Source organism: Coenobita brevimanus, chromosome 11 (assembly GCF_032717465.1).
Source record: "Coenobita brevimanus isolate Jiangsu-jjx chromosome 11, ASM3271746v2, whole genome shotgun sequence".
Taxonomy (NCBI): domain Eukaryota; kingdom Metazoa; phylum Arthropoda; class Malacostraca; order Decapoda; family Coenobitidae; genus Coenobita; species Coenobita brevimanus.
The window spans coordinates 10906329-10959449 of NC_136964.1; the positions used below are offsets into that span (position 1 = coordinate 10906329).

The 53121-nt window shown below is 41.2% G+C and overlaps 4 protein-coding genes and 1 non-coding gene across 5 annotated transcripts; 1 reads left to right on the forward strand and 4 right to left on the reverse strand.

Moving 5' to 3' along the window:
* Positions 1 to 5075: 5075 nt before the first annotated feature.
* Rab8 (RAS oncogene family member Rab8) lies at positions 5076 to 15618 on the reverse strand. Its single transcript, XM_080281964.1, has 5 exons — positions 15492 to 15618; positions 13694 to 13874; positions 12615 to 12699; positions 11347 to 11487; positions 5076 to 5217 (listed from the first exon to the last, which is right to left on the reverse strand). The coding sequence occupies exons 1-5, from the start codon at positions 15616 to 15618 to the stop codon at positions 5119 to 5121; spliced, it is 633 nt and encodes a 210-aa protein (XP_080138090.1). The 3' UTR covers positions 5076 to 5118.
* A 1713-nt stretch (positions 15619 to 17331) lies between these two features.
* Positions 17332 to 27540, reverse strand: LOC145412054 (putative ATP-dependent RNA helicase DDX27). The gene is made up of 11 exons (XM_080281975.1): positions 27454 to 27540; positions 26997 to 27184; positions 26322 to 26540; positions 25478 to 25663; positions 22720 to 22887; positions 22153 to 22305; positions 21278 to 21460; positions 20895 to 21072; positions 20241 to 20468; positions 19411 to 19617; positions 17332 to 18649 (listed from the first exon to the last, which is right to left on the reverse strand). The coding sequence occupies exons 2-11, from the start codon at positions 27114 to 27116 to the stop codon at positions 18459 to 18461; spliced, it is 1833 nt and encodes a 610-aa protein (XP_080138101.1). The 5' UTR covers positions 27117 to 27184; positions 27454 to 27540; the 3' UTR covers positions 17332 to 18458.
* LOC145411038 (uncharacterized) lies at positions 27440 to 30480 on the reverse strand. The gene is made up of 4 exons (XM_080281103.1): positions 30437 to 30480; positions 29043 to 29222; positions 27937 to 28125; positions 27440 to 27544 (listed from the first exon to the last, which is right to left on the reverse strand). Exons 1-4 carry the CDS (start codon positions 30440 to 30442, stop codon positions 27440 to 27442), a joined length of 480 nt encoding a protein of 159 aa, XP_080137229.1. The 5' UTR covers positions 30443 to 30480.
* Positions 29613 to 29731, reverse strand: LOC145412197 (5S ribosomal RNA). Its single transcript, XR_013899540.1, has one exon. It is a non-coding gene; the product is annotated as a 5S ribosomal RNA (ribosomal RNA).
* Positions 30481 to 39895: 9415 nt separating the features above from the next.
* On the forward strand, positions 39896 to 42724 carry LOC145412064 (fatty acid-binding protein, liver-like). Its single transcript, XM_080281985.1, has 4 exons — positions 39896 to 39971; positions 41365 to 41537; positions 42268 to 42369; positions 42674 to 42724. The coding sequence occupies exons 1-4, from the start codon at positions 39905 to 39907 to the stop codon at positions 42722 to 42724; spliced, it is 393 nt and encodes a 130-aa protein (XP_080138111.1). The 5' UTR covers positions 39896 to 39904.
* The last annotated feature ends 10397 nt before the right edge of the window (positions 42725 to 53121 follow it).

A 53121-nucleotide genomic window follows, 5' to 3' on the forward strand; every position in this document is an offset into this window, starting at 1 on the left:
AGACAAAGGTGTAACAAATTTAGGCCAAGTTGGTGTAAAAAGGGTACTGTTGTCATCCCAGGGTCATGTGCAATGTGTGAACCCATTGAACTGCAGGCTTAATCTGATCTGCGGTCTACCATCCTTCCTTCAGGGGATCGGGAAGAAGTTGAGGGATATTTGTATAATCAGGCAGTTCAGGAACCTGGTTATATCAAAGCCACCACATGAAGGCAACCCTCTCCAGCTTATAAGTCAGGGATACATTCCAAAATATACATAACCACTTTGTAAATTATTGGTAGTGAGTGCTGAGGGATGTAACGTATTTATTTATTTATTCATTTATTTACTCAGCGCTGATGTATGTAAGTAATTTTATTTATTTATTTATTTATTTATTATCCAAGTTTTTTCTGCCATCAGGAGTGTAAGGATGTGCAGCTGGGCAATTCAGTCCTGACATTTACAGTGAGGATAACCAGTCTCATTATCCCCCCGAGTGGCATTATGTGGGCAACCTATTTCAACCAGTCCCTTATATAAACCCTTCCTGGCCCCATCCAGTCACAGCACCTTAACCCACTAAACCACCAGGCATCAAGGGAAATAACAGTAGAGTTTTAACCACATGACTATGCGAACATTTTTGTATTTCATTCACAGTATCTCTAAACAACTGTATTCAGCTTATAGGAGACAGCAGCGTGGAGGCGTTAGATACCAGATACGGTCTTCAATAACCCCTTGTAACATGAAAACCAATATAAGCAGGATATAATTATCTAGAGATTATATAAAGAAACTCCAAAATTACATCAATGGCCTGAAGAAGTTACCATAACCCCGTAAATCCAATGAGGTCTAGGAAAGTCCCGTTTTACAAGTGGGACATGTTAATGCAGGACTGCTTAGATGGCGGGAACTCATATAACGGAGAGAAAAATAGATCGCAAACCTCATATAACGGAGTGGGGGGGGAGATAGCAAAACAAATATGGAGTGGAGGGAAATGAAGACTGCAAAACACATATAATGGAGTGGGAGGAGATAGCGAAACTCATATAACAGAGAACTTAACTTATGGGGAAAATAAGGTTAGGTTGACTCTGTTCACATCACTGAATTTGGGTTTTAACTGCCCATTCTCGGATCACTGGTTTCTGGAACAGCAGAAGCTCGTATATCAGGACCCACCTGAACTGTACCTTAGATTCTGTTCTTGCTATCTCCAATATTTTTTTCTAACTTAGGAAGGCTGTATCTAACCTCTACAGCTTGAAAAGTCTCTCTTAAGCTGAATCAAGTGAAGGAAGCAAGAAAAAAATAGAAAAGGGTCATGGGGCAAATATTCTATGATCCAAAATAGACTAAACACCAAAAATAAACATTAAAAAGGGTAACAATGAAAATTTAATATACTGTACTGTACTCTGAAATAAAGTCCTGACTTATAATGACTACCTCTGCTATAAATGATGTGGATTTAACTGCAAAAATTGGCATAAAAATAAAAAAGTGACACAACTATAACTTACTGTACTTTGAAATCTCCTCCTTACTTATTACAATCACTGCCTGTGCTGTTTGTTATCTGCCTGACTGCACCCTGTATTATGAATGTCAACGGCAAATATAACAACTAAAGGTTGCTTTCATGAGCACTGTTGTACAAACCTACCATTTGATATATATAAATTACTACACAAGGATCACTTTCATTAGTACGAGTCGCATTTCTTGTGGGGTTAAGGACACTCCCAAAGCACCTCTTCCTTACCAGACAAGTTACACATACGACACCAAAATATCTCTTCTCCGATGTCCAGCACAAAAGTGTTGGTGTAAATTTGATGCAAAAGAATCTGTCACTGATTATGGCTTTTTTTTTTTTTTCTTTTTAATAATGGAAGGAAGAAGGAACTGAAGGCTAGAAGCATGCAATGTTCCCAAATAATATAACACAGCCAAATTCAAAACTCATTCATTTCAAGATGTCAGGGCACACTGCACTTAAAAGACTGAAGGTCATAGGCAGCAGAAAATACAAAGGAAGACAGTTCCAGAGCTGACTTACTGGGAAATGTCTGATGATAACGATATTTCCTTTAACAGGCATGCTTTCTTAACCACGCTGTATACTGCTTGCCTGTAACATTTTGCAGTCTGAAACGTTACTATATCCATACTGAGATGATCACGTTCTTAAGATTTCACCAGCTATATTGATTTAATTCACTGCCAGACATACTGGGGTTCCTCTACTACTACTACTACGATACCAATCAATTTGGATGCTATCATACTACCCCGGTGCCACAGACATTTTGGAATGGCCAGATATTCATTCAATCAACCCCAGTTTACTGCCTTTGAGGCTGGTGAGGTATTAACGTCTACCACAAGGGGGCATCAGATCCCTATTCAGTGTATGTACTGCACTCGTAGGATGATCCCATACAGGCAGTTGCTTACCTGTAGTTGATGGGTCTGCTCAGCCACACAGACCTGGGTTAACCAACAACAACAACTGCTGTACCAGACTTTTTTATTTAGCGCAGGGTAGAGTCACTGAACTAGAGGGATTAGATATAGCCATGATAAATCCATTCAGTGTGAGAAGCTATTTCCTAAAGCAAATCACGCCGACAGTAACAAAAATATACTAAAACAGACATGATGCAAACTGAAGAGTTGACTGACAAAAATAATCATTAGTGTGGTGGAAAAGAAGCTCATAAACAGAGTATTGAAAAACAGTGAGTGAGATTGCAGAACAGAGAACATTTATGGCTCCTGCTGACTAGACCTATCACCCCAAATTCAAAAAAGTCCCCTGAGCTGAATACAAACACCTGGAAGCAGCAAGAACAAATTATAAAAAATAAATTATTAAACTGTAGCACTTAAGGTTACTGAAGGCTCTACCTAACACTCCCAGTCTGAAGCCTCCCCTAAGCTGAATACAAATGCCTGGCGACAGAAACAAAAAATGAGCCCATCAGATTGCAAAACAGAGCACTCAGGATTACAGATTACAGAAGAGCATTTGGAGACATCAATGGCTCTATCTAGCACCCTAGTCTGAAGTCTCTCCTTGAATATAAATGCCTGGTGACAGCAAGGAGAAATTATATAAAACGTAAATACCTTAGACTCCAAAATATATCAGTTGGAAAAGTCCCTCCCATGCTGAAAACACATACATGAGACAGTGAGACTAAATATGGAGAGATGTCAATATACTGCACGAATTAATTTACCATATACACCTACTACTATATGCTGGTAAGGGAGAAGTGTAGAGGAGTTTCCTTATTGCATGGAAAATAGGTAATACCTTTTTTTATATTCTTTTTTGCCATCTGATGCTTCTACTTAGCTTAGGAGAGGTACTTCCTAAGTTTTAAAAAACTGGTTGGCTGTGGATGGAATATATATTTGAAAAAGGAGAGGGGAGAAGTAGAGAGAGGAGAGGAGAGGAGAGGAGAGGAAAGGAGGGAAGAAGGGAGGAAAGGAGGGGAGGGGAGGGGGGAGAAAAATCACATCCAAAGATGTAGGCGATACAGTGCACGTCAGGTTGAGTAAAAATGATGTCACCCATGTCCAAAGAGTCAACCCACAAAAATGCCGACCCTAAACCAGTCCAACACGTGGACTGTCAATCGGACCTAGCGATAGAGAAGCCTTAACACACACAGGACCGTACTCTATGGGGTCGTATCCTTGTCGATTAAGGAGGCCGTCGAGCACTTCTTCCTTACTGTCGTCTTTTAACCTTAACTTGGCCTACATTTCTGTCCTTTTGCAGCCTATTTCACATTGCTCTGTGGCTGAAAAAAGACAATGCTAAAGCTTGCCATCATTTCTACAGCACTTCTTCGTGATTAGCGCTACCTGAGTTGTCATCTTTTGCTACAACTCAGCATTCGACATGGAGAGTCGGCAATTTTAGGCCAAGTTAGAGTAAAAAAGAGTACAGTTATTTTGGCTTATGTCTTGTTAATATTATCTTGTATGTTATTGATGCATGTCTGCCAATATTTAAATGATATATAGGTACTGTACTTCCTATTCTATGTATATTTTATCTTTGACTTTCATTCTTGCTGTATGGTGGCAATGACCTCTGCTGCTGCCATGATCATTTTTGTGTAATCAATCATTATCCTCTTTTAGTGCTATCTATCTATCTAAGGCATCTGGTTGTATACTGATAGATGGATAGATAGATATAAATAAAATACAGGAGAACAGTATGGTGTGATAAGCAAAATACAACACTAAGGAAGAAGTGTAAGGAAGTTTCCAAACCCACTGAAAATAAATGTCTTTGTAGCACCTCTTCCTTGGCTATTTACTCTGCTTATCACACTTCACATTCCCTCGTGTTTATATCATTCTAATATTGACACGGTTTGGATACATGACCTACAAGAGGATGTTAAGGTGCAAGAGGCAAAATATATCACCGAGGAGAAGGTGAAATCTGAGTGTCACACCTCTTCCTTAGCTAATTACTTTGTGCATTGTACCTTAACATTCTCTTATATGTTATTTACAGTACAGCTGTTCTTGCTGCTTCTTGCTTGTATTTTTAGCTAGTTAGGGGACAGGGCGACATGGAGGTGATTTGTTTGTGGCCCCCCCTTACAGGATTAAGGCATCTGGCAATAGATAGATAGATGTTCTTGCTGCTTAACCCTGGTCTGTTTAGCCATACATATCTGTCAGCCATAGATAGCAACTGGTTCTGTGAGGCCGTCCTACATGTACAGTACAATACATACACAGTGTACGGACCCAGCACCCTCTTGTGGCAGGCAGCACCTCACAGGCCCAGACCAGGGTTCCTTCCACAGTGAGGTGCAGGGAAATATGAAGAGGGCTGGCTCCTGGGTGGACACCACAGCTGGTTCACCCTAGCCAGGTACACAGCACCACTAAATGTATGCTACTCACCATCACCTTCCAGGCCAGTATTTCCATATAATATCAGCAAAGCTTGTATCAATAACACAACAAGATATTATGGTACAAGAGGCAAAAATATATGACTAAGGAAGAGGTGCGATCTCTCCACTTAGAATACAACACACACTATTGACAAAGAGGGAGTATAAAACAGCACTGGTGAGATCATAGAATAGAACACTTAGCTAGCCAACTGCTAATGGACTTGCGGGGCGGTTCGTTGGGCTTCAGAGAGTGGCCGCCTTTAGGTGGATTACTGGCCTCCTGTGGGGGCAGAAAAAATTGTTAGCTCTCGTGTTACTACGCTTTCCCTTTATTTCTTGATCCTACCTCACCTCATATTCCTCTGACCCAAAACTTTACTGTCACAACACCAAGAAAAGATTTAATCCCATCAATAGCATCATAACCTTATTACCACCTAATGAGGTGGGTAGGATCCAAAAACACTAATACAATGGCAATACAATGCTCGTGTATAAGGTGATTGTGGAAAATACAGACACACTACAAATGTACTCAGCATCATACATGTTTAAAAGATGAGAAAGCTAGAGAAGAAGTTACAGGAGACTTGATACAGTATTGGATATGGCAGATGTTTAATATCTATCCAGGCAACCATTTGAAGTGTAACGTGTACAGTCAACCAGAAGGTATTATTACCCAACAATTTCATGTCACCGAACCCAAGCAATATTCACGTTTCTTTAGGTATGTCTGGTGGATGCAATCTGTCTCGTCTGAAGTGTAAACACAGTGGATGCAGGCTGAAGTTACTCTCCTCCTGCAATCCACCATCCTCCTTTAGAGGGTTAGGGAGGGAGGTGAGGGATGTGTGTATAACTGGGCACTGGAGCTGAATGGTTATACTGGTGCCACCACATGCACGTGTCCCTCTCTGGCACCAGTTAAGTTTGGGAATTCTGATTTAAACTCTACTGTACTTCTCTGGCTGCTCCGACCAGTTCTTGGAAAGCACCAGTTGTTTAAATGGTCATCCCCTTCTGCCAGAGGATGTCCTTTACACATTTAACAAAACAATTCTGCATTAGCCAGAATTCAACATAAGACTCTCTTAGGGTCAATGAGGCTCATGTATATTACAAAATACTAAATCACCATCATCATCATCATGAAAAAGCACTTTCCAATGCTTTGCCTTCTCTTCCAAATAAACACAATGAAAAGCCATGATACGTCTTGTTGAATAATGACACATTTCTTGTTGAATGTTCCTTCATCGGCACCGTGTGAAGCAGAATTCATATCCAGAAAGAAAACAAACATAAGTAAGGCTAAAACCAAACTAAAAACCATACAAGGATGAGAAGGGCACATAAGCATAAAATCATACGTCAAATCAAAGGCTATCATGCTGAAAATCAAGAGAGAGAAAAAAGCTGGCTCAAAAGGTATGCAAGGAAACTCAAAATGTGTCAAACTGAAAAATTTAAGATTTCTCCCCAAACCAAGAAAAATGGCAAAGACAAGTCAGCAAATATTTTGAAATAATAATAATAATAATAATAATCATCATCATCATTCTTATCACCCTGCTTCCCACAAAATTCAGGGTGCGCAGAATCCAATAACAGGAAGAGGAAAATATAAATGTAAATCAGAATGCCTATAAAAACTGGCCACACAATTATATTCATCACCAAAGCCTTCTGAAATCACGTGGCTAAAACGTCACTTGGTTAATCCACAAAACACAAAACTCTCAAAAGAATTAATACAAGCAGTTGCACGAGGAGAGTGTATGTGAGTGAGGTGGAGGAGGGGAGAGGAAGGAGGAGGCCGAGGATGAGATGGAGGGATGGAGTGGAGAGGTATTTGAGAGAGGGGTGTGTGAGCTGGGAGCAGGGCAGTGAAATGGCAGGGGACAGGGAGCATGGAGGGGATTTGTTTGTGGCCACCTCTTATGGGATTAAGGCGTCTGGCAACAGACAGATAGAGACAGATAGCTGCACAAAACTGACCAAACTCAAGCACTGTAGAAAGCCACACCTCATTAACACATTTACAGTGAATTATTATTATTATTATTTTATTTACTCTTATATTTAACTGTAATCTTTCTTTATTAGCTAATCTTTATTTTACGGGGGGGGGGGAATTTAATGGCACACACACGTTCCTTATATAAACTTATCATCATACCCATTTCTCCTTAAATACAAGATCGATGAATGTATTAACCAGTAAAATCTTGGTACCTCTATGGTTTGGGATTTAATCACAGTAGGGTACAGCTTTCACTACCTTAATACTGCTATGAGATTACAATGAAATGTAAACAAGTACTGTACTATATATAAATAATTCAACTACACACACACACGCACAAAAGAGAGAGAATATACAGCAAGTTGAGGGTTCTGGTACGAAAACTGAATGCCAACTGATAACACCTGAACTTTATCCTTTTTCAGTATACTGAGACAACATCATGGGTTTATTCTGGGTAATGGCAAACAATTATACTAAGCTGAGTCATCTAATCCAGTACTGCCCCATGAGAAGTGCAGGAGTGAATGAATGAATGAATAAAAGCCCAACAAGAGGGTCAATACTTAACCCTCTGACAGCCAGGTTCTCTCATCGAAACAAAAAATCATGGAGTTCATCAGAATGAAATATGAGGAGCTCTGTGAAGCAGGCCTAACTCTGAACAGGACATACTTGATAAGCCAAGAAAATGGAGGTTTGATATTTTTTTATTAACCCAGGAAGCCATCAGTGTTCCTCCACAGAGCAACGTCAAATAAATATAAGGGGCTCTGTGCGGGGAATCCAAAGGCATCACGTGTCCAAAATTCTGTATTCTATTCTTTGTTTTTTTGAATTTTGATTTTGGTGCATTTGCAGTTTCTCTATGCCACTCTTCATGTGTGAGTCCTTACCAGCACAAGGGTCTCCAGATATACCAGTACAATTTTTTACTTCTCTGATAGACAGGCTTTCTCCCAGCTCGATAGGATCATTTAATGTTCGACAAAAGAAAGAGAATCAACACTATAAGCCTCCACGTCACTCTGTCCAACACCATTTCACTGCCTTGACGGGGATGTGAACTTGGAGCAAGACAGTGAAATGGCGCTGGGCAGGGGGACATGGAGCCAATTTCTTTGTGGCCACCCCTTACAGGAATGAGGCATCTGGCGATAGACAGACTACAGGCTTTTAACACTTTCTATAGCAGTGAGGTGTGACTTTCTACCAGCAGGTTGTCATGCTCAACACAAAAATAACTATTACCTTCTAGACACCCAGTGAAACAACATAGCAGACAGGAAGACAAAGAAAGAGGAGAGTCAGAGTTAGCACACTTAAAATTACCACTACCATCAAACAAATGAATTGACACTAAGATAAATACAGTATATAGACATAAAGTGGGGCATGTCATCAGGGCTATACTAGGCTTCCCAGCTACTCTTCCTTGGTGATTTCTTATGTATGGTATGTTACAACTTAATATTCTCCTACAATAATAATAATAATAATAATGATATATTAAGGGATTATGGCATCTGGCAATAGATAGATAGATAATAATCATCATCATCATCATCATCATCATCTGGACCCCCTTTCCCACCCTTGGACAGGGTGAGGAATAGCAGTGTCCAGACAGCCCAATGTTGCCCAATCCAATAGGCCATGCTTCCATTCACTCATCATTCAAGACCCCAGAATCCTGGCTCTATCTGATATGCCAAAACTTTCACCACACTCTGCAACTTCACATAAACTTATTCAATAGTAATTTGGTCTTTTGTTTCTCACGAGCGTCAGTCTTCCTAAAGAGTTCACTAAAACTAGACACACCTTTACCCTTTTACATTCCAAGAGCTGTAACATCGCTCATATACACTATAAGCATCATCAATGGTAGTGGCAGCAATGAAACCCTATATTAATCATCCATCACAACACCTCTCCCCAGATCATAACTTTTCAAGTGAAGATTCTGAGTTGCCCCTTAAGAGATTCATCAGAAGCCACCTGCCTTGTGGATAATAGCAATCTACTGTATAACCCTTTTTTTTTTTTCCTATTCTTATAATCTCATCATTTTAAGAATGGAATGCATCTTTGAAAACCAATTATTTAATGAATTTAGCAATTTAGCAATTGCAGAGTGAGAAAAATGATCACATAATGAGAAATCAGGCATCACAGCAATTGGGTAACAGAATAACAATAATAAAACAAAATAGGGATCCTAAATTCTTACTGGTTGCACAGTATAAGTGGATAATCGTATACCACGTGACTTTACAATGAAGGCGTACTGTACATTTGCTTACTGTAACACCAACAGTAACATGTACAAGTATTACAGCATTCCACTTGTTTAAATAAACTGTTAAGGAAGAGAAGCTAGGCAGCCTCCAATGCCCACAGTGTTCTTGTGTGTGACTGTAGTCATGAACTTTATAAATCACCAATTATTAAACCTCTCTACGCCACTATATGCCCACTATTTTAAGCAGAAAACTGTTCACAAAACTCTAATGATTCACTAAAATTAATAGTCTATCAAGGTCTGACAACCTGAACTGGATTAAATTAAATTTATTCATTATATATGGGTCACTTTTTATGCTTAAAAAAAAAAAAAAATCTAGCTGTCAGCTCTTGATGTATGTACAACAAAAGGCATCCTCAAATCAGAATAATGACTATCAAATAACTTTATTCAGTATTATGTTTAGAGACCACAGACTAATTTAGCATGTGTAGATCTTTTAGCGGCAAAAACACCTACAGATGCTACGTTCTTTTTACTCTAACTTGGTCTAAAACTGCTCTCTCTCCATCTTGAATGCCAAGTTGTAACAACAGATTAACACCAGAATATGATGCTAGACACAAAAAAAAAGTGTTATGGCAGGGATGTACAGCCACACAACTGTCTTTTTCTCTCAGTGAACTCAGTGACATGTCACAAAACAACACAAATTTGAGCCAAGTTAAAGTGAAAAGAGTATAATATGGTCCATGGTTTTATCATCAAATGCCACATTAAATTTAAAGTTTGTAAATTATGCTGCTACAGCTAATAAAGAGTATAGTACGTCATGTATCACATTTAATCATAAACATTAATCTACATCTAACCATCCAGATACTAAATTTTAGCACAAATAAACAAAGAATTTACTGAATTTCCTGGATTTTAAATAATGCTGAGACTTGCTTCAACTGAAAAACTTATATGTACACTACTGGCATCTTCACTACAATCTAAATCTCTCCAGTTTTGTTTGAAAAATAAAATATATACAAAAGACAAATCATACTAGGTGCCATCATCATCAAAATTCTGTATCCTATCTACTATTTTTCGAATATTTATTTTGTTGCACAACGAGTTCCTTGTACAGTAAAAGTCCAATTCTTCGGCATCCAATTCCCCGGCAAATCTGACATTTCGGCAGTTTTGAGAAATAGTCCCATTTACGAAAATCTCTGATCGTTTGGCAGATTTTCCGATTTTTTTCATCAGTCTTGAAATTCTCCATGAGGACCCTCTACTGCTGGGGACTTCTTCCAGCAGTAGCAGAGTCCAATCAACCCCTTCTATTGTACATATGTAATTAAGGAACCTACTATAAGTTTAGGTAAGCGCATGTGAACTTGTAGGCCTACTGTACCATTACATTTATATACAGTATGTTCACTAATTTCTTTATCTTTCATATTCATGTATAGTACTGTATTCATTACAGTAATGTACAGTATCAAACAGTATACAGTACTCTCTCCAAGCACATTTGTAATGATATGAGTAGTGATGATAGTGTTCACCGAAACATATAAGGTATTGAGTGGGTAGGGGTTTTGATAATTCGGCAATTTTGATTTTTCGGCACTTGCCTGGTCCCATAGATGCCGAAAAATAGGACTTCTACTGTACTAAGTGAGTTGCATCTGAAAATTATTATTAAATCAGTTGAAGTACGTTCTAAGGACCCTATTAAAACTCCCATGGTTGCAGTGATTTCATTTCTAACAATAAAGTTTAGGATCTGGGTGTAATTCTATGGATGCATGACACGGCAAACCATGGCTAGAACAGTAAATGTATTTATATTTAACCCCTTGACTGTTGGACCCTTGATTTTAAATAACTCTGGTGCTGAGATTATTGGGGGGGGGAGGGGGAAGTAGCAAGAACCTATCCTAAAAAAAATTAAAAAGTGTGTATCAGTAAAGTCATTTCAGAGAGTATGTCCGAGCCAACGGGTTAAAATTCTGGCACACAGAAAAACAAATACCGGTACATAAAAATATTTAATAACAGATTCTTAGCTTTGTTTATGAAATCTAGCTTAATGTGAAATACAAAGAAAAGGATGAAAAAAGAAGGGAGCTTACCAGTTTCTTCTCCATCTTTGCTTTGATGTCTCTGGCAAGTGTAAAGAAAGCTTCTTCAACATTGATGGAAGCTTTTGCTGATGTCTCCATAAACTTGATGGCGTACTCTATGGCCAACTGCTCTCCTCTTTCCCTCGACACCTGGAAGTGAAATAAATGCACATAAACCAATCATTCAAACAAAATATCAACATCACCATCATCCGGACCTCCTTTCCCACCTTAGGGCTGGGTGAAGAGTAGCAGCATCCAGATAATAAACACATACATCAATTAGAGGGTAAAATACTTATACATTCCCATACAAAAGCTGCCCTACTATTTGCACTGTGGCTGCTTCACATTTAGAGTATGGATGTCACTCTCTTCCCTGATACAACTTAAAAAGAACCACACAACATCGAGCCTCTCTCAGCCTAGGAATATTTGCTCTCAACTGTCTATCTATCTATTGCCAGACGCCTCAATCCCGTTTGGGGTGGCCACAAACAAATCACCTCCAAGTCGCCCTGTCCCCCGCCATTTCACTCCCCTGCTCCCAACTCACACCCCCCTCTCTCATATACCTCTCCACCTCATCCTCGGCCTCCCCCTCCCTCTTTCCCCCTCCACCTCACTCACATACACTCTCTTCGTCAGTCTTTGACCCTCCATCCTCTCCACATGGCCAAACCACCTCAGTGTGTTCCTCGTAACGCTTCCTATCACATCCACATCAACACCACAACGCTCCTTTCTATCTTCATTCGTCAGCCTGTCTCTCCATGTGACTCCACAGGCTCCTCTTAAATAACTCATTTCCACTGCTCTCACTCTTGACTTGTGTCCTTCCAACAACGTCCAAGCTTCACTTCCGTACGTTAGAGTTGGTATCACAATACTGTCATGTAGTAACTTTTTCACTTCCATGCTCACTTCCCTGTTTCTTATCACTGCTCTCAATTGATCTACAGCTAAATGCCTTAATCCCAGTAAGGGTGGCCACAAACGTATCACCTCCACGTCACCCTGTCCTCTGCCATAAGAATGCCCTCTCTCATTATACCTCCCACCCCCTCCCTTCACCACATCCTCTACCTCCCTCTCCCCTCCACATCACTTGCACACTCTCCTAGTCAGTCTCTTATTTTCCATTCTCTCCACATGTATTATGAATGCTACACACACAAAATGTACAAGTTATTAAAGTACATTTCTTAACAAAACTCCCTTCATTGGATATTTCATGGCCGTGAGAACAGCATATATCATATAGAAGACATACTTACCTGTCTTTTTTCATTAACATCACATTTGTTTCCTAGGATCATCTTCTCTACATCAGCCGAGGCGTGTTCTTCAATGTTGCGAATCCTGGAATGAAAATTGTAAGAATGAGAACTGATATTACTTACTCATCTTCCTTCTCCTCCTCCTCCTCATCACCATCATCATCATCATCATCTTCATCCTGACTTCTTCCCACCTAGGAATGGGGCACTGTATGGTTTAGAAAGCAACGAGATAGGAAATGCCTGGTGAAATGGGCCAAACACTCATTCACCCACCATTTAAGCCCCTGGAATCTTATCTTCACTTCATAAGGCTAATAATTCTAACATGTAAAGTCTAGGAGGCACAGGAGGCTTTGTATCACCTCTTTGCAATTTATCGTATCACACTTTATCTCTTATTTAAATTAGTTTTAATACCGACAACAGTATCGATTAATAACATATACAAGAGGTGAAATATACACCTTAACAGCTACTATCCTAAGTCATGACCCTACTTCCCAACGGCAAATGGGGTAATATAACAACAGAACAACAACTATAACAATAATAATAATAAGAGTAATAATAATACAGTAATAATAATAATATAGGTATGGGAGAATTATCAAGTACGGTACCCTAATAGGCAACAAATATTTTCACTATTTAAGTCAACAGGACCCGTGTCTTCTAATACACAGCTGTTTTTCATTCAAATGCCCTGTAATATGGAATACTAATTTATATTGCCCATTTAAACTGCTGGCCTAAAACTGCCACCTCTTTTAACTTGAATTCTGAGCTGTGACAAGAGATTAACATTAGAATACAGTGCCAGTCATGAGGAAGTGTTAAAGAAGGGATGCACAGGTATAGGACAGGTATTGGCTTACTCTACTAATGAGCTGTGACAATATTAACAGAAGATTAAGGTGCTAGTCACAAAGAAGTGCTATGGACAAGATGTAAAACCAAAGTACAGTACTGCCCTATTTTGTCACTGAGGGACAGAAAGTAAGCTGCATATGGATAAAAATCACTACCAAGTTAAAGTGAACAAAGAACAATAACATCAAATCACAAAATCTCACCAGTTCTTAATGTTGTCGAAGCTTTTTTCATTCGTGATGTCATATACCAGCATAATGCCCATGGCGCCGCGGTAGTACGCTGTTGTGATGGTTCGGAAGCGCTCCTGTCCCGCTGTGTCCCATATCTGAAGCTTAATCTTCTTCCCGTCCAACTCAATGGTACGGATCTTGAAATCAATACCTGTAGAGGAGAATATGGGGTGATTAGGACCATTTTCTATACCCCAGGGGAGAATATGGGATGATTAGGACCATTTTCTATACTCTAAATTTAACTTTGTGGTATACTATGATTCTGAAGGGCTCCTGTCCTGCTATGTCATATATCTGAAGCTTTATCTTCTTCCCGTCCAACTCAATTGTATGGATCTTGAAATCAATGCCTAACTGGGAGAAAAAGGAGGATTACAGCCATGGTGGTAGTCACTAAGATGTGCTAGAGACAATGTGTAGAGCTATAGTGCTATCTTATCCTGTCACTAAACTATGGGAAATGAGCTGAAAAATGACTAAAATCTCCACCAAACTAAAATGTATGAACTACAGGTGGAGTGGGAAGTTTTCAAGCACCTACCAGTACTTAGGGGCTTGCCCTTCTCCTTGGCAATTTATATTTAAACACTACCATATCTATCTATCTATTGCCAGACGCCATAATCCCGTAAGGGGTGGCCATTTGACTTTTGAGTTATTTGTTTTATGGGAAGGGGCACTAACCCTCCACCAACCCACTTGCTGACACGCAGTGACGACGTATGGTTTGGTTATATGGTTACCACCCAGCGCTGTAAATGGTTTCTTGGCTAGTAAAAAGAATGCTTAAGTTTTGTTAAGGTCACATAATTATTTAAACAGACTGAAAATTCTATTAGTGTAAGTTTAGGCAATGATTCCTGCTGTAAACAATGTAGATATGAAACGCACAACATACTGGTGCGAAGACTTTGCTTTTCATAACATCCCACTGGTGAGGGAATTATACAAATGGAATTCAGGTATTTTGAAGTGTTTTCTATTTATGTTTCATCAATTGCTAACACTTTTTTTCTATGACACTTGTATTGCCAATGGCCCCTGGGGTAATTAACGACCCCCAGAGAGAATGACCTCAAAGTGGGGAAGAAGTTAATCTGTGACCGAACTGTCACAGAAACGTCAGCAATGTTGACATATAAACAGGAAACACCTCAAACCACCTGAACCACTGGTGGCTTCTACTCAATATTTACCAAACTCCAACCAATAATGTGATTTACTTATTTCCATTTTATTCAACAATTGTTAAAACTGATGACGTCTTCCTGGGAAAATCCTGGCAATTTCACTGCTCTACAGGGGATTTGTTTCTGTTTACTATCTTGTATCTTTATTAATCTAAAAAATATTATGATACTGCACAAAGTTTGTCAGTGATATACATACCTGCAATGTAAATAATTTCTCTTTGCAATATGTGTGATGCCTGGTGGTGGTTAGCAGCAGTGTTGTTCTAAATAAATACCCTTCCTTGCTTTACTGAATGTATTATAATAAGTTACAAATCAGTCAAATCACAGCTATCCACTTCATGATGTTTTTGTCATAACTTCTGAGAAATTACTTTTATCTCTTCTCGCAGTTTCCACCAATAAGACCCAACCTTCCCTCTTCAACCGCTCTTTCAGTGCCACCCACTGGGCCTCTATACTTATTTATTAATTTACTTTGGTATAAATTTATTTTTGACTGCCTCTCCCACCTTCCTGCCTAAAAAACAGTGCCTCCCTCTTCCCCTGCACATTTTAACCCTTTATCTTACCTATGGTGGATATGAAGGTGGAATTAAATGCATCCTCGGAGAATCTGAAGAGGACGCACGTTTTTCCCACCCCGGAGTCCCCGATTAATAGTAATTTGAAGAGGTAATCGTAAGTTTTCGCCATCATCGGCTATTTTGTTGATATGATGACTATAGCCGCAGAAACCCCTGGCCAAAACATTCAAAATACTCCTCGATTCTCTTTAGTAACCACAATTCATAGACGAAAGAGACTCAAAGGCCCCGGCTGTCAGAATGCTACTTGATACCTTTCAACTCGCGTGATTCAGGCTTGTCCGGCCGGTAATGCATTGGTTTGCTCTTCCAGCTCGCAACTGGAAGAACCCGAGTTCGATTCTTAGGCCTGTCAGAATGTTAGGCGTGGCTCAGGCATAAACCTAAGCATTATGCTTATGCTTGCAAAATTTCTTGAAAGTAACTGTATCATCCAATCTTTCTCGCCCCATTAGAAGCACGTGGAGACCCTATCAGGGATCCTAGGCTAAGCTTCTTAGTCCAGCCATTTTAGGTATGGCTGACCAGTCACTCATCCCTGGGTGGCATTATGAGCAATAAACTTCAGCCACCCCTAAGATGTCTGGATGCATCAATGCCACTGCAGGATGGTGTCCTAAGGCAGCACAGACTACTGTAGCCTACTCAGGACTGAGCATGCAGGGGAAAAAATGGGAGAAATGGAGTTCCCCCGAGCTAAGCCCTGTATTGGACTATATAGCCCCGCTAGGGTTACAGGAGCGAGCTACCACTCCCGGCACGGCAGCCCGGGCGAGGCTCGAACTCGCAATCCCCCGATTACGAGTCCGGCGCGTTACCACTGTGCTACCGTGCCACCCACAGGCATGCAGGGAATATGGGACAATATTCTTTATCCTCTACCGGGCTTCAGGGACTGGTTGTGAAGTTCCCAGCCAAGCACAGTAATAATCCCTCATCATACACAAGACCATCTGGCTCACTCACCCAGCACAGCACCACCTGTGACTGGATTGCACTCATCCCAGTGGTTAGGCAGTAAGGTGAAGCCAGGACTCTAAGGGCCTGAGTGTTTGTAAGAGGCATTTTACTTGACAAATTCATAATGGCTTTCCTACTTCTTTCTTTCCTTTTTCATGCTCTTGGATCTTACCTCATCCCATGAGGCTGGAGAAAGATGACTCATGCAGTGGCACCAATATAACTGAGCTGTTCTGCTGCCTGGTTATACACATGTCCCTCATCTTCCCTTGAGTTCCCCAAAAGGAGGAGGATGAACTACAGAAGGAAGGCAATTTACTCTGCAGTCCACCAGGCCAATGTTCAGATAAGCCTGGGGTTGCAGCGACAACTAATAACTCATCCCATATTGCATTTGGGCTGAAAGTGAGGTTAGGATGACAGTTATGACAGCTTCTATACTTTTGTGTTTTATCTTCCTCTCTCTCTAGATTCTGTCTCTCTTACCATCTTTTAGGTGGAAATCAGGGTGGGGAAAATCACTTCATTTTGTTTTTTTTTATAAAGGCTCAAGCTTGCTTGCATGAATCGACCTTGGTCACTTACTGGTGACTCTTCACACAGCTCAAACTCTAGCAGCCTTCCTATTCAGTCTCTTATCCCTGAGGTCACACTCTATGACCTCATCCCAGGTCGTTTTCAGTCTGCCTCTCACACCCCACCTGACATTCACATTTCTCACCTTCCACACCCAACTGTCATCCTTCATTCTCTCAACACGCCCAAACCACCTCAATGTAGAGGTTAGAAAGAGTCTCTATTAACTCATTCAACTTAAGGACATAAGTTTAGATTCTTTTCAGCTGGGAGACAGACCTCAGGTGATGAGATAAATGTAAAGTACTTGAACATAAACACCTGGCCTTGGGTCCCTACTGATGGCAATAAAATACAACCGGCTATGAAAAAAAAAATGTTCATCACCTCTGTTTTACTTACCAGAATTAAACCTAGTACAGTACTACTGAAGGCAAAATACAGTGTATAAATGATCATCAACAATATCAGAATGTAGTTCACATTTATTTTTATTTGTTTTTTCTTCCTCTGTTCATCTGGAAAAAAAAAAAAAAAAAAAGGTCAATGGACTGAATCTTACCTGAAATGTGATGCAAGTGCAGCTAAGAGGGAGAGAAAAAAATGCAGATGGTAAGACTTGAGAGGTGGAAACAGAATTTGGGGGGTTTGAAGAATGTGTGGATGGCTGTGCGGTTTGCTGGATGTGGTGTTATGTTTTAGTTTTCCTTGTTTCTTCATTCATCCTAAGTTCACTCAAGGCACTTCATTATCTTCATGTATGTTATTGATGCTAATTATACTGATGCTGTTATTGTCATTGTTACTGCTTAACCCCAGTCCACCTGGCCAAGCAGACCCACTGACCAGTCCCATAGGTTTCTCACACCATTGATGCTGTGTCTGCATCTCAGTGTGGCATGTGCTATGCTAAGCTTCATTATGTGTGGTGTGTTGTGTGGGAGTATGCTACAAACAGGGAACGTCCATACCTTATCTCACCCAACCCTAGCATGTGAAAAGAGAATATTAAGATACATCATCATTCCCAACTTGCACCACATATACATGAGTGAAGGGCCTGGGGCTGGGCTACTCAGGCCTGACATTAAAGACAACAGTCACCAGCCTCGCTTGCCCCCGAGTGGTATTATGCAAGCAACAGACCCCAACCATCCCTCAGGTGGGGCCCATACAAGGTTCAACTGGCTGCAGCGGCTAAACCCACTAAACCAGCAGGTGTATTGTGGTTATATGGTTACCATCTAGCATAGGCAATGGCTTTGTGGGATACAGGACACAGGGAACAATTTCAACAAGCAAAATAAATCACAGAGGAAGAGGTGCTACAAGGCCTCCTATGTCACCTACAATATGGCCTTAGGAGTCATGTTGATGATGATGAACAGCAGAATCAATGCATTACACATATTTCCCTTAGTGCTTCTTTTTCTTCTTATTGGGTTTAAATTTCTTGCCAGGATTATTGAGCTCAAATTCTTCCTTGCGCTCGTTGAAGGATGGGCCACTTCTGAATTTCTTGACGGATTTGGTGTCAGTGCTGGTCAGTTCTTGGTCAAAGTTAGATCGGAACTTCTTCTTCTGGCGCTTCTTAGGTCCTGCTTTATCTGCAAAAATGTATATATAATAATAACAATAACAATGATAATAACAATAAATATTACCTACCTTTATGTTAAAAAAAAAAAAAAAAGTTTTAGCTTCTATGGGTTTAAATCCAATGAGTGTCTGCGGTTTACTGTTTACAAAATGCTGAATAGGGAAGTTACAGGTCATGATCACAGTAAATGTCTGGATTAAGTATTAAGTGGTCTGACTCTTGCTCGGATAGTACAGGATTGGATGATGAATGGATGGAGGGAAAAAAAAAATAAATAAATAAATATGATTACAGCAGGAAATACATGAATAAAAACTGCTACCAAATACATGACACTAAAAATAATTACAAAACTATGAAAGAAAATTAATACCTGAAATTATATGAATAAAAATACAGTATAAATATAATGTTTTATTGTTCATTCCTTTATTGTTCTATCAGGAGTGTACGGCTTCAGGTTTTGGCTGCTCAGGTCAGAAATTTAGGTGAGAATCAGCAGTCACTTTTCCCCAAGTTGCATTCTGTTAGCAATAAACCCTGCCCACCATTTAGCTTTAAACCCCTTATGAACCACATCCTTTGGGGACCACTAGACTTTTTTTTACACTACCTCCACCTTGAATGCTCAGATATAACAGTAAACAGCACTAGAACATGGTGCTACTCACAAAGTGCCAGGGAAAATATGCAGAGCTGTAACACTGCCTTTTTCTGCCACTAAGCTACTATGTGGAAGAAGCTGCAACATGAAATCCAGACACTTACCCTTACCAACAGGCTCATCATCCTCAACAATGGCTCTAAGACGCCCAGCTTTATTTGCTTTCTTTGCCTTGAGTTGTGCAATGCGTACAGTCTTCTTTATCTCCCTCTCTTCTGGGTTGAGGTTCTTCTTCTGTTTGCGCTTCTTTACTTTGGCTTTCTCTTTTTTCTTTTCTTTAATCACTCTCTTACCCTTGGCTGCCAAGTTCTCTGTAAAGGGATTGATGGATAAACTTTTGCATAGATCAGCATCAACATCAGCCTCAGCACCATTAAGGTATAATCTATTCCAGGGAACAGGCTGGAATTCCTTAGCCCTAGGCAGTAGCTGGTCTACAAAATGGAAAGATCTGATCTAAAAACTCAAGCTGCTAGGTAAGGGTTGGTGGAAGGAAGGACATACAGTCATTTAATAGGCTTGCTCAAGCTACTTAATGACTGCATTGGTAGTGTTCAAGACACATGATACCAAGTATCTTTGGTTTTGCCATTAATGGGTGAAAAAAATCTTATATTTACAGGCATAACCAAGGTCTTCAAAAAGGAATGTAAATATCAACCATAAAAATATACAAATTATTACAGTGTTGTGATGCTGATGTAGATGAACTGGAAAGTGTCACAAGTACACCTACCCTGAGATGATTTGGCTACATGGACAGATTGAAGAATGGGAGACTTACAAACAGTGTACAGTACCATGTCAATAAGGTGCAGAGGGAGACTGAGGATGAGATGGAAAGGGATAAGAATGATGGCAGCATAAGATGGAGACAGGGAGTGATTTGTTTGTGGTGGCCCTCACCAGGATTAAGCCATCTGGCAACACTTACTAGTCTCAGCCTTCACCACATCTTCCTTAGACAAAAACCATGTCCTCTCCTGCTCTCCTGGTTCTGCTCCATCAACTTTCTTGCCCCCTGCTTTCTGGACCTTCTTTTCCAGAGTGGCCACATTCTGTTCCATCTTCTTGAGCAGCCTCTCACGACGCTCTTCCTGCAGGACCCGATTCACAGCAGGAGTCAATTTCTCCACCTTTGCTATGTACTTGTCCAGAATGTCTGCGGAATTTGTAACACTGTCACTATTATCATTATCAAAACTGTTTATCAGGTACTACATACAAAAATTAGTTATAAAGATCAATAAATACAGTAAATAAATAAATAATAAAAAAATACATTACAATAAATAGATACCTGTAAATATATAAATAAACATCACAACTGTTCTGTATTTCCCAAGTAGCTATATCAGGAAAATTTAAATCATCTGTATAATCACATCAGCATAAAAATCAGTAAGAAAAACATGGTATATAGCCTACAATGCCACTTTAAAAATACATGTAAATACAAATGGAAATAAATAAATACCTGTATCTCAAGTGGGGTTGGTGGAGGATTAGTGCCCCTCCCTGTATAACAATTAACTCTAAGCCCTTGGCCACCCCGTTTGGGATACATGGCGTCTGGCAATGAACTTACCTTTAACGAGACGCCGCTCAAACATGGCAAGCTTGGAGTACCTCTTGATTTCCCTCAGCATCCCAAACTCATTATCTCCAGCCAGACTCACCGACCGACCTGCGTGGCCGGCTCGAGCTGTGCGCCCCACTCGATGCACATAGCGTTTGTACGTCCTTGGCATGGTGTAATTGATGACCTGGAAAAGGATACTGATCATCATCAAATCAAATCACATGGCACCAGCACCCATATTTTTGCTGGTTATGGAAGCTCCCTAATACCTTTTCCTTGGCAATTTATTTTCCATACTAAGCCTTAAAGAAAAAATAATAATAATAATAACAAAGTATGCAAATATGAAATGAAGAAAAGTCAAACTAATTCTTCTCTTTTCTCCTCACCGTTTTGACTCCCTTGATGTCCAGGCCTCTGGCAGCAACATCAGTGGCAATGAGTATGTCAATCTCTTCGTCCTTGAACTTCTTGAGTGAGGTCAGACGCTCCCCTTGCTTCAGGTCCCCGTGCAACTCACCAGACCGCACCCCAAGCAGACCCAGTAAGATGTTCAGCTGGTGAGCCAAGGCCTGTGCGGTGACAAGACAAGAAATACTACTTTTCTTTTATCAAATTAACCCCTTCACTCCAATGACATATTTCATAATTTACTCTTTCCATCTTGCCACATTTTTATTCAGCTTCAGAGATTTATTATTCATGAGTCTGACAGAACTTTCATTAACTCTTTTAATATGAAAGATCTTTTTTACCATCAAGAAAATCATCTCAATGTCAAAAAAAAAAAAAAAATAAATAATAAAGTATGAATTGAAATGGTTAAAACTATATTATCATCATCACTCTATCCTTCACTGCCCCATCAAGAGGGGAGAGGGGCAGGTCTGGGCTACTCAGTCCAGATACCATATGTAATGAGAGTGACCAGACACTCTCCCCCTTAGTGGCACCATGCAAGTCATTAACTTCTAATCCCCTTCAATCAATAAGGTTCCTGTCTGGCTGGAGAGCCTTAACCCAACAGACCACCAGGTGCACATCTGCTGGTCAGATGGTTACCACCCTACATGGTAAACGATCTGCTTGAACACAGGAAATCATCTGCCCTGTCACTCAGTGCAGATTTACCTGAAGATGCCATCACAGTGAGTGAATGCTGGCTCACTGCATGGGACAGCCTTACAAGGGCAATTGATGGCCTGCAATTGATGGATCAGCTTGGCCAGATAGACCGGGTTTGTTCAACATCATCATCTCTCACCTTGGTGGCCACAAACACCATGCAATGTTCCCTAAACGCCCGAGACACCAAATACGCCAACATGGCTGGTCTTCCTTTCTCCTGCTGTCGCCGAATGCGGATGAATTCTTGACGTAGGTTTCGGGCAACATCTGTGTTCTCATTAACAAATACCTGAAACCAAGATTTTTATTTCGTGAGAATATGAATTTTTTTTTTTTCCCCCATATTGCTTGAATGTAAGTGATGCTTTATATAAAAAAGAAAGGGGAGGGGGCAAACCATCCAAATCATGGCTGCACCTTACATACTAAATCTATGTATGGTATTTATGTACCTACAGAACTGATGTGACAGTTTTCCCTAATTTTCAGTACCATATACACTATACCATTTATACAGAAAAGGTTGTGATACCTAAGAAGGCAGCCTTAACTTACACCTTCATACTGTCTATCTTTATCTAATAAGCTTAGACTGGGTGAGTAAGTGAGTGAGTGATTAGGTGGGTGAGTGAGTGTAATACTTAGTGCGTGAGTGAATGAGTGAGTTAATGTCTGTTTATTAAAATGAACTAGTAACACCAACCTTGACAGGGTTCTTAAGAGACACCATAGCCAACTGTTTGACTTGTGATGTCATGGTGGCAGAGAACAGCATGGTTTGGCGCTCACCAGAACACTGCTTGATAATCTCATTCATCTGCTGTGCAAAACTGTCATCCAACATTCTGTCTGCCTCGTCCAACACCAGGATCTATGGAGAGGCATTTCGTCATCATTGTCACTGTCATCATTATCACCATCATCAACAACTCCTTCCATTCTTTTGTTTATTCATTTTTCCTCACCCCGTCCTTGGGTGGGATGAAGAGATCTGGATGATGATTTAATGATTTTTTTATTTTTAATGAATCCATGTTTGGAGCAAGTGTGGCTGCACCCTGAGAGGTACAATGTGAGCAAAAATTTCAACCTTCCCTTGGATTTAAACCCACATCCAGTTGGAATGCCTTAACTCACTAAATCACCAGGTAACTAAAAATTATATCCAGGTCCACGACCAAAAAATTGTTTCCTCTTTAGTAGGTGACTTATACCAATTTGCACATGCTGATTTCGAAAATCACAACGAAATTTCTGTATCACGTACAGTTTTTTCACAAAATCGAATTTTGTTTTTTTGCTATTTTAGCCAAATATCCTGTCACAAAATTAAAGCCATTTGTTGTTGTTTACAGATACGAACTTGAATAGAAACGAGGATGGCTTCCAGAGGATGTTCAACCAGCCCTGACAGCTTTTGTTACATATGTGGTGAATTTAGTGTTACAAAACAGCAGAGAAACATTACAGACTTTGTCAAAAAATCATACTACGCATACTTTGGAGTGAAGCTGGGAGACCAAGATAAGACATGGGCTCCTCATAAAGTGTGCTCAGTTTGTGTTGAAGGACTAAGGCAGTGAACAAAGGGTACAAAGCAGTCTTTTCGTTTTGGTGTTCCAATGATATGGAGGGAACCGAAAAATCACGGTGACGACTGCTACTTTTGCTCATGTAAGGTACAAGGACACAGTTCTACGACCAGGAAGAGTATCCTCTATCCCAATCGTCCATCTGCATTGCGACCTGTTCCCCATGGACCAGATGTGCCAGTTCCATCACCTCTAGACAACTTTGAGGACATACATCTGAGTTCTGATTCGGAAAGTAGCGATTATGATGCAGACCTCAGCTATGACGGTGAAAGTAAAGAACCTCAGGTATTCAGTCAGCATGAATTAAATGATCTATGAGGGACCTAGGCCTTGCCAAGGAATCAGCAGACTTAAGTCCAAGAATCTTTTAGCTCCTGGTGCATCATTCTCTTGGTATCATCACCGAGAAAAAGAGTTTGCACCTTATTTTGCCCATGAAAATGATTTGGTCTATTGTACAGATCCTCAAGGACTAGTAGAAAAGTTTGGCATAAGATATAGCCCTGATGAATGGAGACGTTTTATCGACTCATCAAAGAGAAGTCTTAAAGCAGTCCGTTTACATAATGGCAATCAGTATGCTTCACTTCCTCTTGGACACTCAGTGATCATGAAAGAGTCATATGAGAATTCGGTGTTACTTTTAAACAACATCAATTACAAAGATCACAACTGGATGATTTGTGGGGACTTGAAGATAATCTGCATGTTACTTGGACAGCAGTCAGGGTACACAAAGTTTCCTTGTTTCTGGTGTGAATGGGATAGTAGAACAAGGAATCTTCATTGGACTCAGAAACAATGGCCAGGTAGGGATTCACTTACACCAGGAACGAAGAACATCGTTTGAGAGAGTTTAGTGGATCCAAAGAGGGTTCTTTTGCCCCCACTGCATATAAAACTCGGCCTGATGAAGCAATTTGTAAAAACTATGCCACAGGATGGAGATGGTTTCAAGTACCTGTGCAGCAAGTTTCCTGGTCTATCAGATGCCAAGATTAAAGAGGGTGTATTTGTTGGTCCGGATATAAGGAAACTGGTTAAAGATGAAAATTCTGAAAACTGTCTTAGTGATGCCGAAAAAGATGCATGGACTGGCTTGAAGGATGTGATGAAGAACTTTCTGGGTAATTACAAGGATCCAAATTACCGAGACATTGTGGGAAGAATGCTAGAGAAGTTTAAAGCCTTAGGATGTAACATGAGCCTTAAAGTTCATTTTTTGCATGCACATCTAGATTACTTCCCAGAAAATTTAGGAGATGTGAGTGAAGAACAAGGGGAAAGATTCCATCAAGATATAATGGAGATGGAGAGAAGATACCAAGGAAGATGGAATGTCAGTATGATGGCGGACTACTGCTGGATGCTGCATCGGGAGACTCCATCAAATGCTCACAAACGGAGAAGCTGCAGGCGTAATTTTCAAGTGAAAAAGAAGAGATTTTAAGTTACTGAAACTTAAAAACTGGTTAAAGATATATTTTACTAAAGTTGAGTTGCACTTTCTTCTTTCATCTTTGTTAAATAATGTACCAGACACATTTTAATGATTTAATTGTGTTCTATCATATGGGATCTTGCCTACAAATTGTCGTTTATTCGATACCATTTTGTGGGGAAACCTTACGTGATGTGAAAAAACTGTTATGATATTCGGAATCAGCACCCCAAAAATATGTATAAACACATTTTATTATCAAAACAATTTTTGAAAAGTTCCTTCTTGCAGACCTGTCTATATGTCAGTGGCAGTGGGGCTAATACAACACATCAGTATACAACATACAGGTTCACCCAAGATCTCCTTGAGTACACCAAAGAAATATTCCACAGAAAGAAAAGCAAGAAACCCTCAAAGCTAACCTCAATACTCTCGAGGTTGAAGCTGGGTGTGTTGAGGAGATGGTCAATGAGTCGGCCGGGTGTAGCAATAACAATGTCTGGCGCCTTCTTCAATTCCACCTCCTGTGACTTTAGATCCATCCCACCCACTGAGAGGGATACCTGGATCTGAGAATACAGGGAGAGGTCCTTGGCTACCTGAAACACCTGAAAACAGAAAATGAATATAAATGAGAATATTTGGATGGAGAGGCACAAAAATACTGGTATGGCTATAATAGTTACTTCCAATCATGTTTAGCTTTGATTGTTGTTGCTGTTGTGGCTCCAGGGTCACTGAAACATGACCCTGGTGCCCTTTCCTTCAGTCCACCATCTGCTTTTCAGGGGAGAGGGAGGACAAAGAAGAATGTTTGCAAAGCCAGGCAGTGAAGCCACCCAGTTATCCTGGTGCCACCACTTGAAGGTGTCCTCCTGCAGCACCTCAGCTTTGTCTAAGATACATATGTTTAGCAAGGCATTGTTCAAGGGTTCCAACTTTTTACTTACTGGATGCTTCTCAAACTGCAATCTGCCACAGCACCCATGTCAAATTCCCCCATTCCCTATCATCCTATCTCAAGACCTTACTGCATGTCTAACATGCTATTATACTCTGTCAGCTTTAACTAGAGTTAAATCTGCTATCTCTCCATCTTCAATGCTGTGTTGGCACAAGAGACTACTATTAAAATGTAAAGCTGGTCAAGAAGAAGTGCTATGAAAGGATGTAGAGCCATCTTATTCATTTATTCTGGTAGTAAGTTTGGGTGACAATGATGGTGATGATGGGGACAACTTTACAACCTTGTTCAGTAATTCTCACCTGCACACCCAGCTCTCTGGTGGGCACCAGGATCAACACCCTGGTCACCACATCAGTACAGGGTTTGAACAGGAGTCTCTCAAGGATGGGCAGCATGTAGGCGGCTGTTTTGCCGGTTCCTGTGGCTGCACATCCACATATGTCCCGACCCTGCAGTGCAACAGGAATGGTCGCAGCCTGGATTGGGGTCGGCTGGTCGAAACCCAAGCGATCAATGGCCTGGAAGAATAGTTTTCAAGAGTCTAAATTAGGCCAAAATATTGTTTTATTTTAACACACATCATCCTCAAATGGAAGTCAAGAATATGCCTACATATCTATAGCCAGATGCCTTTATCCCACACAGGGTGACCACAAATGAACTGCCAACACCATTCCGTGTGGAATGAAGAGGTGAATGAATGAATGTATGAACAACTAACTATGGTAACTAAATATGTATAAACCATCCATCCATCCATTGCCAGACGCCATGTATCCAAAACAGGGTGGTCAAGGGTTTAGAGTTAACTGTTTTACAGGGAGGGGCACTAACCCTCCACCAACCCCACTTGACACGTAGGGATGCCAACAGCATCTGGTGTTCCCAGGCGGTCACCCATCCAAGTACTAACCAGACCCAACGTTGCTTACCCAAAACTAAAACCATAGTAAAACAAAAAACCACACTCTCACCTTCAACAGAGATCTTGAAAAATTCATCTCCAAAAATGTTGAATCGGGTTGGCACGGGGGAGCGTCCTCAAAGAACGCCTTGTCTTCTTCTTCTTGCTTGATCTCCTCAGCACTTTTCATGATCTTCTTTGGGTTGTCAATCCGCCTCGCCTTCCGCTGCACTTCAGATTCTCGCACCTTTAGTATGTCTGGTTGAGGGTAAATTACATTAGCCCTAAGACAGGGGAGGTCATCATCCACTCACTCACTGACTTAAATGCCAGAGCCCCTCTTTATGTGGGGCAAGCTGGGAATGGATGGATGGATGGATGGATAAGTGAATGAATGAATGAATGTCTACTACATCACATTCAAGCATCTATAAATCCAAGAATGAAAACAGAGGCAGAGGAGGCAAACAGACTTTAATACCTGACCATACAAAACATGCCAATATGAATGAATTACAAAGGCATACCCTGGGCTGGAGCTAATAATTCTTCACTGCTGTCATCACTGGAGTCACTCCCTGATTCATCACCACCTTCACCATTCTGGGCCTTCTCAGCCTGGCAAAATAAGTAAATGAATAAATACAGAAAATCATCAACATCATCAACATTATGATTTTTTCCCACCAGGCAAAGGAGCTGTCTGATCTTACAAACATTCCCCAGTCCCCTCCCTTTCTCCCAAAAGGAGGATGGAGGGCTGCACAAGAAAGGCAACCTCATGCTATGGTCCAGTACTGTACATGCAGTTCTTATAGGTAACTGAGGCTTTCCAAAGTATCATGGCTTTTTCATACCTTTGGAGTTGTACAGCAGCAGAACAGGCAAATCAGCTTTACAGGTATAAATGAAATCTCAAGTGGGAATATTTCTTTAATCTAATGATCAAACTTAAACTTGGCTACAGTACAGTATATATAAAAATGGTTTACTGTTTTAGAGTTGCTCACCTTCCATTTTTGTTTTTCCTCAGATCGCACTCTGGCAATGGTTTCATTTATATTGACGCCTCTTCTTGGCTTAACTAATTTAATGACTTCATCCCATGGGTCCTTCATATAATCACTGGTAGATTCAACAAACTGGAAATCCTTGTAGAAGTCGGCATCGTCGGTTTCATTCTTCCTTTTATATCTAACCTGAAGTATAGATCTCTATTTATTTGTGCACTACAAATCTCCCAAATAATGGATGACACCATTACAATATTAAGCTTTATGTGAAAAATAATGTCAAAAAATAATATAGCAAGAGAGAAGAGAAGGGGGAGCCAAAGGATGAGATGGAGGGATGGAGTGGAGAGATATATGAAGGAGAGGGTGTGACTTGGAAGAAAGACAGTCAAATGGCTGAGAGCAAAGAATGTGGTGATGATTTGTTAAAGGCCACCCCTTACAGGATTAAGGTATTTAGCAATAAACTGAAAAAAGATCATAACCATCATCCTCTTAACCCTAATTCCCAAAGAACTGGAAAGAAGTGTGGAGCTATCAACAGCATGCCACATGAAATGAGCAACACAATCATTCACACATACTGAAGCCATCAAACTCCTGGATCCACCTCACAAGCAACACCATCCTTAGTTTTTCTATAATTTTTTACTTAAGCTTGGGTTGAACTTATTACTACTTAACTGAAATGCATGAGTTTGATTAATAATTAGAAACTTAGTAATGAAAGATCCTGGCATAAAATGAAATAACACAGTGTGCATTCCCCTGAGTGTTGCTGCAGGCTGATAGGGTGGCATATGGTGGTAATATTGGTATATAAGTAAATATAAATAAATAAACAGCTGGTACATCATCATCATCGTCACCCTAATACGTTTTCACAACGGAAGAGGGAGCTCGGTAGGATCTAGAAGCAAGGAAATGGAAAGTACTGTAATGAAGTGTGACAACCCAAATGCATACCCAAATTCTATTGACAAACACAAACAAATGAATAAATAAGAAGAATATTGTAGAACTTAGAACTAGGCACTGCAAGAAAAGAAAAAAAAGACAGACAGACAGAAAGGAAAAAAAAAAAGCAAGCAAGCTATACTTACAACATCCTCGGGTTCAGAATCAGAGCCAGAAAAATTCTCAATGTCATCATCTGACTGTATCGTGCCAGGACCAAAATCACTATCAAACTTTCTCTTTTTGAAAGTCGCTGACCCTGGCTCATCATCATCATCATCATCAAAGGCCTTGAAGAATTTGTCATTTTCTGGTATGCTTTGAATCTGTTGGGGAAAAAACAACAGTATTAACTACAGTATTTTGTACTGCTGTAGTCTGAAAGATACTCAAAATTATTTCAACCATTCTTTATTTATTTATTTTATTATTTTTTTTTTTTTACATACAAAACAAAAAGAGCATTAATTATATACGGCACTTGTAGCTAGTAGACTTTCTAAACAGTGAAAGTCAAGTTTTTAGTGTTCTCAAAATCTGCCTGTAGAAAACTACAGGAAATGCATCAGATGATATTTTTAACAAAACCATCACATTTTTTCATTCATTCATTGCCAGACACCATGTATCCCAAACGGGGTGGTCAAGGGCTTAGAGTTAATTGTTTTACAGGGAGGGTCACTAATCCTCCACCAACCCCACTTGACACGTAGGGATGCCAACAGCATCTGGTGTTCCCAGGCGGTCACCCATCCAAGTACTAACCAGACCCAACGTTGCTTAACTTCGCTGATTGGACGGGAAGCGGTGTACTCAACGTGGTATGGCCATCACACTACTCTGAATTTAATACCTGTACAACTATGCTTAACAGGTCACTAAAAGGAAGGCTATAGTTTCAATTATGCTGGAAACTCAGTCAAACCCACAACACAAACAACAACTTGGAAAAGTGGAAACCACCTGGAAAAAATAACCAAAATTTACCAAAGAAATTACCAAACCATTGCCATTTTATTAGGTACAGAAATATCATAATTCTGACACAGCATAAGGCTACTTCTCAGCTGAATGAAATCGTATTGTGATTTGTACAAAAGCAACAGTTGAAAATTCATCCTTCCTGAAGATGGTTTATAACACTGATAATGGGAAACCCCCTGGCTATAGCAAAACCTATATCAATTTGCTGGGAGCATGGGTAAAATTCCTTTCTCAAGTCCTAAAAGGGATGCAATAATAATATAAAAAGGCAGGGTGTAGTAATGATGACGTGAGCTAGTCATTAAGTTGGCCTGCTTCTCCTTTCCCTAACATCATTACCTCTATCAGCCTAACTATTCATGGCATTCCTCTGCCATTCGATATGAAGCACTGGTCGTCCCAAGTTACTGGGAATATCACTTTCCCTAATCTTTATATTTTATCCGCGTCATTCAAGCGATCAAGCCCGCATCTGCAGATTGAATTTGGAAGGATCGTAAGTATTTGTATGTAAATTACACTAATTAAGCAAAATCCTTTACGATTTTAAGCTTACCTCCATAATGAAGATCCACGGGTATCGTTTGGAATCTCAGTTTCACAGGTAAATCAAGAACTACACAAACCCAAACAAATGGCAACACACGTGTGGCCTCAAAATGTAAACAAACTCGGAGTACGAGCCTAAAATGAAGTCCTATTAAATTTTGATATTAAAAATTGCTATACAAAATATATTTATATTAAAAACCTGGTAAACACAACAGGTACTGCGTTTGCCAATTGATTAGCATGTCAATTCACATTTTAGTGCAGTCACTATTCATTTTCATTTTGAGATGTCTCGTTGAATTTTCAGATAATATGACAACAGCACCTTTGATAGTAGTAGTAGTAGTAGGTAGTGGCAGTTAGTAGTAGTATAGTACAGTAGTAGTAGTAGTAGTAGTAATTACAACGCCGGGCTCGTCTGACTGTGAACCCAGTGAACTGCCGGCTGAAATTGCCCTCCTCCTGCAGTCCACCATCACCCAGTACCCTATAATATCTAACGCTACAGTCGGTTTGTTTTCATATGGCGGAACTGGGCCACACAGAACTTCAGTATTATGTTGTGGTTGTCTGAAACTTGATAGGCTTTATTTCTAAGGTAGGAATGAGTCTCCTTGGTTACTAGTCAAACCACGCCTCCAGTAGTAGTAGTAGTCTGTCTCTTCAGTAGTAGTAGTAGTAGTTGTTCCCTAGGCAGTCTGGCCGAACAGCCCCGAGTCCCTCAGGAAGGCCATGGCCGAGACCGGGCTTTCCCACAGAGCTCTCAAAGAGTGTATGTTGTGTTGTTGGCGTAAGTGATTGTGTGCAATGCAGTCTTGCATAATGTGCTTAATAGTATGGGGTGCTGTGTTGCATATTGTGTGCAATGCAGTCTTCCATAATGTGTTTAATAGTATGGGGTGCTGTGTTGCATATTGTGTGCAATGCAGTCTTCCATAATGTGCTTAATAGTATGGGCTGCTGTGTTGCATCCTGGACAGGCATCAGCGACGGAGTCATCCAGCCTCTTCTGGTAGCTTAAGAGGGCTGGATGGTGCCCACATCTCAGCCTGGCCAGGTGGACCCTGTCCTCACGAGGAAGATAGGATTCAGAAAGGTGGATGTCAGGAGGCCGTGCATGCAGCTGTGTGTTGTCTTCAAGTGACTGAATGGAGCGGCGAGTGATCTGAGTGTGGATATGCTTCTGGAAGCTGGTCTGAGGTGGGGGAGGGGGGAGAGATGACAGTATTTGTGTATGTTATCGTGTGCTGGGTGTTGTTTTGATGTTCCTTGGTGTGGGTGGATGTGCTGCCATGTACTGTAGTGGATGTTGTGGGTTTGTGGAGGCTGCAGCAAGAAACTGGGTGCCTCTCATGTCTAGGTGATCCTTGACTTTGAGGACTTGGGTGTGTAGCTGTGCAGCCTGTGATTATTTTTAGGGCCTTGTTCTGTATGGTCTGTAGAGTGTTGTAGTGTGTTTTGGTCAGGTTAGAAGCCCAGGCATGGCTTGCATAATTCATCACTGAACGTATGTATTGTTTGTATACTGTGGTGGTGGTTTCTTTGTTGTGTCCGAATGTTGTATGGGCAAGTGACCTCAAAGCATTGAGTCTTGGTGTTATTTTATTTTTAATGTTTGTGATGTGTTGTTTAAATGACATCCACCCCTCCAGTTGACAGGGGTGGTGAGTGGATGGTGACACCCTCATTTTTTTTTCTTTTTTTATGCGAGGAAGAAGGAACCAAAGGCCATGAGCCCGCCGGAAATGCCCTCTGATATCTATTTCGCTGTTATCTATCTATCTATCTATCAATCAATCTATCTATATCCATCCATCCATCCATCTATCGATCCATTTGCCTGTACATCATCTATATGAATGAATATATGTATCTATCTATCTACCTAACCATCTATCTACTTATCTACGTCTATCTGTCTCAATCAATCTATCTATATGTTTGTATCTATCCATCTATATGAGTCTGTCAACCACTCTATCTATTTATCTGTTTTCCTATCTATCTATCTATCTACACGTCCATTTATCTGCCTATCAATCTATCTATCTGTCTGTCTGCCTGTCTGTCTATCCATCCATCCATCCATCCACACACCCACCCATCTACCTATCCATCTATTTTCTATCTATCTGTCTGTCTGTCTATCCATCTATCTATCCATCCAGTTATCTATCTACCCATCTATCTATCCATCGCCTCCAAGTCACCCTGTGTTATGTAAATCCTTCCAATATCGCCATACTCTGAATTAATAACGTACAGAAGGATATTAACCAGCCATAGCCAGAAATAAATCGCTAAGGAAGGGGTGTTACGGAGCTTACCTGACGAGAAAGAGAAAGGGGCGACGGGTACAAATATTAAGATGTAAACAACACATTTTTAAAACCAGTGGCCGAACAACATCACATTATCTCATCTTGCTCCTTGAGATGCGAGTCAGAGGGGTTAGTGGGTGGAGGAGAGCACTGAGAGAGATAGAGGAAGCCCAGAGGAGGATTGAGAAAGATAGGGAGCCCACAGGAGGATTGAGAAAGACAGAGGAAGCCTAGAGGAGGATTGAGAAACATAGGAAGCCCACAGGAGGATTGAGAAAGACAGAGGAAGCCCAGAGGAGGATTGAGAAAGACAGAGGAAGCCCAGAGGAGGATTGAGAGAGACAGAGGAAGCCCACAGGAGGATTGAGAAAGACAGAGGAAGCCCAGAGGAGGATTGAGAAAGACAGAGGAAGCCCACAGGAGGATTGAGAAAGATAGGAAACCCACAGGAGGACTGAGAAAGATAGAGGAAGCCCACAGGAGGATTGAGAACGATAGAGGAAGCCCACAGGAGGATTGAGAAAGACAGAGGAAGCACAGAGGAGGACTGAGAGAGATAGAGGAAGCACAGAGGAGGACTGAGAGAGATAGAGGAAGCACAGAGGAGGACTGAGAGAGATAGAGGAAGCACAGAGGAGGACTGAGAGAGATAGAGGAAGCACAGAGGAGGATTGAGAGAGATAGAAGAAGCCCACAGGAGGATTGAGAAAGACAGAGGAAGCCCAGAGGAGGACTGAGAAAGACAGAGGAAGCCCACAGGAGGATTGGGAAAGATAGGAAGCCCACAGGAGGATTGGGAAAGATAGGAAGCCCACAGGAGGATTGGGAAAGATAGGAAGCCCACAGGAGGATTGGGAAAGATAGGAAGCCCACAGGAGGATTGGGAAAGATAGGAAGCCCACAGGAGGATTGAGAGAGACAGAGGAAGCCCACAGGAGGATTGAGAAAGACAGAGGAAGCCCACAGGAGGATTGAGAAAGACAGAGGAAGCCCACAGGAGGATTGAGAAAGATAGGAAGCCCACAGGAGGATTGAGAGAGATAGAGGAAGCACAGAGGAGGATAGAGGAAGCACAGAGGAGGATTGAGAAAGACAGAGGAAGCCCACAGGAGGATTGAGAAAGATAGAGGAAGCCCAGAGGAGGATTGAGAGAGATAGAGGAAGCCCACAGGAGGATTGGGAAAGATAGACCCCGAGAGGAGGACAATATAACTCGTAACTCCAAATGTCCTCGTTTCTTACGTATGTTGTGTGTCGTTCTTACCACATTACAGAAATATGGTATAGATTATCCCCTCACGCTGTAATGTAATGTAATGTTGTACAATGTAATGCGGTGCTGCTGCTGATGATGATAATAATGATGATGATGATAATAATGATGATGATGATATTCCTACCCCAATGAGCACTGAGACAATGTGAAAATATCAATTAAAATAATAATAATAATAATAATAATAATAATAATAACTATGTGTGTGTGTGTGTGTGTGTGTGTGTGTGTGTGTGTGTGTGTGTGTGTGTGTGTAAAAATGACCAAGACGTGAGTAAATTACGCGGATCAACTCTCAGAATTTCTTTATATTTTTCGTATCACTGAAATACTACACTTTTTTTAAGGGAAATTTCTCTTCAAAATAAGTTAATGAAGGTTATATCTTACCCCCCTGTTTCAAAATAGATTCTAAACTCAATAAATTCATGAGATAGAAGAATTACGTGCAGATAGAGATGGTCGTGCTGATGTGATTGTTAATCCGTTGTTCGTGCACCTGCTTTCACCCCACGTACACCAATATCAAGCGCACACACCCCCTCCCTTAACCCCCCTCACAGCATCACACACACACACACACACACACACACACACACACACACACACACACACACACACACACATCTTTATCTCTTTGTATATCAGTCAAGAGTGTACTCCTCCCTTCTCCAACTGTCTTTATCTCTGTCTCTGTCTCGCGATAAATTAATAAATAAATAAATACACACACACACACACACACACACACACACACACACACACACACACACACACACACACACACACACACACACTCCAGTATAGATTGGTTATAATTATGGTTACCGCCCAGCGGAGTAAATGGCTGCCTGCAGGCTTACAGGAAACCATGATGCTTGTCACTCAATGTAAAGCCACCTGAAAAGGAAAGAAGAGTAATAAAAAGTGACAGGAAAGATGGGAGAAAGAGGAAGAGAGGAGGACAGACACAGAAAAAGAATAATAAAGGTGAGGGAGGAAGTAGACAGCACTGCATCAAGTGAGTGGATGATGGTCGCTACCACCTGCCACTAGAGGAGTATCTCATAACATCTGTCGAGTTGGTCACAGCTGCGTAATGCTTAGCAACGAATGATCTCGGTAATTGTGGTTGCTGAGTCCCGCCTGGTATTAAACAGTGACTGATTCCATTGTCTGCTATTGCTGCCTTATCCTGACCAGCAAGATATCAGGTAAACAAACTAGATCCCCGCCAGTGGCAAACTCAGACCCACCAAGCCACGCCAGGTTCAAACTCGAATTCCACCAATGAGCGTGGCAGGGTGGAGGGGTCGGGATGGTGGCGTATGAGTCAGTTTGTATTATCAGCGTCCTCCTCATCGCCCGTGCCGGTGAATGGGTGATACTGAGGCGATAACGATGGTGAATAATAATGCAATTGTGAAGGTCAACGCCCATCGGCACAGCAAAGGGCGTCGCGTGATAACATACGGCGCCACACCGAACTGGTCACTTACAGTACTAGCCTCTAACAGACCCACGCTGCTCAGTGCTTACATAATTATTACGAATGTACCCCTCTCTCTCTCTCCTCTCTCACACACACAAAGTCCTGCGACCTCTTTGACTTCGCTAGAACTCAAAAAGTGACGAAGAACACCCCTTTCCTGAGTAACCTTTCCCTGTTTCGCCTCGTCACTTTCCACAGTCCCTGGGTCCACGGATTACGAGTGTTGTAATTTCCTATCATCCGCATGTAAGGGATTGCCACAGCTATACCCTCTTTAACTTGGCCTAAAATTGCCATCTCCATCTTGAATGCTGAATAGTAACAACAGATTAACACTAGAATACAATGCTAGTCACGAAGATGTGCTTTGGGAAGGATGTACAGCAGCAATACTGTCTTTTACTGCCACTTATCTATATGAAATGAGCTAAAAAATAAAAATAAAAAAAGGGCCAAGTTAAAAAAAAAAACAAAAAAAAACATTGTGATGAATTTCGAAGACATTTTCATTTACGTATTTATTTGGAGGGTGGATTTGACTAGTAACCAAGGAGACTCATATTAACCTGACAAAAATCGCTGGCCCCTTCCACCTCAGTTGCTGGCCAGGTGTAGTCAGAGTAGAGGGTGGATTTGACTAGTAACCAAGGAGATTCATTTGCTCTAGCCTGACAAAAATCCCTAACCCCTCTCAGCTCAGTTGATGGTCAGGTGTAGTCAGATTGGAGGGTGGATTTGACTAGTAACCAAGGAGACTTATACACACTAACCTAACAAAGATCCCTAACCCCTTTCAGCTGCCAGGCTGGGGGGGTGGATTAGACTAGTAACCAAGGAGACTTCTTTACACTAACCTAACAAAGATCCTTCACTTTCAGCTCAATTAGTCAGATTGGAGGGTGGATTTGACTAGTAACCAAGGAGACTCATTCTTACGTCAGATCTAAGGCTCACTGAATTTCATGTAACCACGACTTAGTATTCTCTCTCTCTCTCTCTCTCTCTCTCTCTGTCGGTGATTTAGTTCCGTCAGATAAACACAATAACCCGCCCACCTCCCCGCCACAACCTTGACCCTGGCCAGCGAGCCTTCACAATGGGTTATCATGAGTCTCGTCGCGTGATGTGCCGCGATAACAGCGTCGGACAAGTGCACTGGCGACCACCATCCACTCACCTGATGTAGTGCTGCCTACCTCTTCCTTCATCTGTGTGTGTGTGGGAGGGGTTGTGTGTGGGGGGGTTGTGTGTGTGTGTGTGTTCTTACCTAATTGTTCTTACCTAATTGTATCTTTACAGGAATGAGTCAAGCTCGTACTGTCCCGTGTCTTAAACCATATTTATCGTACATATCCTTAAATTTGTGAATTGTTTTAGCACACACTATTTCATTCGGTAGTGCAATCCATTGATCAATTGCTCTGTTTGGGAAACTGAATTTCCTTACGTCTTTATCACCTCTCTTCTTATGCAGTTTTTTGCAGTGTCCTCTTGCTGATGCTTCTCCATATGTTAAGTAATCATTTATGTCTATTTTCTCCTTTCCTGATATGCACTTATATAGCATTATCATGTCACCTCTTTTCCTTCTCTCCTGTAGTGTTGGTAGATTCAGTTTATTTAGTCTTTCTTCGTAGCTTAGGTCCCTTAAGCTTGGTATCCATCTTGTAGCGGCCCTTTGAACTTTTTCAATCCTGTCTATGTGCTTTTTGAGATGAGGACTCCAGACTACTGATGCATATTCCAGGGTTGGTCTAATGAATGATGTTATTATCCTTCTTAGAATGTCTTCATTTATGTATGTGAATGCTATTCTCATATTTGCAAGCAGTGTATACATGTTCCGTACCTTCTCGCTGATGTGGTCAGCCGGAGATAGTCTGTTATTGATAATCACACCTAGGTCTTTCTCTCTTTCTGATGTGTATAGGGTTTTATTTCCTAACTTATAATCCCAATCAGGTCTTTTTCCACTTTTACCAAACTTGATTACATGACACTTGTCCACATTGAATTCCATTTGCCATGTACTACTCCATTCATGAAGTTTATTTAATTCTTCTTGTAGCTCCCTACAAGAGTCTGTGCTAATAATTCTCCTTTGTATTTTTGCATCATCTGCAAACATATTCAGATAGCTCTCATTTCCAGTGTTACTGTTTATATCATTTATATACACTAAAAACATGATTGGTGCCAGCACTGTGTGTGTGTGTGTGTGTGTGTGTGTGTGTCCCCTCTTTCCACTTCAGGTGGCTCTACAATTTTACTACTACTACTACTACTACTACTGTTACTACTACTACTGCTACCACTACTACTACTACCACCACCACCACCACCACCACTACTACTATTACTACTACTACTACTTATTTCACGTAGCTCAGTGGCAGAAAAAGACAATACTACGGCTCTACATCCTTTCCAGAGCACTTCTTCGTGACTAGCATCATATTCCAGTGTTAATCTAATGTTACAACTCAGCATTCAAGATGGAGGGATGGCAATTTTAGGCCAAGTTAGAGTGAGAAGAGTATTGTTCCTATCAGTATGAGAACGTCTCTCTCTCTCTCTCTCTCTCTCTCTCCTTGTAACTGATAAGTAACCGACCATATGGAATGTTTCGTAACCCTTCTTCATTAGCGACTTATTTCTGTGTGTATAGTACGTTAACCTCCAGAAGCCTCCCCCCTACACCCTCTCTCTCTCTCTCTCTCTCTCTCTCAATATATGTATCTGTCCACGTGTCTATCTATCCATGTCACACACTCTCCCCCTCCCTCTCTCTCTATCAATATAAGTTTCTGTCTACATAGCTATTTATCTGTCATACACGCTCTCTCTCTCTCTCTCTCTCTCTCTCACGCACACACACACACACACACACACACACACACACACACACATAGCCACGCCTGACATCCACACAACGCAATAATGAATCACGCTGAAGGTCTACCATGAGATGTCCACAGGAAACCAGACACTGAAGAATGGACAGACAGACAGACAGACAGACAGAGGGAAATTAGGGACCGTCTCAGGCAAACACACGGTTGCATGACGGCAGTGGTCGTTAACCCCTTCAGTGCGAGGACGAAAATACGCATTCTCGTCGCTTAAGGCCCCCAACACCTCTTCCTTAGCGATTTATTTAGGGTGTATGGCATCATTTTTTTAACATTATATATGCTGTGTGGCAATATTGCAAGATTTATATAACACATTGGTTAAGGAAGCTCCCTAACACCTCTTCCTTAGCGATTTAGTTTTGGTGTATGGGATCATTTCTTTACGCTATATATGCAGAGTATGGCAGTATTGCAAGATTTATATAACACATAGGTTAAGGAAGCTCCCTAACACCTCTTTCTTAGCGATTTAGTTTTGGTGTATGGGATCATTTTTTTAACGTTATATATGCAGAGTATAGCAATATTGCAAGATTTATATAACACATTGGTTAAGAAAACTCCTAACACCTCTTCCTTAGCGATTTATGTTTGGGTATGGGTGGATAACATTTTTTCGTACGTTATCTATGCAGAAGTGTACAGTAAGGTGCAACAAACAAAATAAATCGCTAAGGAAGAGGTGTTAAGGAGCTTCCTTAACCTTCATCCTCAATGCTGACCTGTCCCAGTAAACACTAGGATATGGCACTAGTCACGAAGAAGTGCTATGGAAGGGATGTAGAGAGGTAATATGATCTTCCTTTGAGTTGTAACAATGAAACATGGTACTAGTCACGAAGAAGTGCTATGGAAACAATGCGGTGCCGTAGTATTAGTGTAATATAACTATGAGAGAGAGAGAGAGAGAGAGAGAGAGAGAGAGAGAGAGAGAGAGAGAGAACCACACCGTCTACGAGGGCAATGATGAGAGCCGTATCAATCCTCCCATATGCCTAGACCCCACCCCCCTCCATTCTGAATACGCCACTGCATTGGTACAGTGGTGTGTAGGCCTCGTGAACACCGGGTATTGTAGTCATGATACGTAGCTGCTCAATTAAGAGGCTTTTATGATTAGATAAGCAGGTTGACGTGGCTACAAAGGGCGACCACACAGTCCAGGGGTCAAGCGCAGCATCCACCCTCTTCCCAGACCCACAACTGATTAGATTAGTTCAAATTATTCACTATATTCAAAACGTAACGAAAATTTTCCACTATTTCTCTTATAAAATGCAATAAAAACACGAGATACTAATAAATAACCGCCAAATTCACCATCCTTCATGTTTTGGTCAATGTTTTCGTCCATAATTTGAACAGGTAACCGTCAATCACGTGCCCTGCCCTTCCCCTGCAGGGTATATAAGGGCGGGTGACAGCAGCTGGCCTTCAGTGTTTCCAGGAGATACGCTTGATCACCATCATGTCCATCACCGGCAGCTACGACCTCACCTCCAACGAGAACTACGGCGAGTGGCTCAGCAAGCTCGGTTAGTGCACAGAGGAGCGTTTTAATTCCTCCATTCATTGATCTCACTCAATAACGCCATCTTTTTGTCAGCCTTTGGTTCTTTCTTCTTTGTATGAAAAAACTCCACCGTCTGGTTATACAATCATTCCTCAACTCCCTCCCTATCCCCCGAAAGGAGGCTGCTGTCAATTTCTGATGACTATTAACTCAGAGTAGCCTGTGTCATATCACTCTCCACACACACACACACACACACACACACACACACAACGTCTATAGAGTGTAATTTCATGTCTCCAGCACCTCATCATTAAAATTTCATCTTTGGCCACATTAATATTCTACAATTTGCTGTAAATCGTATCGTTTATAAAGGCTCAAATCTCCTTGCATGCTTTGGCCTTGGTCACCTAATTGCGGCTTTCCACGCTGCTTGATCTCTGGCAGCCTCCCTATTCAGACCCTTATCCACAGGTCACACTCTATGACCTCGTCCCGGGTCTTCTTCGGTCTGAATCTCGCAACCCTATCCCAAGCGTTCACATCTCTCTTTCTGCACTCAATTGTCACCCTCCATCATCTCCACATGCCCAAACCATCTCAGTCTACCCCTCATTATCACAGGCTATTTCGATATTAAATCACCATCATCATCATCACCACCACCACCACCACCACCAACGCCATCATCACCACCACCACCACCACCATCATCAACATCACCATCCATTCTTCTTCTCCCGCCCTAGGATGGGGTGTGGTAGGATACGGAGTTATAACAATAAATTCATAGGAGAAGCTAACCCAAGTCTGCCCCCACGAAAAATAAATAAATAAATAAATAAATGACTGAATAAATAACTTCTCCAACATCTCAACACTTCCCAAGAGTATTAAAAAATATATATCCACTGAGTATGGTTCTAAAATCGACTGAGTTAACCATTGGTACGGGTTTGGAAGGGGGAGGGGGACGTGGGGGGCGTACACCCCTATTTTCGACAGACCTATGTATCTCTATTGCCAGATACCTTAATCCCGTAAGGGGTGGCCACAAACAAATTGCCTCCATGTCGCCCTGTCCTCCGCCATTTCACTGCCCTGCTCCCAACTCACACACCCCTCTCTCATATACCTCTCCACTCCATCCCTCCATCTCATCCTTGGCCTCCCCCTCCCCTTCACCTCACTCACATATGCTTTCCTCGTTAGTCTCTCGCTCTCCATCCTGTCCACATGTTGCTTAAAAGAGCGGTTACCCAAAAACGTGCAATAAATATAGAAATGTTATCGCAGACCAATCTGAGCAAACCAACTCTCTTTCACTGCATCACTCGCTACCTAAGAACCAAACAAACTGGCAAGATCATTTCTCTCTCTCTCTCTCTCACAACTTCCCTCCCCCCTCCTAGGAGTGAAGGCTGACAGTGTGGAGAGGCTGGTGGCGGCCAAACCTCACCTGGAGATCGCTCACAATGGGGACAAGGTGGAAGTGAAGACAGTGGCTGGGGAGAAGAGCTTCACCAACACCATCACACTAGGCCAGGACTCCAAGACCACACTCCCAGGCGGCATTGAATACACCGTGAGTCCATCAGTTTAAAGTTTCTCCTCATACCTCTTTTAAATTTGCCTCCAGCGCCGTGTTATGTACGGCAGGTTTCGTTACTCCTTTTTCTTGGCGATTCTATTGTGTATAAGTTAACATCCTCCTGTGTGCCGTTTAAGTCGTTTTAATATCGAGATGGTTTGCTTCAATAACAGGATACTGAGGTGCAGTAAGCAAAATAAATTGCTCAGGAAGAACTGTCACGAAATCTTCAAATGCTACTTGCAATACGCCCTTCTCCACCTGTGGCTAGCCTGCATTATTTCTCTTTCTCATGGCCCTAAAGCTTTACAATGCTGCTTTTAAAATGTCCCTTATTCCCATTTGTGTGTGTGTGTGTGTGTGTGTAATTTCATAAAGAGACAGTACACCGTTAATATGCTGATTTTGATTTTATTTCCGCTCGTAATCCATCCAAGGCTAAAATTCTAGAGGGATACAGTACCCCTATAATGCTTATATCAGTAGAATTCAACTCTTTACTGGCTGTCTTTTCTGTACATGGGATTTTGAAGTGATGTAATTTAGCGTACCACCCTCCGCCTACCGACTCATAATTTACGATAACATTTTCAACTTCTCTCTCCCTTCTCCACATCAACCTGACCTTTCTAGCTTTCCCTCGTTCCTCCATATGAACTTTCCTCCGCCTCCTCCTTCTAATGCTTCTCTCTCTCTCTCTCTAACCTTCCTCTCTCTTCTCCAGATCAACTTGAACCTCTCCGGCAGCACACTCAAAGGCACCTGGAAATTGGCCGACAAATCTGGCTCTGCACAGGTTGACTTCACCGCCTCGGGAGCTACACAGGTATGATTAAAGTTTCTCTCTCTCTCTCTCATTTAAATGCAATGTGCCCAGGTGTCGCAAAGCAAAGAGATCGCGAGTTTGAATCTGTTTCTAGCTTTTCTTTTCTTCTCTCTCTCTCTTCTAAACGCAATGTTGGATAATGAGTACTGAGGTGACAATTAATTTGGCGATAATGATAATGATGGTAATGATGAGGAAGGGAAAAAGGATAATGATGATAGTGATAATGATACTGTAGATGATATGAAAACATGATTTACTACTGCTACTACTACTATTATTATTATTATTATTATCTTTCCAGATCATGACCTTCGAGGGAGTCACAGCCAAGAGAATCTACGCCCGCAAGTGAAGCCATTGACCACTAACACACACAGAACACATTTAAAATACACATAATGCACCTAAAATAAATACAAAATTCACGTAAGATACAAAAAATCCATCTAAATTACAAAATACACCTAAAATTCCCATAAAATCAACTACTGTTCAATCACCGTAAAAAATTCGACCACTAGCAGCATCAAGACTGAATTCATAAACAAACATAAGAGTATCCTGTCATATCTACGCTTTATTTCGTAGGATGGACGAAGGAAAGGGAGTACAGAGGATTACCAAGTACCTCGTCCTTCCTATAAATACAAATCTATAGTTTTGAGAGTGATAGTGTGGAAAATTTTATCGTACATCGCTGCTACAATTCGAAACCGCTTCATCTATAAACGAATTCAAGGTTTTGAATTCGTTTTGGACTTGTTTTGAACCTGGAATGGCATAAGTGAATTCAAAGAGGTAAAATTTTGATTGTGGGTGTACATAGACAAAATTTTCAGTAACACACACACACACACACACACACACACACACACACACACACACACACACACACACACTCAGAGGTGAAATAACATCAGTAAACACCTCAAAAATGATCTCTGTGTACAATTCTTCACTTCAAATTTCCTTGCCACATTAATTTCTAAAATAAACCAATAAAAACCAGATATTTCTTTTTGTATCGACCTTTCAACTTAAATGTACAGTTTTTCACCTGAGGGAACCGGGCCAATCTTATAAACTGAATACAATGTCGTGGTTGTATAAAGTTCTGTAAGTCTTATGCGTAGGAATGAGTCTCCTTGGTTACTATACTTTTACTCCAACTTGGGCTAAAATTGTCATCTCTCTACCTTGAATGCTGAGCTGTAACAATAGATCAGCACTAGAATATGATGTTTAGTCACGAAGAAGTGCTATGGAAGGATGCAGAGCTGTAGTATTGTCTTCTTCTGCCACTTAGCTACGTGAAATAAGCTGCAAAAGGACGATGATCTAGGCCAAATGAAACAAGTATATAGTGTGTATCAGCTGGCTGTGTCTGGATTATTTTTGGCGTCTGAGCACCGTAATATGGTGTGTGGATTTATTTTTACTTGTCTTTCCTTCCTCTGCTTTTTTTTTTTTTTTTTTTTTTACGTGTCCGACTATGGGCAAAGGCTCAGGGCCTATTTCTTGGGGGCAGTCACCTATCCCGAGGCCCAGTAGTCCTCCTACACCTCCACATGTCACCACTTCGGCGCTAACACCCACCGTCCATATTGAATACATGCTAGGGCAGTCTCATACAGGACTGGTGTATTGGTATTAGCGGGGGTATTTTTACGACATGTCGGCGGGTCATCTGGTAGATCAGGAAAGTCTGCCTTTTAGGAAATTCAAATCCTTAAACTGTTCCCTGCCCCAGCCGGGATTCAATCCTGGATCCATTAGGACTGCAGGCCGCCTCTCTACCGATTCGGCCACCGCCTCCTCCTCCCCCCAAAAGTAGACAATATGAAGTACAAAGCCTGTTTATTACCAGCATTCGAATGTAACTAAAAATCCTCAGTTTATCTCTCAACTAAGTCCTATGTAAGATAATTTATAAGTCTGTACTGTAGTCTTTTCATTAAACATGGCCCAAAATTGTCCTTTTGCATCTTATTTTACGCAGCTCAAAGGCATAAGACAATACCATGCCACCACATTGTTCCCTTAGCACTTTTCCGTGACTAGCGCCATATTCTTGTGTTAATATGTTACAACCCTGCAGTTAAGATGGAGAGAAGGTAATTTTAGGCCAACTTTGAGTAAAATGGGTATAACTTACAGTATATGTAAAAACGTGAATTCAAAGTTAAAACACACAGACACACACGAGAGAGAGAGAGAGAGAGAGAGAGAGAGAGAGAGAGAGAGAGAGAGAGAGAGAGAGAGAGAGAGAAAATTATAGTGCTCAGAATGCCCCAACTGAAGTAACATCTGTGCCTACGTGTGAATCCCCAAGAGGTGACTGGAGGTTTTTCAATCATGTAATGCCACCAAGGGAAGTAGGCTGGTCATCTGCCCTTAAATTACTGGACCATCCTAGCCTAGCCTCGGCACCCTACACCTCAATGGGGTAATGAAAGTGGTTGTTAACATTTTTTACACCCGTCCCCTGCCCTGAACACCCCCGACTGAATATGGTTAGTGGTACAGCCACGTCCACATCTGTAGTGGAGGATGAAATGGATGCTGGGAAACAAACTTTGTCCACCAGTCTGATTGGCCTGAGAAATGAACTCAAGTCTTCTAGCTGCAAGCTGAATATAATACATCACCAGCTCTTTCAATCCTACACAGGCTGTTGTTAAGCTCTGGCAGTGGTATGCCTGTAGCTGAGTAGCTCTGGAGTAAACCAGGCATGAGTGGTACGTTCCATCCTGTACCCACATTTAACAGCAAGCAGCTTTGCCTTCCAGGAGGAATACCAATCACTGCATTCAAAAGTATTATTTACATCCATAGCATTTTGTTCCATTAAGAAAGGCTTAAGGACACTTGCTTGAATCAGTCTTGGTTCCCCAATGATGGCCCTACACGTTGCTCTGTTTCTACCAGCCTGTCTATTAGGACTTCATCCCTGAGGTCACACTCTATAACCTTGTCAGTTACAAAAGGTGAGGGCAGACCACCCAGACAGAGACATGGGAAACAGACCCACAGCCTTGTGGCCAGTGGTTGTGGCAGTGTCCCAGGGGCATCCCCTGGCATAAAGTCAAACCACAGCCCCATCCCACTCCAAGCTGTACTGACAGAGCCTGCCTCATGCCTCCCCTCATGTCTGCCACTAGGTAGCAGGGGCAAAGTTTTCTGCCCACATACCCTGGCTGATGTCAATTCCCAAGTCACAGCACGGTATGTAGTGGTGTGTCAAGTGCATGTAGTGTGGTGTACAGTGGATGGGTAAAAATGTGTTTGGAGAGTATGCTGTCCTACCCTCCATGTTAATGACACACTGGAAAAAGGTCAGAAAAAGGGGAAGGTCAGGAGCTAGTTTTGAGAGCTATTGAGATGTGAGCTCCAGCTCTCGCTATCACCAGCTTTCCCATCCTTGAGAGTACCTCCCTGATTGGGTGGTGCTACAGCCTACCCCCTTGGCTGAGTGCATTGTTGTTCCCTTGCAGTGGACAGTACCTCACCTCAGACATGAGGAAGTGTGCAAAGGTTTGGTTCTTAAATGGAAGCTGCATTTGTATCTCTCCACCCAGTTAACTGGGGCATAAAAGTCCCACATCACCCCATTGTTTGGTTACATGGCTACCACCCAGCAATGTACATGATTTCCAGGGCTACAGCAAACCAACAGGCTTGTCACTCAGTGCAGAGCCACCTGAAGTGGAAAGAAGAGTAATAAAAAGTGACAGGAAGGATGAGAGAAATAGGCAGAGAGTGGGGCAGACATAGAAAAAAGATAGCTAAAAGTAAAGGAAGAAGTAGGAGCACTACATCTAGTAAATGATGATGGTCACCCATTAATGCCAAATATTTTTACAAAACTGAGTGTACGTCAGAGGAGCCTTACATAATTAAACATAGTGTAAAATATACTTTTAATGGCAGTTATATATATTAACATTACTCTATCATAAAGTACAGAATGCAGTAGTAAAGAATATCTGAGCAGATGTTTTTCATACAAAAAGTAAAAACAAAGTATAGCTCCCAATTTTTCACAGAACAGAATTTAAACAGAACAGAAACAGAATGTAATAACTCACCCACTTTCAATGTGCTAAATAATGCCAAGGAATATTTATTAACTGGTAAAAAGAGTTGAAAAGAAATTCATCATCATTAATCATCACCAAACATAATGCAGTGACCAAACTCAGTCACAATACTCCTGATAGCAACTATAAAAAAGTAATAATAATAATAATAATAATAGTGCACAGCCAACTGCAAAATAATAATAATAATCATCATCATCATCATCATCATAATAATAATAATAATAATAATGATGCACAGCCAATTACAAAGCAATAATAATAACAATAACATTAATAATAATAATAATAATAATATTGCACAGCCAATTACAAAATAATAATAATAATAATAAAACAAAGGCTGCAGAAATATGTACCAGCAGCAATTTTAATCAGTGTGGATAAGAAAGAAAAATCCACAACCATAATTACTCACTGATGGTTTCTGGTAAATAATAAAAATAATAATAATAATAATAATAATAATAATAAATACCCATAAAGACTGGAGCCAACTTCATCCCTTCAATCGGCTGTTGTGGTGCTGGTCAGGGTAGCCTTCAATGGTGGTGGCACTGATGTAGTTGGCTCCCCTGCCTGGTTATACAAATGTCCCTCAACTCCCTTCCTGTCCCTTTGAATGTAAGATGGTGGACTTTCAGAACGGCAACTTCAGCCTGCAGTCTACTGGGTTCATGTTCGGATGAGCCTGTGGTTGATACTACTACTACACTACCAATCTGGTTATGTATGTATTTTATTGGCTTACTCTTGCTACCTAAAGATGATTTTATTTAACTTAGGGCAAACCTTTAGTTGCAGTAGTAATAGTAATACGCAGTAGTAGCAGCAGTAGTAGTAATTTTTAACCTTGGTCCAACTGAATGTGCACCCTGTAGACAGCAGGCTGAAGCTGCTCCATCATGCAACCCAACATCCACTTTTCTGGGGGGATAGGGAAGGAGTTGAGGGATGTTTGTATAACTGGGCAGCTCCATGGCCCAGTTACATCAGTGCCACCACATGTAGGCATCCCTCTCCAACACGAGACAGGGAGAATACATAAACGGGTACAAGGCATCCCACACTGACAGGCAACACAGCTGGGGCAGGAAATAATTGGTGAGGAAGCAATTTAAATACTCCAAATAATTATACAAACAGTGACAAAGTTTCTGTACATATATAAAGCCATGAAAAAATATATAAACAATGATGTCATAATCCTTGGAGTTGTACACTATGCCATATGTGAGCATGGGAGAGAAACAGTGTGTACAGGTGTGATTGCTGGTATACCTGAAAACACTCATTCACATACTTGTTGGTAGTGGCTGTTGTGGTGGTCCTGGCTTCATCTCAATGTGAACCCAGTGGACTGCAAGATGAAGCTGCTCTTCTACAGTACACATTGCTTCTTTCAAGGCAAGGAATTTGAATCATTTGTACAGGTTCTTCTGGAAGGAACAACTCTGTTATCTTTCAGTCTTTGATTCTTCTTCTTTCCATAAAGAAAAAATAATAAAAATAAAAGCTACCTCCTCATGAAGGTGTCCCACTACAGGATGTTGGCAATGGTACAATGTTGCCAATTATTAGCCTCATCAAAATGCTTGTATAAATCAGTGGTGTCCGGTACACCAAGTGCCACACCTGCCTTACACACTGATGCTGTCCCATGTTCACACACGAGGCATACTGTACACGTAGTCATATCGGAACCCAATATTCTGCTCTTCCTTAAAAAATGTTACAGTCTAGTATATGGTACGGTAGCCACACATCTTATTACTGCAATATACAGTTCTAGCATGGCAGAGCTTTACAAACAGTTACTTGTAAAATAATGTAATGCATTGCATTCATGGCACAAATTTTGCATAACAAATGGGTTCATAAATATAAATTTAACTACACATTATGCAACTCTACACTTTGCAGTAATTAATACAGTACTTCCTTCAGGATGCTACGTCTTACTTTGTTAATGATGCAAAACCATTAATTTTCCAGCTATCAAACAATGCTTGCTACGTACAGTCATCCACACTTGAGGGTCATGCCTGTCTGAGGCACACAGACACCATCCATTCATTGGCGAAAATATCTGGTCGCACCCCCTACCTCTGTGCTAACAAGTGATTGGCTGAACCTTGAGGGACCACTAGTGCACAAGTTTATAACATTTTATCAACTCCTGTTATTTTCATCATAATCATAATCATCATCATCATCATCATCATCCTGGCTCTTTTCCCACCTAAGGGTAGGATGAGGTTGTTATCTGCACCACCAATGTTTCTCATCATGAGGTGGAAAAAGGGAAGTCAGGATCGAAATAATTCTAGATGGTGACATAAAAAGCCTGGTATAAAAAAAATATATACACATTAACTGAAACAAGGAAGAGCTGTAGCATTACCATTGCCATAAACCCATCAGCCAATCAGCTGTGAGGGGGGGCGGGGCACACTCGCCAGGAAAGTCAAAATGGACTATAGGTTTACGAGGTAGGACCGGTCACACTGTTCTCACACTATCAACACACTTCACACATACACAGCCATATACTCTCATCAATTCTGGGGACTTCCTAGCACCTCCTCCTTGGTGATTTATTCTACCTACTTCACATTAACCCCTTCAATCAGATGATGCATTATGTATTTTGATCCCAATACAGTATCTCCAAAAGAATGTAGCATATTCAGCCTAAGTTATATTCTTCAAACTGGAGGGGTTAGATAAAGCCTTCCTTAATGCCTTCAGTACTACAAGTCCTTCCTAATCTAATCTAATCCAAAAATAATGCCATCCTTCCATTTAAGGAATCCCCATACAGTACTGGATTGACATTGGTACAGCTGTTCTCTGAGGACTAGAAGCTAAATCAAGTGCCAAAACCAGCTAATTACTTCCCATAGTTGCTGGAATTTATCAGGAAAACAGAAACTTGGGGAGTGTAATAAGACCTGTCAGAGTCTTGGCTTGGACCCTGACTCAATGTACAGTCACTCAGAAGGATCACCAAGCAACTGTGCTTGTGGCTGAATGTTTCCTGCCTAAAAGTGATGAGTGTGTGACTAATTACCAAGCTTGTTGCCACACTTCACTCTCATGGTAGTACCTCCAACAGTCAACGGTAACCACCCATCTACACTACTACCTAAAAGTGGTCCTCCTAACTTAAAACTGTCTGGAGGTAGCGAGAATAAAATACAAAAATACATCAGTGGATAAAAAGAGGTTAATATTTGCTTCTTTGCCTATCATACTGCCATTATTAACATGCCTGATTTAAATAACAAATAAGTCACTATCAGTAGGCCAAATGCCGAAACAAACCAGCAAGCAAGAGGTGCTGGGGAGCCCCCTTGCCCAACGAGGGTACGAGCCAGTCGGTCCTCAGTATAAGTAACGGATGTGTTCCAATACAGGGTGATCCATATACTGTATAACATTCCTATTCAGTTCATTCTAGCAAGTTCTCAAGTGTTGGTAGGTGTTATCAGTGTCTACCCTCCATCATTTACTCATTTCTTACTCCCATTACCACTTCCACACCCATATGTACCCTAAGATATTGGCAAGAGAGCTTCTACTAACCCCTCTAAGCCGGGCAATTTATAATGCAACCGTTCTTTCACTACGGGCGGTATTTTTCTGAAAATAGCCTGTTTTGAAACATTAATATTTTGGAAGCTATAGCAGTTAGGGAAACAAATTAAAGACCATATTAGTCAACAACTCTTTTTCTTGCGAGAGCAAGGATCCCCAGGTCTGTAGGTCATCACACTGATGAGTCAGGATGTGAGGAAGAGTAATTTTTGGCACACGAAGCCTGATGTGTTCGTGTGTTTGTGCGCGGCCCTGATTTTGGCTTCTCTCTCAAAGTGATAATGTCTCCATAACTAGATAAACTAGACACAGTGGTGTCCAAGGCACGCCCTATGGTACTATCACTGAGTCCTTTCCTAGTATCCTTGGAAAGAGGCTTGGCAGGGGTGGATGAGGCAAAAGTCCACGTGAGGCAGGAACAAAATCGGATGAGAGTTCAAGAAAAAATCGTCCAACACCTGGGAAATCCACAGAGACAACTGAGGTATGCTTGCCGCAGGTGGGAGGAGTCACTCCCAAACCTCTGGTGATGAGATCAAGTGGCAGTCACTTCAAACTGTGCCGTGAAAACAATAGTGGTTCCTACTGTCACCCAGTGGCCTCCTGTCATCTCTTTTCCGTCGGTCCATACCGACACCCGGCGGTCAGGGGTTACAGTGCTGTAGTATAAGGACCACCCTGCATATCATAACTTTCCACACAACTGGGGTGGGATGCTCAATCACATATACGACTGATTCCCTGCCGCATCTTAGGGTTTTTTGGCAGGAACATCAACAGAAGGAGAGAGAATAATCTTCCCAGGTCTAGTTCAATTATTCATTCATTTATAAAAGCTTCAACATGTTTGCATACACATGCCCTGGTCACCTAATGGCAGCTCCCAAGGCTGCTAAATTTCTCGCAGTCTCTATCCTATAGCTGGAAAAAGTAAAAGGTGAAGGCAGACCACAGGCCCCACCCACACAGCCCTGAGTCCAGATGGGGTAACGGGGACAGTCCCAGCCACACCCCACCCAAAACAGTGCTGATAGAGCCTGCACCACGCCTTAAAGCCCACCAGTAGGTGCTTCCTCCAAAAACTAATATAAATTCCAAGTTCCAACAAGGAGTCAATCATACACGTGTTCAACCATTCCATTCTGATACTGTACGCTAAAGGAAGCTGACAAACTGACTCTATCAGTAGTGGCTCTTTAGGTAAGTTTCTCCATCTTACTGGGGACTTGATGGCAAGTAAGAATATCTAGAGAGCCAACTTACAACAAGGCCTTACAATCAGTCCCCACGTCAGGGAGGTGTTTAAAAAAACACACACTTTCTTCCACACACCTGGTACAACTGCAGGATTCTGGTATATCCGCTTTGTTAGCAGCAAAGCAGCTTTAACCCGTTCAACTGAGGATGCATTTTTCACTGGTCTTCCTACCTCCTGAGGTTTCTATTTAACTCAAGATTTTTCTAACTGGAGGGGTTATATTTAGCCTTCATTAACCCCTTCACTACAAGAATTTTCCTACATTGAATAGAATCATCTACAGATAACAAAGATAATATAAAAAATAAATCATCATACAGAGAGAGTTAATGAGATTTTTTTCATAATTTACTTAGGACTGAATACAAAAATAATAATAATAGTAATGACAATGAAAATAATAACAAAAATAACAATAATACAACGGTGACTTAATAAGGACTCACAGTGACTCGTCTAGGATGTCTAACCTGTTCCCTCCGATAACACATTTTCTATTACTCACCCTTCCATGACACAATTTTATCCACCCCTTCAGTACAATGACCTTATTTTGTTCCTATTACCTCCTTACAATTTTACAACACCTAGGGCCTTTACTACGCCATCTTAACTCTAACTCGGCTTAAAATTGCTCTCTCTCCATAATGGGAAAAGTCAACGTGGAGGAGATTTGTTTGTAGCCATCCCTTACAGGATTTAAATGTTTGGTAATGAATAGATGGATAGATAGAGATAGACTGATAGAGATTTGACATCCCAAAATAGGTCTTTTTCCCATAATGCCTTTAGACCCAAGTATTTTAGATTTGTAAGGTACTGCACATCCCTTACTAACAACAAGGACTGCCTATATAAAATTTCATCCATTTTCTTTACCCCCACAAATCACTATTTTGGTGGCCTAACCTGCAGCCCCCACACCTCACAAGGGGTAATACTTGACTGGCCGTGACTGTTTTCTTTAATAAATACAGCATAAACTTTAGTATGCACACACACACACACACACACACACACACACACACACACACACACACACACACACACACACACACACACACACACACACAAGAAAAACGAAAAAGAAAGAAAAAGTAATATTAACAGGAGGTCCTTCTTCAAAACCTACAATTAAAAAAAAAACCTTCACTACGAGACACATTTTCCTGTTTATTTTTTCTCTTTATTCTTGACATATAAGAACCTCCGGACAGGGGACGGCTAGATCATAAGTGCCTCCAAACCACCTAATCCTCTCACATCTTTCTCACTTTCTCAAACACTCCTCTTCCTCTTCCTTTTCTTTCACCAAAAAATTATTGCACTCTCCTCTCCCAAATCCACTTAAAAATACAACCATTCTCTATTTTATTATTATTACTCTATCACCGGACGATCTCATTCATGTAAAGAGAAAAAGAGATCCTGCAGTGAAGGGGTTACAACAGCCTTTAAAACTTGCCCCACAGAAGTCACTGCCCAACAGTAAAACATCTGGGTTTAAAAGCCACATTATCAAAACTGAGTGTACGAAGGTATGGACAAGCCAAGAATATTTTAAATTACCATTTTTAAAGCTTAGGATAACATGTGTTCAGAATTCTTAAAGATTCAATCATCATCCAATCCAGTGTTGCCCCATGGGGAGCGTAGGAGCCCGGGGCTAGGCAAGTTGGTTCCAACATTTAAGATAAGAGTGACCAGCCTCACTCATCCCTGAGTGGCATTATGTGAGCAGTAAACCCCAACCACCCCTTGGATATAAACCCGCGCTGGCTCAATCTGATT

Bases quoted from the DNA above. Each gene is read 5' to 3' on its own strand.
- Rab8 (XM_080281964.1), bottom strand. From the start codon at position 15,618: ATGATGGCGAAAACTTACGATTACCTCTTCAAATTACTATTAATCGGG. The intron at 12,700-13,693 runs GTGAGATTTTGT...TTTTCATTCCAG, and splicing joins TTCGACAACATTAAGAACTG to GATTCGCAACATTGAAGAAC. The intron at 5,218-11,346 runs GTAAGCTCCCTT...CTGCCCCCACAG, and splicing joins CAAAGATGGAGAAGAAACTG to GAGGCCAGTAATCCACCTAA.
- LOC145412054 (XM_080281975.1), bottom strand. From the start codon at position 27,116: ATGAAAAGTGCTGAGGAGATCAAGCAAGAAGAAGAAGACAAGGCGTTC. The intron at 21,461-22,152 runs GTGAGAGATGAT...GTCACCGCACAG, and splicing joins TGGTGTTTGTGGCCACCAAG to GCCTTGGCTCACCAGCTGAA. The intron at 20,469-20,894 runs GTAAGTTCATTG...CAAATTCCGCAG, and splicing joins TGAGCGGCGTCTCGTTAAAG to ACATTCTGGACAAGTACATA.
- LOC145411038 (XM_080281103.1), bottom strand. The intron at 28,126-29,042 runs GTAAGTATAGCT...TCTATACTTCAG, and splicing joins ATTCTGAACCCGAGGATGTT to GTTAGATATAAAAGGAAGAA. The intron at 27,545-27,936 runs GTGAGCAACTCT...TTATTTTGCCAG, and splicing joins AGGAAAAACAAAAATGGAAG to GCTGAGAAGGCCCAGAATGG.
- LOC145412064 (XM_080281985.1), top strand. From the start codon at position 39,905: ATGTCCATCACCGGCAGCTACGACCTCACCTCCAACGAGAACTACGGC. The intron at 39,972-41,364 runs GTTAGTGCACAG...CCCCCCTCCTAG, and splicing joins CGAGTGGCTCAGCAAGCTCG to GAGTGAAGGCTGACAGTGTG. The intron at 42,370-42,673 runs GTATGATTAAAG...TTATCTTTCCAG, and splicing joins CCGCCTCGGGAGCTACACAG to ATCATGACCTTCGAGGGAGT.